The following is a 60,948-nucleotide window of genomic DNA, read 5'->3' as shown; positions in this document are numbered from 1 at the left end:
AGGCTATGTATCCTGCCCAGCAGGCTCTGAGCCCAGATTTGCAAGTGTGTACAAATATGGGTTTTTTTTGTTTGTTTAAAAAACATCTGCTTTCTGCCTGGTCACACAATGTTTAACACTTTGCAAGGTCGAGATATTACAGATATATGGAAAGATGCTTTGATTTCACTAGTGTTCCACAGAGGTACAGGCATATACCTGCCCTCCTACCCAGGGGGGGGACTTGAAATTCTCTGGTAGCCTTTCAAAGTTAAGCATTTGATTAGCTGAGATTTAAAACTAAAAACAAATTTGGTGCTCTCCCTGTCACTGCTTGCTCTGCTTGTGATTTTGCTTGGATGAGTTATTATGGTAACCAAAACAATTATGTATTTCAGTCCTACCCTGTAACACTACTATAACATTCACAGTTCACTTCTCTACTACAGGGACAGCACTTGATCCAGATATTTAATATAGGAACTTCTGACTATGCAATAAATGAACTGGAAGTCCTAGAGAAAAGTTTGGTAAATTAGTTCTGTAGTTTATTTTCTCTTTATATATTCTGAACATCACACATTCCAGCAACAAATCTCAGTGCAGAAAATTTAGATATACATTCAAACAGACATCATAGATTTTTAGCATCAGGATAAGCTAGTTGTATAGATATAAAAAAAGTAATCTTTTTTTGATATGCATGTTAATACAGACATTAATAAAATCAACAGTTTTTTTTTCTGTTAATGGTAAATCACTTTTTATTTTCACCTAATTCTATTTTGTAATAATAATAAGGAATCTCTATATAGCAGTCTTATTAACCTTCCCCTAAACCGGTCAGACTGCAGCAAAACAAGAAACCTCCTACATTAAAACAAAAACCCCCCACCCCTACAACTCCCCAAAAGCAAATATGTTCCCCAGAAAGATCTAGTGCACTGAGAAAGCGTAAGGCACCTGCCTCCTCATCTCAACTCCGTATCAGTTAGACTGTTTCAAGGAGAGTGAGAGAAGGACTGGCAATGATTTTAATGAAGAGTAAAATCAGGTAAATTAAGGTCAAGTACCTTTGCATTAGGGCAACACCACAATAATTCACATCATCTGGGCTGGAACACCCACAAATCAGATTTCTGGCAACACAGTCAATGGTGTGTGGCAGCCAACAGACATTGCTGCGCACTAGGAAGTGTGCCCTAGGGTAGATAGGATCCTGGAGAAGTACCATAACTGTAACCCTCATTGTAATGATTATGGACCCTGGTGCTGCTGTGGACAGCACGAGACTGCTATGGGTAAGTGCCCAGCCAAGGCACAGTCTGAGCCACAGCCATGTTACCACTTCTGCATGGCCACGTAAGAAAGCTCACCAGACTTGAACAGTTTTGTTACTAACAAACTGGCCATGAGGACCATGAGCATCAGCAGGCAAAAGGGCTAAGTAAACTGGGGTCTCAGCCCCTTCATCTGGCGATTTAGGGGCTCTAGGACCTGCCATGTCTGTTCTCACCCAACCAGGACAGCAGGCATTGAGAAGGATGTGGTCACCTTTTCTTTTTTCATTTAACATCCGGGCTTGAATCCTGGACAAGACTGTGACACCAATTTTAGATACCCCATAGGCAGTATTTGGCCAACCCTCCTTCTCATGTGCACTCTTTTTGGTATCTTCTACAAATTTCGTCATGAGTTTCACTAACTCTTCCTCAGTGATCGTGTCACTGCGAAACTTTTGCTGAAGTTCTTGGCTGCAACCTGCCAGAGCTGAGCAGCTTACCATACTAGAGACATTCACCACTCTGCCTGGTAAAAGAAAATAGAGACTAATTAATTACTTTTACACACACTAAACAAGCCCAAACACTGACGTGAGCTTGTTCTACAATTATGTACTCACTACTTAGGTGAATAGTGTAAAACATTTCATGTTGATTGTTTTGCAAGAGCCTCTGGAAGATCACAGTTCACTCAATGTCAAATTTTCAGTTTCCAGTGAATTCCATTACAAAGGCTAATTTAAAGTGTGAACCTGCAAAGGCTCTCTAAGTTAAGGCATGCTTCCATGAAATAGCCTGTTACAATCTACAGGCATATTCATAGTACTAAATGGTTTCCTCAGTAATGGCTGCTGAACTTTAAGTATAATCTTGATATTCTGGTGGAAAGCCTTCTCACTTATATAGTAGTTTGAGTAAGGTGCCACAAGAAGGTACCCCAAAAGCCAGAAGAACACAGAATTCAGCAAAAGCAATCTGGGTCCTAACACAGAGAGACCATCAGCTTATATGCAGAGCACCTGAAGGTTTACAGATCTCAGCATGCAAAACTGCAGTATGCTATCTATCTCCCATCATTTTAGTACAGAGAGATGAGTCAGCTGGATCGGTAATTCACTAATCTTCCCCACAGTTGTTTGTCACACTGCTATCCTGTGCTTTTTTGCTAGTGCACAACAATCTGGTCTGTGAACTAAGGAATTAACAGAAAGATTTAGATCTGAAAGGCCACAGAAATTAATACTTTCTGTTCATTATTAACATGCCTGTCCTTCACCCTTAGCACAAGGAAACTAGTTTACAACTTTCACACTTTATACTTTCCCTCCCTTGAAAGTCATTTTCTCTGTCCTTTCACCCCTCCCTAGAGACTAACAGTCCCCAGCTTCTATCCCATGTACTGTACTCCTTTTTTCTTAAAAATCTAGATGTATTTAAACATTAATATAGACTATATTTATAGCACCAAACACTTATTTTTACATACCCATGCAAAGATCTGTTGCTCACAAGTCACAAATACTTGCATTAAAAACAAAGAAAACCCCAACCCTTAGATTTAACGTGGGTGTTTGATCCAAATATCCCTCTTTCAAATCATCTGTGATGCGCCAGCAGAATTCCAGGGCACTTTCAGTGCTCCAAGGTTAGGAAAACAGGAGCATTCTGTGCAGGACAGTAGTCTGATGAGTACAGATTATTTGCATGTTGCTACCACCTTCTTATTGTTGATGTCTATTTTTTTGATCTTGGTCTCCTCCACTCTATTTACCACTTTCAGTAAAGTGTTTTCCTCCAGTTCCTTCTAACATCACCCAAGCATGGTAACTTAAATTGATGCTAATCTTCAAGTTGTGTTTATAACTACAACTACATCTCTTGATATTTTGTAAATACTGGATACAAAGCAAAGGCTGTGACTCTAGAGACAGACCAACAATCCTGTGGAGAAGGTTTCTTCAGTAGTTGCAAGGACAAACACCTCACCTCAAACTCAACTGATACACTCCATTTTTAGATACTTCCTTATGTTAGCTGTATCCTCAAAATGTCCTTTCTTAAGCAAGAATCCATGCCATCTGCCTACATAAAGGGAAGAATGTGGTAAGTTCTCCATTTCTTCTTAAGGGTGCCATAAGAATTCCACTCCAGTCCATAACAGAAGAATGGGACCAGACAGAAAGCAGATTTAAATACAAACAAGAGAGAACATTTGGAACAAGAAATCCCACAAGCTATCTCTAGTCTCTTACCTACAATGCAGCAAAGCATACTCCTCCTGTTACGGGCAGTGTACTTCTGAGACAGGACAGGATTTTACCATTTAATTAGCAGCAAAACTCACGTAGAATTATTTCTCTACCTGTTAAGCTACACTTACCATAAGGCTTCACAAGAGGCAACAATTCTGTGCAAACATCCCTGGTTCCAAAAAAGTTTGTCTTCAGTGTGACCTCTGCTTGGACTGCAAATGGAGTAGTGTCGTGAACTTTGTATAGGAGGTGGCAGCAAGGAAAGGAAAAAAAAAAAAAAAAGTTATACTACTGTTTGAAAAGAAGTTACAGAACTACTGAAAAACAAAAGTTTACCTTAGTTCCTTCTATTACCTAGGAAACAGACACTTGAGCAATTAAAATACGTAAAAGAAAAAAAAAAGCAACATCACTAGCATTAGCATTTTTTTTAATGAAAGGATCCAGCTATGCAAAACTATTTTGATAATGGGCCAATGATGTTTTCACCTCTTCTTAGCTGAAGATTTTAACTTTGCCTCAGGAGAGCTGACAGTGTAGCACTGAAGAGTCATTTGCAGACCCATGGGCCTTTTATGTAGAAGACACAAGGAAAGACAGCTCTCATAGGATATGCCGCCTCAACCTGCCTAATGCCTTTCCTGTAAGTACAGGATCACTGCCAAATCCAAGTAATCTTGGAAGTGCCTTCTCCTCCCAGGTGCACAATGGAGCACTTTGCTGCCACGCTGACATGCCTACCTGTCTGGTGGGGTGGGGTGGGGTGAGGGAAATCAGAAGGGAAGAAGGTCCTAAACCTAGGATGCTGCTTCTGAAGCTGCAGAAGTTAGACTACCCTGGTATTAATGTAAAACCATGGATTCCTCATCCTGACTGGTATGTTGTCACGTGTACTGGATTGTCAGCTGAGACTTGGGGCCCAGGGCAGTGCAGAATTGCAACAGGCATCGTAAAAGCAGAATAAAGAATGCAGAGGCAAGATTTAGTGCAGTCTGAAGAAAAACAAACAAACAAACCAGTAAATATGTTTCATAAATCATTCCCCTGAACTTACAGATCTGTGCTGACAGAAGAGAAAGAGTGGGTATTAGCAGCTAGGAAAGAGAAGGGAGCTGACTTAGGTTGCCATAAATGGACCACAGAACTGCACCATAAGTGTATGATTTCACAAGACAGCATTGACAGCTTGCCACCACCAAAAGGGGGGGAGGATGTGCCATCAGCTGACAAACTGGCTCAGCAGTAAAGCCATATGCTAAGCCTCATCCACTATGAAGGTAAAGTAAGAGTTACAAAGTGACAGCATTCCTCCTTATCTGCTACAGGCTCAACCTGTGCAGTGGTAAAGGCCACCTACATAGATTAGGCAGGTTGACACAGGTCTGGACAGAGCCCAAACCTGTGTCAACTCAAAAGAGAAGCAATAACACGTCATTTAGCATTTAATCTAGTCGTGTTTTTATTGCAAATCACAGCTTTAATTACTGACTTGATCACTCTCTTGAGCAATGGGCATTGCATCAAAGGCTGCAGAAAACTAGCCTGCATTTAAATCTGAGTCAAAGGCCAGATCATTATCTATCTGTTGCAAGAGTTATGACAGCTGGAGGAGCAAAGAAAGCAAAAACTCACACAACCATGAACTCCTGCTTTCATACCCACTCAGCAACAGAGAAGTTCCTCTGCACCCCAAAAACCCACTCATTTGTCTGACAAGATATATTGCTTTTAACATCTGAGTGATACACTCTCCCTAGGCTTAACAAGTATTATGACAGTTGTGACAGAACCTCACTCAGAAGGCAACCCCTGAGTACACATCCATTTCATATAGGAACTTTTTTGCTGGACTAAGGACTTTGCTGGACTATTTGTACAGCAGCACAAATAAACTGAACTGATAAATTAATGACAAATCTAATGTCTGACAGATAATGATGACACACAGTACAATAAGGAAAGGAAAGCATAAGGTCTGAGATGCTAGCAGAAACCTGGGGAGGCAGAAAGCAAGCTTGGGTAGAAATGCCAATCTTAGAAGCTAGAACTAAAGCTAGAGTATGAGATAAGCATCACAGCAAGCTGTTACATAGGTCCTAAGCTCTCCAGCCCCAGTGCCAGATACTTACGCAATAGTGGTTACGACAGACTCCTCTATCACAATTCTTAACTGTAGCACCTACTGCTGACATATAGCAAGTTGTCAGCTTGAAGAAAGTCTAGACTAAACATCTGGAGGTAACTTCTGAACAGAAAAATCTATGATGTTGTAAAGGAAGTAGCAGGACCTCCACTGCTCACAATACTTTACCCATTTATCTGTTCAGTGCCTACCCCATAATAAATCAGTTACTAAGATCTCTCACAGATGAGCTCTGGCAAATCTTGTTGCAGCAATTTGAGGAGTTTTTATTTCAACTGTCCAGGTATACACCTTGATGGAGGATACAGCTCCTGCAAAGTCAGCAACAAGAAACACACGTTGCACTTCAGCTGCTGTAGTCACAGCCCAGTCTTGCTCAAACTCACTGTCACAAGTAGGCTGAGCTAGGGCCCTGATTATGAATTGAAGAAATACTGGTCTGAGCACCTGCAGGTTACTAGAATGCTAAACCTGGACAGATACACAGTCTCTTAACCAATGCTGCAAGGTTTCAGCATCTCTCTGTCACAAGCTCACCCTGGAGCTCAACTGTGTTATGAGTTCAGCCCTATAGAGCCTATCTTGAACATAAGCAGTCTTGTTGCAAAGTACCATGTAAAATACACAGAGTGACTGGAACTCAGAGTTGCTGCATTCCTAACACACGAGAAGATCTATTTTCAGCACTGTGTGAGGCTTGATCCATATTACCTGACAGGCCTCCTTAATTCATGCTGTGAGCAGATGAGAGTCAGCACTTACCCTGTGCTGAAACATGCCACAGCTGGAGATCAGGCAAAATTGTTCAAAAAAAGCCTCCTCCCTCCCCCTTCTCCCCCCCCCCCCAAAAAAAAAAAAAAAAAAAAAAAAAAAGATATGGGGAGAACAAGTTCGTACTGACAGGGAAAAGAACTGGTAATTAGTCATGCTCAAGATCTGCTCCATCTGGAGCTAAGATGATTCTCCATTTGTTTTTAAAAACACCTATGAGGCAAATGCGCTCTTCTACTTCACAACTGTTGTGCCTCCCTCACTTTCTCAACCTCCCTGTTTGCTAGAAAATGAAAGAGTTAATTCTTACTCAGGACTATGACTCAGCAAGATTTAGGTTAACTGCTTTGTAGGTAACTAAATGGCCTAAAGATAGGTTAAGATGTTAAGAGCATGCAGGGCTGAAGGTTCTTTTTTAATAGTTGTAGCCCTTGAGCAGACAACACATAGAACATAGTACAAGGAAGCTTGCAGAAAAGAAAAAGGGCAGGGCAGGGCAGAAGAGAGAAAATACAGATCCCAGAAGAGCATGGCTGATATTCATGCAGATTATGAGTTCCCATGGGCCTGGTGAAACTCAGTGGTACAGAGGCAATAAACCCAACCCTGCTCATATGCAGCAAGCTGACTGTGCACCTGAATTACTTTCATGTTTGGTAAATGAAGCAAATACCATCCTCCAGGGAAGCATTTTTACATGCACAGTTGGCCCATTAGATGCTAAAGGAAGAGCCACTTCACCTTATCTCCTCGCTATTCTTGAGAAGGTAGGCAACTTGCCCAGACAAAAAGGCAGTATGCCACCTACAAAAGCCCCATATAAGAAGCTTCAAAAAATCCTTAATGCACTGAATACCTTTCTCCACATAACTTTATAGCATATAAGACCTTCCCAGACAACCAGCTTCCTACCTTTGAAAGCAATCCCTGCATTGTTAACCAGCACATTCAGCCCTTCATATTTCTCCTTCAGGAAGTCCCGGAGAGCTCTGATGCTTTGCAGATCATTGACATCCAACTGGTGGAAGAGAGGATGCAGCCCTTCCTCCTGCAGCTTAGCCACTGCTTCCTGGCCATTTCCAGGGTCTCGGGCTGTCAAGTACACATCCCCTGGGAACTGCTTGCATAGAGCCCGCACGATTGCAAATCCAATTCCTTTGTTGGCCCCTGTCACAACAGCCACTGGGATGCTGGACATAGTTTTCTCTGAATGTATGCCAAAATTACACTAACTGCAAATGGAAAAGAAGAAAATTTCACCTTGGGACAGATAAAGATAGATGTTTGAAAACAGATTAAAATGTTTTGCTTAAAAGTCTTGTTTAGAATTCCATTTTGAATTATGTAAACCCATATTAGAATATACACTAACTCTAAAGTAGCTTAGAGTATTAGCAAAAAAATACATGTTTGGTGTTCATGTTTTGAAGAAAGCCCAACCACTGACTGGCCAAAAAAATCACTAAGCAGCTGAAGCACTCAGTTAACTTTTGGTGGGAAAAGCTCTTTTGCAGGTACACTTTACAAAAAGGCCATTTCCTTCTTTCCAGGATATTCAGCTAGTTCAGTTCAAGCACTGATGCAGTCAATTTTTTTTTTTTTTTAACAACTGAAAAAAGCAGAGGAGTGGCTTGACCCTGAAGTGCCAGGTAAGAGAATTAGTTTTAGCATTTTTAGAGAGAGACAGTGGTCCATGCATTGGCTACAGTGTTCTTTCTGTTTAATGCATCATGCTTTGGATACAATACATGCTTGAGAAAACGGCTGTTTTTCTTGTAGACACAGCACACTTAAAGAAGCTGTATTTCCCCCATAAAAACAAGTGTAAAACGCTGTTTTGTTCACTTTTGACTGAATTCCCCTTTGCCCTCCAAATTAGCTTGTAATTAACCACGAGCAGACATCTAGTGAGGAAGAAATCTTAGGTAGCTGCTAAAAACACACACATAAAAGCTACGACGCCCGATAAACGCCTGCCCAGCTACTGACTGACTTCAGGGCCTGCAGCCACCCTCCCGGCTCGCCATAAAGCCCCGATTTCGCTGCAAATCGGCACTCTTTACTCTCTACCAGCTCCCCGGGACCGATTTTTCTTCTTAACGAGAACCCAAAGCGAACCGACATGCCAAGATTAAACCTGACCCCTTAAGGGGCTCCGCTTGCCCGCGGGCCGATCCCGGCCGGTTGACGGGCGGCCATTACCGGCGGAGCGACTCCGCTCCCTGACCCCCACCGTGACGGGCGGCGAGGACTCACGCGGGGGCGCCGGGGCAGTCAGCGCTCGCCGACCCACCTGCAGCGCTGCGCGGCTTCCCCCGTCTGCTCCTCAGTCCCACACAGCACTGCAGGGGAGGATGAGCTGACCGTCAGCCACAGAGCCGCCGCACGTCGCCGTGGGAGGAACAGCGCAGTTAAGATGGCGCCCGGCGAGCCCCCGCCTCCCGGGGCGGCGCGGGGCGGGCAACGGTCGGCGGCGGACAACGCTCGGCAGCGGGAAACGGTCTGGAGAGGCGGCCGCCTCGTCCAGTCCGCCAGGTGGGCCGGCGTTGGGGAGCGCGGCCAGGGTGCCCGCTTTCCCCGCTCCTCTGTCACGATTTCATCCCAGGAGGCGGCCGGGAGCCGGGCTGCAGTGGCTGCGCCCGGGAGAAGGGGGATTTCTGGTTGGCGGTGTTGAATCTTTGTGTCCCCCCCGAAATGTGAGGGGGCCCGAGTCGTCCAAGGCGGTGCTCGCTTCGGTTCGGCAGCTGGGGAGTTGTCTGGAAGACCGGGAATGCAGTGAGAGGCCTAGTCAGGTGGTGGTAAAACGCCGTGTTTTCTGGTGTGGTGTCTGTCTGTGCCATGCATCTACACACATGCTCGCTCTCTCACACCTCTAACCACCAAGAAGGGGTTAGGTTGAGCTGGAAAGAGAAATTTTGTTAAACGAGCAGCCTCTGTCCTAAAGGGGTTTGCCTTCCTTCTTGGATAATTGGCATCCTCAGGCACGCTCGCCCCTTACAAGGGTTGTGCCGTGGAAGCAGGAGTGAGCATGCTGGTGTCACTGGCTTTGCTCGACTGTCTGCTTAGGTAGCTCTAATTTCAAGCAAAAACTGCTGTTCTGAAATTCAGTTAATGGTGTCAGCAAGGAGAAATTAAACATGTTTCTGTTATGGCCTATACTATAACCAGTAAGGCTGATGCAATTTATTTATTATGCGTGTTGAATGAACATGAGTAATGTCTGACTACCTGAGGTGTTGTATTACTGTGGTGTATGATACTGCATTTTGTGATCATATGTATGTGGGGTAAAATCGTTGTTTTGAATGTGGATGATTAGATGTCTCCATTCTGCTATTCTTCTTGTTAGTAAACTACAGAGGCAGTATATGTCAGTTAATTTTCAAAATCTGCAGTACATTTTCTGTTTGAAAAATGCTTTACTTCTGTGTACATAAATAACAGTGTCCCTTTTCTTGTAGAGGACTATGGTTGTACCTTGGCCAAGATGACAGTTGGAGATAAAGCCTTCTCCTCTTCCTTCACCCCCATCATTCACCCTTATTTAGGGGTTTGCTTGTAGTATATTTTCTAAGCTTTAAAGAGCAATATGTTTAATAACATATTAAGTAGGTAGTGCTCTGATTTCTCTAATTGAGATAAAAAATGTGCAGTAGGTGAAAGGAACACAAAACATTTTTTAAGGAACTTTTTTTTTTAATTTAGGTTGTCTAAATAAGGCAAAACTTGTTTCTTAATATGAAGAAAAACAGAGGTCGGACAGGTCGAAAGAGAAGAAGGAAACACTTGCAAAGTTTTATGAATGGAGGTACAATCCATGGAAGTAATGCGAAATAATAAAATAATCAATTGCTTGTCCAGGTGCATATTTGTCAAACACCTTTGTGTTCTGAAAATAACATTTATAAATGTTAGCTTTTTCTGTACAAAGATTCTGGCATTAATTTACAGTCCCAATCAGAGCATGGTGAATATCGTGACCTTTGTTTTCTGACTAATGGAAAGTACTACATTATTAAATTCTTTGGCCCTGGAATGTGCTGAATAACTCCTACAGTTCTGAGAACTCCTAGTTTCCAGAGGCCCAGAACTTAGGAAGCTAATGAGAAGGCAGCCTTTTTTGCTGTCCTATTGTGTTACGCTAAAATGTCCAAAACATGTCTTTTCTGGACATATAATAACGTTTTTCAACTTCTTTTGTTTTCCATTAGAATGGTATTTTATAGTGTTAATTCACTTTTTTTTTTTTAAGTCAACTGTAGTCACAAACTGGAATACATTAAACTAAAGAAGTGGCTGAAAGACAGAGGATTTGAAGACAGTAATTTAAGGCCAGCAGAGTTCTGGGGTAATGTTTTAATTATTTATTGGTTGTACATACTGCTGTTTCTTCTAAAGATGTTAGATTCCTACTTTTGTTTTAAATCACACACTTGGCTGTCTTCAGTTACCATTACTCCTTCAAGGACTTCTAGCGAAAGCACAGGAATATTGTTTAATGCGTATGAGTGGGCGTGAAGGCCTGAAATCCTGTAAACTGTTTCTTATATAAAGATATTCTTGTGTAAAGCTTCAGTATGAGAATCTGGTAGAAAATATACGCAGACGTGTGCAGGATTCCTTGTAGAAATTGAGGTTTTAAATGTTAATAGCACAGTTTCCAAGAAGAAAATAGTATCTCTGAAGTGTTTCCAGGTTTAGAACCTAACCCTGTTATTATTTCTTCATTTTTTTGCATACTTTTTCAACAAATCTATGATGGGATTCATTTAGTAGTGATGGCACATGGCTATTCACAAAAAAAGATAAATATGTTTGCATTTTCTCTCTTTAATTAGACTGTATTTCAAAAACTTTTGTAGTAGTATATTCAAGGAGAGTAGAGAAGAAAGTATGTGACTCAGACAAAAATATTGTGAATAGAAACTAAGGTACAGTTAAAGCTCAAACCTAGAGCAACAGCCAGTGATGAAGAATGTGTTTAAAGAAAATGTGGAAAAAAAAAAGAAGGTGAGTAATCTATTAAACTGGATAGCAAATGTTGCTGGGAATGTAGGGGAAAGGGCTTTTACAGGATCCTGAAAAGTAGTGGAAAAGTAAAGAGACTCAAAGAACAAAGAAATGAGCTGTGTATCTGGAACAATCCGTAAGTGGCTTTTACGATTTGTAAGAGATATATATGTTCTTCTAGAGTTTTGCCTTGCAGGCATGTTAATTTCTGCAGCTTATTTTATTCTTCTGTATTTTACTATAAGCATCCTCTTTATTTCTGCTTCTTCAGATACGGGAAGAGGACTGATGACAACAAAAGCCCTTCAGGTTGGTAATGTTTATTCTTATGCAAGAGCTCCTCTGAGCTTTCTGGGATGTAATGGCATTTGCAACAAGGAAAGCTCAAAAGTCTGTACAAGGTCTTTGGGGTCCCTATGATGGAAGTAGTTTCTAGCCTAATACCAGAATTTGCAGTGTAGTCGTAATCTGTAATATGATATCCTGTGTGCCCTGAGGACTTGTTGGATGAAGTCATGCCTGTCCTCGTAGACAGCAATTTATCGTTCAGTTTCACATTGCAGTTTAAGGCAATCAGTGGCTAGCTGATACCAAAAGGAGTGGGCCCCTTCCATCCTGTGGGCCTTCTCTTTCAGCTGTAGTCTCCCACAGCTTCTTTTAGGCTGGCTTTTGCAGTCTTTTCATCTTTGTAGTAAGTTGCATTGGGGTGCTAAAATAGCAGAAAACTCTCTTAAAAAAAATGATTAGCTTTGCTGACTTTGCTCCTTGAAATGGCTCCCCTTGGTCAGAGCAGTGCTGGTACAAAGGGAAAAGTGGGATATTAGGGATAGAGATGGAAGAAAGGGACAGGCCCATTAAGCAGCATTTGGCTTTTAGACTAGCTTAGCCATAATGTGAAACCACTGCTTTAACCTCACCTTGGTGTCCCTTTCTTGGTAGACCAGCTAATAAAAATAGGATTCATTAAACAATCCCAGCAGAAAAAGGGAATGAGAAAAAGTACATTGCCCTTCAGATATTGGCACAGAAAGCATGAGCTCTGCCTGCAAAATGCCTTCAGAGAACAGGCTTATCAGAAAAGTTTCCTAACTGGTATGAGAGTGGTATATTAAATACTGATAATGTGATACAATAATCAAACCAAACCATGAGCCTTTTGCAGAGCAGAGAATGTAGCAAGAGATAGGAAGGAGGTGCAGTGGATATACAGAGCTGTGTATGTTCTTGTACTGGCTCAGGGTTTGAGCCAGCAGTTGAAGCCAGAGACTAAGGTTATCCACAATGCTAGGAGTCTGGAGTGAGTGAAATGTGAGCTAGGCTTATCTGGGCTTGAGCCAGGCAGGGAAACTCAGGTGTACAATGAGAAGGAAGGAGTATTGACTTGATCTGTGCCCTCTTCCTATGTGGCTGGACACATATGGCTCAAGCCAGACAGGAAGGCTAGTTTACACGGACACAGGCTTAGCAAGCGAGGACAGGATAAACATGACCTTAAATATCTCTTTCTCATACTGCTGCGCTGGTAGAAGTCCAGGTATTTGTAAGATCTAATCTACAATATATCTCAGAGCAGAGAAGGTGGTGATGCTGAGCAGCTGGGCACCAAATTCTGTGAACAGCTAACTCTCTACCAGTGGCAGTTCATACTGACTGTAGTCATCCTCCTTCCCTACACCTGTGACTGTCTTAAAACCATGCCAGTTTCCATCAAGTCGGGCATCACATCCTTTTGCTTCCTGACATTAGTGTTCTCTGGGAAATGTTTCTGTTTTCAGAAATCATGTACTAGAAGAGCCATTTACGCTTGACCTTTACTATTCTCTCTCTCTCTCTCTCTGTGTGTGTGTGTGTGTGTGTGTGTGTGTTCTGTTTGTTTTGTTTTCCTCCTCATAGGCAGGGGAACTGGTTATCTCATTGCCTGAAAAATGCTTACTCACCACGGGCACTGTCCTTCGTAGCTGCTTAGGAGAATACATTACAAAGTAAGTGAAAAGTGACATTTGTGACAGGAAAGGAAAACAAGACTTTCTCAGCTGGCTTTTCCTGTGGGTTGCTCATTAGTAGATGAATCATCTTAAGTGGTGGTAGGATTTTAAACTGCAGACCCTAACTTTTAGGAGAATTTCTTGTGGTCTTTCATGTGTGTGGAATGCTCAGATAAGAAAGATTTGGACACAGAACGGTCCTTTTTAGCTAGGCAGAGTTGGAGGGATGGTACTGGCTTGAACTGGCCTGCCCCTAAGGCCAGCTTGGACCAAAATGGCTTCAGCCAGTTATGAATGATTTCTTGGGAATCTTTGAATATGCTTCAATAAGAGAAGGGGTTAAAATGAGGTTAAAAAGCACTCACAAGAACACAGCCTTTTAGAAAGTTCAGAACAAAGGCCTCTACTGGACAATGAGTACTTGCTTTGTATCTTAAAAAACAAAAAACCAAAAAAATCCAAGTGGTGAACCTGAAATTGCTACTACAAGTCAGCTTTTATAGTTTCTCAATAAAATGAACTCAAAAGCCCCTTTAAAATCATCAAAAGGACTTGGAGATGAAGTACAAAGAAGTTTAAAGTAGAAGCTATTTATAACATTTAAAAGTACTAGAGGAGAGAGAAAATATTATTGCAGCCATTTCCTATCTTACCTCTGTGTATCTGCTGTGTTGGTAATTTTATTTTATTTTTTAATAGATGGAAGCCTCCTGTATCTCCTTTGATAGCACTGTGCACATTTTTAATAGCAGAGAAGCATGCTGGTGCGAAATCTCTGTGGAAGCCGTACCTTGATGTTTTACCCAAGACATACACTTGCCCCGTTTGTTTGGAGCAAGATGTAGTAAGCCTTCTTCCTGAACCTTTAAGAAAGAAGGCTCAGGAGCAGAGAACAATGATCCATGAGTTGTACATGTCTTCCAAGGCTTTTTTCTCTTCCCTGCAGCCATTGTTTGCTGAGAACACAGAGACTATTTTTAACTACAGTGCCCTAGAGTGGGCTTGGTGCACTGTTAATACCAGAACAGTACACATGAAACATTCACAGAGGGAATGTTTCTCTCTTGAGCCAGATGTTTATGCTTTGGCACCATATTTAGATCTGTTAAACCACAGCCCAAATGTTCAGGTAAGAGACTAAAAATAGATCACTTAACAACTTTATTTGTAAATGCACCAACTTGGTACAGTATGCATGTACGCGATGGATTAAGAGCGTCTGGAGTTCAGTGAGAGATGGCAGAGTGGGGAAGTTGTCTGCCTGGAAGACACCAGCAGGCTGAGTGTGCACAGTTTGTATATACCCTGGAACTTGTTATTCAGCCTGGGGCAGCTGAATATTAATGATTCAAACATTTTAGTTCCAAGTAGTGAAGCAGACGTATGGGGAGAACACACAATGGTTGGGTGAGATTTGCTCCAGTGTAGCTACTGGGAAGAACCACTTGTAAATAACCCTACTCTGCTCTCCCAAAAGGTTCAGGTCCTGTGACAAATCTAAAGACTTACATGGTCCCTTCGCCTCTGGGTTCAGAGCAGCTTCTGTGCAGGCATGAGAAGAATGCCATGTATAGAGCAGTTCCACCTTATGACAGGGACTGTGTGTCAGCACAAAGCTGGGGTAGCACAAAAGTGGCCAGCTCTGCATGAGGCCATGGTTATTTGTGGATCTGGGATTTCTGTGTGGGGTGGGTGGTGCATCCTGCAGACTAAGGTTTTGATGTTTGTTCTTCATATTAGTATTTATAGTGTATTCTTAGTGTGGAGTCCACCACATCAATTGCCTGTTCAGACATCTGCAACGCTAGATGTTTACATCCTTTTGTTATACTATTAGCGAAGAGATCAATACAGTTGGTCTTTAATGTTCAAGGTCTAATTCCTTTTTTCTCCTCTCTTCCTGCCATAAAGTAAAATATCTTATTTTTAATTTCTCAAAGGTAAAGGCTGCATTTAATGAACAGACCAGAAGCTATGAAATTAGGACAGATTCACAGTGCAAGAAATATGAAGAAGTGTTTATCTGTTATGGGCCTCATGATAACCAGCGACTCCTCCTAGAATATGGATTTGTTGCCATTGATAACCCACACAGCAGCGTTTATGTCTCATCAGGTTGGATTTATAGATTGAAAGGCAGAATAGTGGAGAGCAGTATCTGAGCAAGTTAATGCTGCATCTCTTCAAAAGAAGCTCTGGGTAAAAGAAATAATTAAAGGACAATGAAGAAGTTCACACACTTGCATTTATATGCACATTGCACATATACAGAATGCATATTAAGGCATTATTGAAATTAATTTTAGTACCATCAAAATACTTTTCAATTCCAAGAAGTAGAATACTGATTGATACCACTTTGAACTGCACAGAATTTAGAGATTGGAGATTTCCAACTGAAAGTGTTCTTTGGTAACTTTGTCTTTTGTAAGACTGTGGTTCTTATTCAGCATTTATGTAAGGCTTCCAAGTGGATGTCTTAGACTCTATCATTGACTTCAAGATCGAAGCCTCGGTCCTAAATAACTGAAGTTGCTGAAAGTTTTTCATCAACTTCAGTTTGAGTCAGGATTTCTGTTATAAGGATACAATCTTGCAGATCACTGATTGCTTTTGAGAAGTAGTGAGCACTTTTCAAATTAATTTTTGATTATATAAAAGTTCACTCAAATGTAGCAGTTTTTGGTCTTTGTCCTGTAGCCACTTGGAAAATATGGCTGAAATGTTATTTCAGAATTGAAGATTGTGGTTTCTCCTGCATAGCATTTATTTAAATTTTAAAAATGTGTTTTTATGCAGATACTCTCCTCAGATATTTTCCACCACTGGACAAGCAGAGAAATGCAAAACTTTCCATTCTAAAGAATCATGATTTTTTAGAGTAGGTATCTGGTTCAGTGTGGGCTTTTATTTCAGTTTTTCTGGGAGTCGAATTTTGCTTCTATTGTCAAGATCCAGCGTAAAATAATTACCTGTTTTTTAACGAACTGATATGCTTGCTGTTTGTGAAAGAGCATACAAGTGGTAAATGCCAATATCAAAGCTTGAGGTAGGCTTCAAGGTCCAGTCTGTCTCCTATCTGGGGACAGCAGCAGAGTAAGGGTTGTCAGGGAATCCTGTATTCCTTAAGACCAGAAATTATTTCTAGAACGACACTTGCCAGGAGCATAGTTGTCATGCTATAAAAGATCACATATACTTTCTGCTTGTTGGTAATTCTCATTTTTTAGAAACTTGACCTTTGGATGGGATGGACCATCTTGGAGACTCCTCACAGCCCTCAAGTTATTAAATCTTGGAGAAGATGAATTGTAAGTTTCAGCACTCTTTAAATATTTAGAAAATGATCATGTTTCATTTTCCTTTACTTGTTCTTTCCTGACTCCATGTATGAGATACTATGATAATTGTTTTAGATCTTCTTCTGCAACGATCTCATTGACTCCAAGTGAGAGAGACAAAGAAGAAAGGCCAAAGAGAGTATATAATGTGATGTCATGGCCCACTTGTTGCTTTGGGCTTTTACTTTCCTGTTTTAAACACTAGGCATACAGTGCCTCTCCATTTCAAGAACTGAGTATTAAAGGTTCAAACTCCAGACCATCTTTTTGTTGGCTTGAGGGACTTGTAAGTGCTGTTAACCCTGCTTGATTTCTCTGAGGTGTGTGTTCTAGAGACTGCTTCTGAAATTCTAGGGCTAAATATGTTGCTGAAATTCATCTCCAGTGACTCTCAATACAATTTTGATCATTTATTCCAAATGGTACAATTGCCTCAACCAGCATTGATAGAAAATGGATACCGGAACGTTGTTTGTAAAACCACAAGAAAACATTTTTCTTATTATTAATTTGGATGACCATCTATGGTTTGAAGAGTAATTGCTGAGTGGAATGAGTTGATCTACAAATTAATCCCTGTGACATTGGTTTAAAAGCCCATGAAGTGTGTCATTATGTGAGGTGACGTTTAGCAGAAGCCATGCTAATAAGTTCTACCTAAATGTGATTAACTTTTACTCCTTACTAAGATGCTGGTGAAATTGGTAGTAGCATGGCAGAGCAGTAAGGCCCGGAAGCAGTAGTCTAAGTGCAGACTGTGGCCTTGGCTGAAAGGATGGGAGTGGAAGCAGTGTCATTCCAGCAGAGTTTGAAACCACTGCTGCAGACTATTAAATCTCTTTTCTGTTTTCTTTGCATTATTAGTTTGATGTTTGAATGCTGTGTGCCTTTTTTATGTATGTTAACCTTACTTGCCTTATGTCAGCGACATTTTGTCTTAGCATAACCATTGGTTTATTGTTCAGTAGGGGAATACAGCAAATGATTGTGTGTTGTTTGAATGTTTTCGTTCTAGTACTTGCTGGAAGAGAACGCTGCTTGGTGATGTAATTTCAGCCACAAATGAAGAGCAGACTTTGGATGTGACAGAAAAAATATGCCTTTTTTTAATAGAGGAGACGCAGCATGTCCTTTTCCAGGTAATTTGTTAGAAGAACAAGGTAGCCCAGATTCCTTTCTCTCCTAGGATAAATGCATGGCAGTGTAATTTTCAGGGGTGAGAACAGAATGAGGGGAGGGTATTGACTTCACTGGGGAGATACAGGCTTTGTTACCACGGTCACTGACACAACTAAATTGCTCAGCAGAATGTCAAGCTGCAGCAAAAAAAGGGATCATGTTACAAAGCTTATCCAAAGCCCTGTAAACAGGTTAAAACTGTTTAGCCTTCCATTGCCCACTGTGTGAATGCATCTGTTGAGGGTAACCTCTTAGAAGAGAATGTGGACTTGTATAACGTGGAAACAGAAGATATTGCAGACCTGCTGTGAGGTGCACTTGTTGCAGACGGTGAAGGCTGTGCTCTTTAAAGCCAGTCAAGCCAAATGAACTATGCTTGTCAGCCAGTCTTCTCTAAGAGAGATCTCCAAGACCAGGTAACAGCTCTCTTAAAAACAATCTCTCCTTCCTTTCTGAATTTTGGCAAAAAGCTTGTGTACCTAACGTCAAGCTGGATAGTCATCATTGAAAAGGGTGATGAAAATATTTTTTCTTTTTGCAAAGGAAACACATGTATGCACAGAGTGTGAGCCTTACTGAGTTGTGAGCTACATCTTGAGGCTTATATGGGCTTAGGAGCCTGATGTCAGGTAGACATTTTCCATCTCCCTTTCTCTTCTTGGTTCCAGTGTGCTTCCTATCCATGTGATGATGTTTTCCAATTTTTTTTTTTCCATTCACAGTTACTCTTGTGGAAGATATAAAAATACTGTATTTCAGCATGGTTGCAAAGTATCTCTACCACAAATTAGCTTTCCAGAATTGTCTGTTCATGTCTTACGTTAAATAATGTGAATTTTAAGTAATTTCATCCCGTTTTTATAAACTGCAGATTTCCCAGTTGAAAAGGGACAAAGAAAACCTTAAAAACCACCTGGCTTTGATAGAAGCACTACGCTTGGAAGATCTGAAGATTCTACAAAAATCAGCAGAGATTCTGTGCAATTCGAAAATGGCAACACCTTGATCCATCTGGAATTGTGATAGCTGCAGCTGATTGGATCTCACTTGCCATGGACCTGTCTAGTTCAACTGTTTTTAATGGACTTGAGCAACAAAGAATAATGTAGAATGTCATCATAATATGCACAGTTTTGTTTACAGGTTCCATGAGATGTGGAGCCTTACTCTCTCTTTTGCTGAACTTCTCCAGTAGTACAAAAGATTAGCCCAAGGGGTAGGCAGGAGCAGAGGTGGCTTTCTGTACATCTCGTCCAAATCATGGCTGCTGTAAGAAAAACAGCTTCTGGGGTGATTTGAGCAGCCCCAGGATTGTGGGCTCCAGAAATTCTACAGTTTACATCTCTCAGTGGTCTACAGCATGGATCATGAAGTCCATCAGATACTCCTCAGTGTGTGTTTGATCTCTGGCACTCGTCAAAGAGGGGAAAGGACAGAGCCACTTATATCTGCCCTGTACTGATCCTGTACCTTTTTCCTGGCATCTGTACGTGTCCCTGAGATTTAATGGTTTACATAGTGTCTGTTCATTGCTGGAGCAGTAGATGTAGACTAAAGCACAGATGACTGTCAGTCCTATTACGACCCCAAGACATTCCCTTCTCAGTTTCAGCCCAAGTGTTTCTTGAACAAGCTGTTACTGAAGGTTCAAACTTGAAATGACATAAAGTATGAATTTCCCTCCTTTACTCAAAGCTCTCTCCAGATTCACTCATTTGTGTTCTGACTGCTCATGCTCAGGATGTGAACTGAAATGATACATCATTCTGAACTGTTTCCTGCTTGCATTTTGATCACCTGGCAATTCATTCTGTTTCCATTCAGTTCTGATGATCACACTGAAATGTTCTTACCCTGTTGAGAAGGGGATAGTCTCATGAGCTGCCTTTCAGTATCTAGTTCTGCGTAAAGTAGGGGCCTTTAGGCAGCAAAAGCAAAGACTTGTCCAAAGGCCATTTAGAGCAGGACTCTTATTTAAATTTTATAAACTTTATTTTTAATAGTGGTTATTTTCTGTTGTATAGAATATCAAATTTCATAGAATTTTTCATTAATATTAGCATTTTTTTAAAGAAATGTGTTTTTAAAGACTGGTTGTTTTTACAAATATATTGGTTCATTTTCTATGACTGCTCTGCTTTTTTAAATAAAAAATAGAATTGTATACAGCAGTGAAAGCATTTTACATAATGACATCATTTAAATAAAAAAAGTGCAACAAGATAAAGCTGTTAAGAAATATTCAAGCCCAAATACAATTTCTGACTTTTTCTGATACCTAATAAACAAGAATGTTACTGTGGAAACTTGCTTGGATTTGAAGATTCTGAAACTTTTTCCTATTTTTTTTCTCTGTTGATCTATTTGGGACAGGAACTGTCCTCTCCTGTGTTAACTGCTGTTCCTAAAATATAGTTGCTGAGAGTCTGCATAAGACTACATGAACATATGAAGCCTTTTTTTAAGCAAATCATCTGTGTGCGCATCATCTCCAGAAGTTGCTCCTGCATTTCACCAATATCCCTGTCCTGTTGAGGACATTTGTTCCTGTGCTGTCTTGTGCCATTGCTTTGAGGCATGTGGGAGCTCTTCAGCTTATCTCCCTTTTTGTTTTTCTTGCTGTCCCTTCACATTTCCAGATCCTGGAAGTCTGAAAAGGGATTTTCATTCCCTATAAGGATATATTAGTTTTGGTTCAAAATGCTGGCAGAACAGAGTAGAGAATTATAGCTGTTTGCTATTAGTCAGTTTCCATGCCACCAAAGACAGATGCCCTCCTTGGTTTTGAGATGCTAGTCTCATAACCTCTTCCCAGGATTCAGAAGTTCTGAAAATAAGGTATTTTCCACCTTGTTTACCCTAGTACACTGAGATTCTTTTATAGTCTTAGGCTGTCTGGTTCATGCAGAGATGCTGACAGTGAGTGGTTACTCTACACACCAAAGCAGAGGGCAGGGTGAATGGGTTGGGAAAGGAACTGGAATGCTTCAAGGAGCTAGAAGTGCATATATCACATCCTTTGAACCAACTTAGTTTCACATTTGCTTAAATTGTGGTTTTGACCCCTGCAAATCACTTGGCTCCGACTTGTTTTACCCTGGTTGGTCTTTTCTGAAGTACTTCCTGGGCCAGGGGATGAGATGACTGTCTGGATGTGGGTGTGCAGTCTCTACTAATCTCCGCTAAAGGCAATCCTCATCAGCTCATGTAAGGGTCCTTCTGTACCAGTGAGCATGGCTACAGCTCAGTAGCTCGGGGAAGCTGTGTTCAGAAATAACAGAGGGTAGTAGTTTTTCACACTATTGGGAACAAAAGTGTTGAGGTTGCTGAAGGATATGAATACAAAAAGTTTACATAGATTCAAGGTGAAACTATATAAACACATGGAAAACAGATTTGTTGACAGTTACCAACCAAACAAACCACTTAGGTCTTAGGATGTCCCCTCCTCTCAAAATACTTGGAGGCTGGGAGGGTACTAGTGTAAGTATTGTATATGCTTGACCTGTGCTTGCTCTTTCAAGGTGTGTGTTGAGACTGGGAAAAACAGGATACAAGGCTAGAGAGACGTCCTTTGAACATGTACTGCAGTTTTAGTGATTACTGTTGGGCTGGTTGTCCTTTTAGATTCACTTAATAAGATCTTCATTCTCTAAAAATGAGACGTGATCCTCAGCCTCAGTAAATCTACATAGTCCCACAGTAGTCAATAAGGTCATGCTGACTTAACCCAGTTGAGCAACCAGTTCTGTGTGTTTGGAATACTGAATGGTGTTTTTTCTTAAGCTGGGGGTTGTGAGACCATTCTGTGATGAGATGGTACTATAATTAAAGAAGAACAATGGGTTTTGATTTTTTTCTAGAGGTGGCTATTACAACAACAACCTCTGTATGATGGATCTTTCAAGATGGTTATTAGTTTGACAGAAGTTTATTTACTTTAATACTTCAGTATAGGCTACACTTTTATATTCGGTAGTTTAAATACAGGTTCAACTTCTGAACTCCTACGCTCCCTCAAGGGACTGTAGGAAGGGGATCTGGTAGTGCAGGATAGTAGGCAGTCTGAATTGCTTGTCTGTCTCTTGAATATAAACACTGCAGTAAGCCCCCAGCTTTACCTTAAGCACTATAGCAAGCATTCAGAATACAGCCATGTGTTTCATGTCAAAGGCAAAATCCTGCCTGAATAAATTATGGAATTGGGACTGGTGCTTTTCTAACACACATCAATAGCAATGTATTTTTAACAGGAATAAACAAGCATAACACAGGTCATGATTCAGCATTTATATATGTGGCTAATCATCAAAACCTTAAATTCTTTTTTGAATCCAACCTAAACTATGTGCAAGACAGGGCATCCTAAGCTGGTCTAAGAACTTGGTTGCCTGAGGGAGTAACTGCTTTGGGAGTGCTCTCTAACTGTCTTAGAGAACGCTAAAGCTAGTTTTCAGAGTGGAGATGCTTATTCTTAGTCTCTACTTTAGAGCTCTTTTGAGCTTCTAACAACGTAATTGTTTAGATTTAGTCACTTGCTGTAAACATTTGGCTCTGGATATCTGTTAGTTTGAAAAAGGATTTAGCTATGATCCTACTGTGGAAAGACATATGATATTTCTCTTTTTCTATCCTCTCAATTCGGATCAGCAAACTTCAACAATGCTAGGAATAAAAACACAGCTTTCTACCATTAGCAATGCAAAAACTGGTGTAGATCATGGCAGTGAACTAGATTCTCTTCTGACTTGTGCATCCACAATATTATTCAGCAAGAGTGAAAGTACGACTGTGTTCTGTGACTGCAGTGAAGACACTGGGTTTGGGTACGTGTAATGAGAGAAGTTTTATTTCTTGTGATAAGAGTATGAGACAGAAATAAGTTTGATTTTTGGGGGGTGGGGGTGGGGAATTGATCTAGTTCAGTCTGAAGTCACTGAAAAATGATAAACATGAAACCCCGTGATACTATCTTTCCTGTGTCAATTTATGTAAATATGGCATGGATTTTCTTTGATCTCCTACAGAGAGTGGCTTCTAGTTTACAGTTTTCTTCAGCTATAATGTGTGGAGATCATTCATCATTGCTAAGTGCCTTTAGACCTGTCTGTTCAGGACAAGATAAGGGAGTATCAACTCTCATACCCTGGTAATTAAAGCTTTTAGGTACACTATGAAAACATTTCAAAGATGACATTCCCAAAGAAAGAGCTTTTAAAAATTATTTTTCCCAGGGTATGTAACCCCTCACCTCCCAGAAGGCAAATGAATACCCCTTTAAAAATGCCAAAATTTGACATAATTTGAAGTGACTGTATGCACTCACTGCATCTGTGACTATAGAGATGAAGATGATGAACTCTAAGACTGCAGGAAATAGTCCCAACAAAGCTAATAGTTTTGTTACAAAATAAATATAAACTAATGCTGTTAAAAGATTTACAAATTCTGCATCATTTTCCATGTGGGTTTGGACTAGCAATTGGTTTTGAACCAGGGGAAATTCATGATTTTTATCATTCCAGTACAAAAGCAGGGAAATTACAACTCGGAGACTGAAATTATCTAGAAGACCTTGATTTTATTCTTATCTATAACAATGCTGAGGTGATATCAATCTATTGCAGGCTTTAGTGGAAAGAAAAAAAAGTTAATTTCCATGTTTCACTTCTGAATGTTTTTGAAGACATCTTTAATGCCAGAATTAAGTTTTAAAAGACACCACAATGAGCTATGTTGAGTGCAAATGCAAAGATATTTAATGAGCCTGGAACTAAATTGTGTAAAACTGGTGTAAAACTAGTGCAATCTCTGTCTTGTCCACTAGATGATGCAAGTGTACTACAGAGAAATAAGAAATTACAGTACCTGCAATTGTAATCCTATTTACTGTATTCTATAATTGTAATAGTAAAAACGTGTTGTTTTCAATGGATACAGAATGGTTGTTTTAGATAAATAGTTAAAAATGTAGTTTGCTTTCTGCTGTGTTCAAGTGAAACTTGAAACTTTATAATCTTTTATCTTTCCTTTTTTTAATTGTATTTTGACTCTGTTGGAGTTGCTTCTTTCTCAAGTTAAAGCATGTTGTTCTTTTCTGCAGCTACCACCTGAGACATAACTCATGGGTCAAATCATCTGTGTTACATTGATTCAACCCAAATGGTTTAGCTAGTGGGGTTGTAATTGAGAAATGTCTGCTCACGTGTTTTTCCTTCAGAGATTAGGGGCCAGATTCATCTTTTGCACAGATCTCTTTCAATAATGTCCTTTGATGTGGCTGAATGAACTTTGATTGAAACATTTCCTCTGTTTCTGGTGATTTTGTGGGCTCCACCTTGTGTGAATTCTCAAGTGTCTAATAGTAATAAGCTCATGTTTGAACCTTTAGTCTCTTCGCCTTCCATTTTCATGATATATGTGACTGCTTATTACTTTTGCTATGCGCTTGTTGCCTTGCTCACATCTCCCAGGGACTTCTGAAACAACCAGTGCATGTCCTTAGAGCACCTTCAGACTGCCCCCGTTGCCATATAGCAAAGAAGAAGAGGAATGGAGGGATCTGCTGCTTGCAAAGCTAGTAGTTTATCTTGAAGCCCTCTCTCCTGTTCCTCTGCTCTTTCCCTCTCTCTCCACAGCACTTATGTAAGGTTATTCTTTCTCTTTGCCTATACCTGTGCTTATTCCAGGTCTGGCAGGGCCAGGTGTGTTTCCAGTGCTTATCCTTCCCCTAGGATGTCAGATTTGGGCTGGAAAAACTGGTACATGAGCACTGCATCTCTGCAGATACATCCAACATGCACTGGATGTGCTATTTTAGTAGCTCCCTCCTGCTGGGACTGCTCTGGAAGGAGCTGGCAGTAGCAGTTTGGCTCTTTTGACCCTTGGCAGGCAATGATAACTATAGAGAGGACAGAGGGACATTCTCAGCATGAGACTGGTGCCATGCCTGTCTGTACCACCGTGCCTGGGCCAGCTTCCCAGAACTTTTGTCTGTCCTTAAGAAGCCCTCTTTGCAGCAGGAGAGTGCCCATGAATTTGTGTCTCCTTCCCAGAAGATGTACTTTGCATAGGCAGAGATGCTTGGATGTGGGTGGATTGGCCTTCAGAGGATGTTGGAGAGAGATCAGAAGGGTCCATACCATCCCAAGATGACTCATGCTCCTCTGAACTGTTTCTGATGAGTGCTTAGATCCTGGGCTAACCAGCCCCTGGCTCAGGAGTGGGAAAACACTCTGTAAGTCATGGGAGACAGTATTTGACCCTGCCTTCTAATGGCCTGCTAGGAGCACAATTTGGACTGAGCTATGGAGGCGGAAGGAGAAGTGTAGGCTAGGACAGGAGAGGTAGAGTGGGCCACACAGGAGAAAAGATGTTTGATACACTAACAAAGAATACACACTCCTTTTCGTCTTCTCTCTGCCTGTAAGTTTGTGTGGATAACTCTGGACAGCCCCCTCAGAAATGGCGTGGTGGTCAGGGTGGCCATTTCTGTGCAAGCTGGGAAGAGGCTAGGAAGGTGATGGGGTAAACCCAAGCATACTATCTGGGACAGTAAGCATCAGAAAATCATATAGCATCAGGCAAGTGTGTAACTGTGCTGTTTTGTGGCTAGTCTGTGCCATCCTAGCTTCATGAGGGCAATGGCTAAAGGTGTTTGGTTTACCTGTTTGGGTAACTTTGGTTTGGCATTTAGTCTGCAGTGTCAGAGTGGGGGCCTAGAGGGGAGAAAAGACAAACTCAGTTTGTAGAAAATACAGGAAAGGAGAAGGGGAGAGTAGGATATTCAGATATACAGAGATTTGTTTCCAAATTCAAGGCCAGGCTAAAATCACACAAGGTAAAATGACACATGTATATGTTGAACTTGACCTTGAGCCTAACTCTGTTGGAGATAATTGCAATGTTATGTGCTTATATCCCTTCCGAATAGGTCTATTCCTTTGGGAATGGCCATTCCCTCTCTAGATAGTCACAGAACCATGTGTACCTGGCACTAGTCCTGATGAGCACAGTAAAAGTTCAGTCTGAGATGAATTTCAGGAGACTCGACATTGTCTCTGTCCCTGACCTCTTCTGGCAAAATCTGTGAAAAATCAGTTTCTCCCATGTCATGCTATGCTGATTTAACTCCACTGACTTGAATGGATTTACACCTCACCTTTGATATCTGGCCTCAGGGATTCATTAGGCACAGCTGTGGTCCAAAGCCTGCTGACAGAGATCAATTGTTTTGTGTGGGTTCAAGCTTTATTTCCATGTTTTCAAGAAAAGAATGAAATGTGTTGCAATTATAGGGGGCTTATTACAGCCTAGTAGGGGGATCACAGAACGTGACTACTAAGCTACTATTTGCACTGGAAACACTAGGGTGTAGGCTGAGCTCTCGTACTTGGGGAAAGCTGAATGTGTATGTCTCTGAGGTCAAACTCCCCTTTGTGCAGTCTGGCTAGATTGGGTTAGAGGTGGCCAGGCATGGTACAGCTCAGCCTGCCAGCAAATATTGCATACTTGGCTCTCTTGAAGCACCTTATGTTTGAGTCGTAACTGGGTTAACATCCTGAGGGTGGAATCCTTTCATGTGGGTGGAAGTCATGCAGTCTACACGGTTTGCACCACTTCAGTCTACTTATTCTTGAAGTAGCTCTTAATCTTCTAACACAGAGGCATAGAGGAAAGGCACCTGGCACAGCTGAAATGCCAAGTTTAGGCTGACATACGTCTGAGTTCTTCCTGAAAGGAATGTTGTTCAGGTGGAAAAAGAATTTGATCTTTTTTTTTTTTCCTGGGATTTCCAGATGCCAGAGAGCTCCTTTGGAGCAGTAGTGACTAGAATGAGCCAGACCAGCTGCATGTATGTGGTCAAATGGTGCGGCAGAGGTTCTTTATGTCCAGTCAGACCTGCACATACTGGACTGGATGTATGTGTGCCAGGCAGTAGATCTGCACCCATGCACAGTCTGACATATCTAGATCACCTATACCTGGTCTGGCCATCTGGACAGTGTGTGTATAATAAGGCCATTGCATTCATGCTTGTGGGACTCATTGGCACGTGAGTCCCTGGTTTATGCCTTCACATTCCTCCATGGGGATCATCAAAGAGCCCAAGGTAGGAGTTCTTCCTTGAAGTCTTCAGGAATATCTATCCCCACTCAAGTTTTTAGTTGTAACGTCAAAAGTATGTGGAAACTCATGTCACAACATTGACTACTTTTATTAACGTATTTTTCAAAGTTCTTGGGAGAGTCACCTGATGAGGATAACTCCCCACCTCACTCACCTAAAAAAGAGAGAAAAGTGGGATGCAGCAATGCAAAAACAATCGGCTGAGCATTCCTAATTTCAGAATAAAATGTTTTTGTTAAAGAAAATGTGTAGAGAACTGTGAAACAAAGAAACCCCAGACCATTGCAAAATGATACAGCAGAAAAAATGTTCTTAATGTACCCACATTCTCAGGATTTTTTCTCCCTGATTTCTCCACTGGTTCTAGACAAAAGTAATATTTGAATCGAAATCAATAACAAGATGCAACTGTTGAATGTCAAGCGGGGGGAAAATGTGACCATTACTTGGATAATTCAGAAAGCAGCTGCTGCAGTTATGCAGCATTGTACAAGTTAGAAAAAGGTGCTAATTTTAAAAGAAAAAGACCTGCAAAGAGCTACTCCACTTGGTTGAAAGAGACAGATTTCCTGTAACTCGGTGCCTAGGGACACCAGGCAACACTGTAATGTGGGATGGACTGGTTGTTGGTACATGGACCTTGAGCATTGTGTGCTCAGCTGTCTGCTCTGTCCCAATCTGCAACAGCTGGGATGTTGTGTGAACCCAGACTGAGCAGAGATTGCAATAGGGATACCTTTGAGGATCTGATCTTTGGTTTCTCCTTGCCATAGTTCCTTCCTAATAAATGCTTGGCTGCCTCTGTGGGGGCTGTGGAGTTAGAGATTATGTGGTGAGCAGATATCATCATACAAGGATCAGAGACAAATACTCTTGACAGCCTTAGGTAGTAAATGTAGAGCTAAATGGACCACAATTCTTTGTTTTTTTTTAAAAAAAAAACAAAAGCAAGAAAGGTCAAAAGATTACTAATAGTGAGTTATTTAAATCATTGTTTAAACACCTCTCCTGTCATACAACATGAACTGTTTTCACCTGTCTGAAAGGCTCTCCATTACTGATAAATATTTTTAAAAATATGGTATATACTATAGTTGCTACCAACTGCAGGTTGCAATTTGTATGTAAATCAAGTGCCCCTGACAGAAAGATCCACTGTACACCTTCCTCGCACTCTGACTGCTTTAATATTGGAGAATCATTCTCTCCATTAGTGCACTTAAATTATGAAGAATGATGTGGAACAGAGGTATTAGCAACTCTTCCTTTGTTTATAGCTAAAAAAATCTGACTGCTTTAAAGAACATGAAAACGAGTTTTGTCTTCCTTTCCTATTACTGTCAAACAAACTTCACCTCAGCGCTCAACATCACATGGAATTTGTCACTGGCAGGAAGCATAAGCCCTACCTTGTGAATATATAACTTACAGTCACTTCAGAGGGAGAAAAAAATCCTTTCATCATGTTCAGTTTTCTTCACTGTTTTATTTCACTTAAAACATCACTCACTACCAAATGGTATTTGTCAGTAGTAATTGGCAAATGCTGGAGGCGGTTTTCAAGGCTGTCTGAATGGAAAATCTCAAAGCAGTTGTCTGCACTGAAAGAAAATATTACATTTGATCTTTTTATGATTCTCGCAGACATGATGTATGTCTGCATTCCTTAGCCTGAAGAATTCTTGGTGTTTGGGTTTCTTTTCCTTTACATGACAGGAAGTTACACTTCACTGTTATTTTGCAGTATTGTCTAAGAATTAACCACAACATAATGGTAATGTACATTTTTTTATGCTTTGCAGAGATTCGTTTTTATTAGCCATTTATTGTGGTTTTGCTTGTTGGCAAGCTGCGATACTCTGAGTGATAACTGTGGCTATTGCATTTCATCTGCATTTGTACGTAGACATGTATTTCTCCTGATGTATTCTTTCTGAAAAAGTTCCCCTCAATGATTGCTTTGCAGTAAATCACCTTTCTCTTAATGCAATTGTACAAGTGTATTATTGCTCTTGTCACCTCTGCCCATGTGCTTTTTGATCATAAGGACTAAGGATAGATAGCACATTACATTAACACCATGGTTTAAGTCCACAGAGTTGGGTTTTCCCTAATGCTAACTAAAGCCCAGTACGAGAGAGTGAAGGAAACAATAGTGTCAGCACACCCTTTGAAATGGACTGTAATCCCATGGGAGGGAAGGGATAGCTTATTTGCAAACAATGCTGTGTGCGTTTTGTTTTGTATCAAAAATGAATTAAGTAACTTTCCCTTCGTGGAGGATTATGGGTGCCACACTGACTCAGTGTGGGACTGTTGGCCAGGGAGGTCAGATGAACACTCGTGTGGTTCCACTGGAGGTTTGGTCAGCTAAAATAGGTACTTGGGGCCTACTGGGGTCCCTACTGGGTGTCTGTGGGGTATGCCCCTCTTGGGTATGCAGAGGGCCACAAGCGGGCCAAGTCAAACTTCCAGGTTAGGGAGTGGGAGTGGAAAAGCCAACTGAGGTGGTGCCTGCTCCTCAGAGAGTTCAGGAAGGCTCACTGGGGTGCTGGCAGTGTGTGCTGGGGTCTCCAGGGGCTCTGGGGGTCTGATGGGTGGGTGCTGGGTGCAAGCTGTCCTCCAGCTGTGACTGCCTCTGCTGGCATGAGGCGTCATGTTCCCTGGTGACCCCCTCTGTGAGCCAGGGTACAAGGACACACTCGCTGCCCTGCTCCCTTGGTGTTGCAATTAAAAACCCAAGCACATAGGCAGATGAGCCATTTAAATTCCAGCTGTACATTTTGCTGGAGCAAAGGCTCCTCATAATGTCATAAAACGTTATATTTTTAATTTGAATTTCCTATGGCAATGAGGTCATTATGTGTCAGCTCTTCCCTAAAACATTTGGGCCTGCTGGCCAACTGCAAGCAATGTTGGGCTGAGGCGTGGGACCCTCAGAGAGGTTTTTTCATGCCTCGGGAGGGTTGGGGACTGGGTGGTGGGATGGCTGATGGGGCTATGGTGGTGCACGGTGCTGAGGAGCTGTGAGCCGGCAGCAGCACTGTCTGCTTCCAGCTGAGCTGGAGGTAGGGGAGGGCAAGAGGGGCAGCTGCATGAGGAAGAGGTTTTGAGGGGCAAAGGGAGAGCACCATGCACTGGGGGGGGGGGAGGGGGGGGAAAGGAGAGGGTGGGAATGAAGGATGTAAACCTATAGAAAGTGGGATTTTGTTAATTTTGCTGCCTATGGAATAGTTTGGTTTTAGTGCAGTGTCTGTGGTAAGGGCCCTCACCTGCATGCAGGCACGTGCTCCCACTCTTCTTCGGCAGATTCAATATGGTTTATTTGCAGCCTGTGACTTTGAGTCTTCAGCCCTGTATCTGATGTGTTTGAGGGGAACTCTGACTGTCACATTGTCACAGTTCCCAAATTAATGGCGCATTGTCGATTCCTGTCTAAGTCGATAGCACAATTAGTTAATAAAGCTATGCAACAGCATGAGCAAAATTAAAGACAAGCTATGACAGCCTTCTATCCCCAAAAGTTTTGCAGGCCTTGTTTAATTATTATCCGCAGACAGTTACTGTTGTCTTCTTGTAAATCCTGTGTGAGGGTATTCAGGAATGTTTTGTTTTACTTTTGTCACCAATCAGTAGAACAATAAATGCACAAAGAGGCATTTTTCTCTTTTCTGTTGTCACATGCAGCTGAGGACTCAGTGATACGAATTAGAGATGATCAAAGTTTTTTACAAAAAAGCACCAGTCAAGGCTTTTCACCAGAAAGACAGGGTATCATGCCGGACCTGGTAGAACAGGACTGCATTATGTAACTTAGAAAGTTCATACTTCATGTGCAATATGTGCAGGGTCACATGTTCAGTGGCAAGGAGTGAGGAATCACATACAGGTCTGTAGAGATGTTAGAACATCCTTCAGATATAGAATGGTGCAACAGAGAGAGATCCAAATAAGGATGCTGGATCCAAAACCTCTAAAATTTTGGGGAGTTTCAAGTTAGTCTGGATGCTGTAGCCCAGATTCATCTCTTGGAGATAACTCAGGAAAAGAATTGCACCTCTGAAGCTGGCAGTGCTGAAAGACACACCTGCATATGTCATAGCCTGGAGGAATGGAGAACATAAAGTAATACAATATAAATAATATAACACATACCAATCTGGTTATCCCATGTTGAATATAGCAAGGGCTATAAAGGTAAAGAGAAGGGCAGAGACCGAAATGGTCCCTGAAAAAGTGAGTTTAAACAGACCAGGTTTCATAAGTCTGGGAAAACAGACAGGTGGGTTAGGAGAGTGTTATGATAAGAGACTATAAAATCATGAATAGTATGGGAAAGGCAGATGGGGAAGGATTATTTATTTTTTCTCAAAACACAAGCAGTATGGGGCGCCTAGTGGGATTATAAGACAAAACACAAAAGGGAAAACTTTTTCACCACAGGGTGTAATTAGTTTATTGAGCTTATTGCCACAAATGTCCTGGGGGCCAAAAGGATAAATGATTTCCAAAAGGGATGAGTCAAGGACAGAGCCAATGGCTGGGATGCAAACTGGAGCAAGGACATCATGCTTATGTTATTTCTTATGCTTTTCCCTTGACCTTTTGTACTGGCTGATGTGAAGAGACTGGACATTGGGACAAGATCTTAGTTCTGATCCAGAACTGCTGTTTTATGCTATGTTTTTATATTCAGAAATTGTCAGATGGTAGCCTCACTTGACACTAACCAATATGTGTTTTGGTGCTCTCACTCTTCCAGTTCCACAACTCTGAAAGGTGTCACATGCCCATAGGCCCCAAACTGGTCACGGGAGGTGGTTTCTATTTCCTAGATGAATAGTTTGTGTGCTAAACTCTTATCAAAAGCAGTTAAAAACAGGAGTATGTCACTATATTTTTCAGTCATGCAGCTCATGATAGAGCTAATTACTGTGTTCATCACAAGTAATTTCTGAAAGATGTCCAGGGTGTTGGATGATCATAGTGCTCAAGAGCACACTGATAGAGAGCAGTAAAACAGCTTATTTCTGATTTTGCAAAGGATTAACTTCAGAAAGGACTCCAGCTAACAAACTGAATTATGCATGGCAGAATGAAGGGAAATGATAATATAGCTTCCCAGAACTACTGAATGATACTACTGTATTGCAATAAACTTGAGAAAGTTACAACAAAAGAAGGAATTGGCACAGGTCTACAGTTTTTCTGATGGACCAAAATGCAGTGCAGTGTCCATACATGTCAGCAGGTGATACGATTTCACTTTGGAAACTAGCAGTCTCTACCTGTTTATGCAGACAACTGTACTTGTTAAAATATGCAAGTCTCTTGTGTCTGTGACTTCAGAACAGACAAGAATTGCTCAACATTTTTATTATTTAAATCTTAAAGAGCCTTTCTTTGGCAAATCCTTTCTGAGTTACAAATTTAGTTTAGTCAGGATAAGCTTTTAAGGGAAAAATGCTGGTAAAATAACAATGTCCTCCTCTTTAAATGGCACATAAGTTAAAATGTTATAATCTTTAAAAGAGAAATAGGACCTGTTCAGTGAGTTTCAATGCCATTTCAGGACCTTAGGATCCTGAAAGTCCATCTTAAAACAAAATGACATTTTATTTCAGCCTTACAGTTCTCCTAAATATGTTTTGAGACCTAAATACAATTTTTCAGAAATCATATTAGTAACTTTGGCTCAGTGCATCTCTAACTCAAATTTTTCTCTCTGATTCCTTACTCTTCTTTTCATTTTTTAATCTTAAATTATTTAGATTAGTAAATAGTAATGAGTAATTGGCTTAGGATTCTTTGTGTGTATGGCTTGGATCTGGTGCTTCATCATTCAGTTCTGCCTTTTTAAGACGCTCTTGTAAGACCTTCAGGAATTATATATGAGACTTAAATGCTGGGTCTCAAGGGAGCTGAGAACTATGTGCAATTGTTTTTAGGAGTTGATTTGCGTGCTACTACTAGTGACGTGAATGATGATGTTTCTTGCCTCTTCTTCTCCTCCTTCCAGGATGCCTTTGCAATGAGATGTTTCACTAAAATTAGATTCTCCTGCAGAGAATCTTAAAATAATGTATGAACTACATTATTTTAAGAAGAAAACAAATGAACAATTATGGAAATGTAACTCTGGGGACATAATGACAAGGACGATAGGGTCCCCCATTAAATGGGGAACAGGAATCAGAAAAGCTGACTTCTAGATCCGCCACTACGTGCCACTGAGACCTACCCTTAACTGTCTTTATCTGGTGCCCTACTGGTAAGAACTGGAACAAAAACAATATAGGATCCTTTGGGTGTTAGTTTAGCGGTATGGAGGGCTGACTCTTCACCCAGAACGACCTCTGCATAGAATTCCCTCATCGTCATTCCTATTTGTCGTTCATTTTGGGGAGGAATAAAAGCGCTTGTAGCACCTGCTCTAAGGAAGTGATTCCTCTGTTTAGTGTTCAATGGTAAGGTATGAATCACAACATTACACAGGGCTGTTTGCTGTCATAAAACATACATGTTGCAAGAGGGGTCACATCAGATAGGAGGGTATTTGCTTAGCTTTTGGCTTGTTTGAAGACCAAACCACAGCCATGTTGGGATAAAACAACAGAGGTTAGGTAGTGCTAGCAGCATGCTGTTAACTCCTCTCCCAGCTTACCATGAAAACCTCAGTACTGATACACTTTTGCAACGTGTACAGGCCAGTAGAGTAATTCAAAAAGAGTAGCTTAGTGTAACATCAAAGTTGACTCTCACTGAATGGTGTAATGGAACTGCAAGTGTGGGCTGCAAGAAAATGCGAGGTGTAATGCCAGTGTGTTTCCTAGCACAGTCACCCTCCCTGGGGGACACAGCTACTTAGAAAAGCACGACAGCTGGAGTTTGCAAAGGTGTGCTAGGTCTTGTAGAAAATTAACACAAGCCAAGTGCCAGACTGCCTTAGGCACCTTTGTGAATCCAAAGCAAAGGTGGATATCACAGCTCATTCTTCCAACAAACATGCTGAGCCAAAGAACTGTCTTAGAGACAAGAACTTTACAGCATTTTCACCGTAATAATAGCTTTTACTACACTTCTAACTGATTTATAGAGGACTGTATCAAGGAAGCAAGATACTGGATCTATGTAATGACAGCTTCTGCAAATGTACCTGAGCTAGCTAGTTAATGCTAGCTCAGATGCTGACAATACCATCGGCAAAGCACCCTACAGCACTTGTCTGAGAAGTTGGTCAGTTCTCAAATAATTAAATTAATGATCTCACAGATTTCCAGATGGTTAAAGCTCTGTACTACCTAGCTATCCAGTTTACTAGAACCTGACTTAGCTACCTACAGTAAAGATGCATTTGCTGTAAGATGCACTGATACAAGTCACTGCATTTGAGTCAGAACTGCCTTGGCCCTCATACTGCATTGTGCTGCCCATGCAGGTAAAAATCTACTGGCTGAGAAAGGTGAAAACGGTTGCATTTCATTCACGGGTTACACAGACCTAGAGGTCTACAGGAAGTACAAAACGACAACATCTACGTCCCTTGCACTGTCAGGGCTCCTGCTCTCTGTGACATGTTTTAATGTGCAGTCTGCAGGATTTGTGCACTATCCAGGTTCACGGGGCAGCAGAGCATACGGTTAGTCCATGGTGCAGTTATGTGCTCTTAAAGTAGCAGCAACAAGTCCCACCTGTGGTTTGATGCAGAAAGAGGGCCATGTTGAATATGTGTGTCTGGATGAGAATAAACCACTCTGGTAAATTCACCCACATCCGTGTTGAGGTCTCCATCTGTGTTTGTTTACTGATTCTGGAGGGATGCGGGCGACACGCCCCACGATTATTTGAAGATAACTGCACACTTTTGGTCTGAAGAACAAACAGTTCCTTCATGAGATCCTTGATGACATACAGTGATTTTCTGCAAGGAAGGATTTGTCATGTCCTATGCTATCAGGTACCACACATGGAAGAGCTGCTGCTTTTGTGGATAACCTGCTCATTGGATATGACAGGCTAGCAGCCCGCTCCTTAGGAATGCAGAGGAGAGCTGTATATCTTAGCACAGAGAAAAATGGCAGCAGGAGGCAGGGAAGAATATGAAGACCAAGGCTGAGTTCATATGCTGAGACACGAGCCATATTTTGGCAACAACACTGTTCAGTTAAAGAGGTAGTGCGCCTTATTTTTGTATTGAAATGTTAAATGTGGAATTTACCACAGCACTTTCCAAAAAGAACACACCCTGCCTTTTGCGTAATATGAACTGTCTGTACCTGCAGTGATATAAAACATGGTAATGAATAGCTCAAACAGATCATGGGGCAGGTAAGTGACAGGGTTAAGAAGATAGCTGCTGCTGTTCTGCTGAAGGTTTATTTTTTGAGTTGGATGTACCACTATAAGCCAGATTTTGATAAGTTTACTCCCTTTGAAAAATAAATTCTTATTTTGCAAATAATTCTCCTGGAGTCAATGAAATGATCTTCTACATCTCTCAGGATAATCTCACTTGTAAACACAACATTAATCTTTGTAGTGATGACTGAGAGATACACCTTTCTAATCCAGGTCATCACCTTCTGTCCAAACAAAAGTCTTGGCTGCCTCTTGGCCATCTCCTTATGGGTGTCTAGCTGTCAACTCAACAATGGCATAGCTGCAAGTGTACAATAGCATCACTTTGCCTGTCATTCAGCCTATAATCTGCATAGGGCTATGAGACCAATTTCTTGTCCAACTTAAATAGCAGCAAAATCCCCACCCCCTACCCCAAATTGAAAAAAAAACCCTCCAAACCCCAGAAGTTATCCAGGAACAACTGCAATACCTTATCTTGGCTTTCATAGGTCTTTTTCTGTTAACCGCAAGATAGACTACACATAGGAGGAGATGCCCATATCTGTCAAGCCACCTCATTATCATTCATTTGCCTCACTGCTTACAAAATAATTATACTTGTTTCCCTGCCTGTATGTCTCCTGATTTGCACTTCAGCTGCAAAGTCTTTGGAGCATAGAGGATTGTTTTCGTGCTGTGGTTGTACAGTACTGAGAACAGTTGGGTCCTAGTCCAAGAGTAAGCCTTCAGGACACTATGAAAAGCTAAATCCACACAAAGTCCATTAAGAGCACTGTGGTATAATGTCTATTAAACCACAGCATGGGGTCAGAACCTCATCCTGTTTAACTTTCTGTTTTTTGCAATTATGCAAGAAAAAATGGCCTTGTGTCCTTCATTCAGTTCTCATTTATACAAAAAATTGCTACTTAGATTTAAGGACTGGGTCTTTCTTCTGGCCTGACACGCTGCTGCTATGAAGCACTCTGAGGTTTCTTGGCATCACAAGCACCCAGTGAGACAGGCTGAGTCTGAAATTGTTTAACAGCTTCAATCTACAGTGCTTAATATGTCTTTGAAATTTACCTGGAAAATTGTTTTCAAAAAATAATCTTCCTTGTTGGTTTAGTAAGCATCAGCCCAGGACATTTTTCCTCTATTCCAAGACACAACTGCAGAACAGGGCCAATTAACACTTCTGCTTTACAGAAGCATTATTAACACTTTACAGTTTGTAAATTTACAAAATATACGCTTTGCAAAATATCATTACAATTTTGTTACTCAGAAGGCAGATAACAAAGGCAGTCTTCTTCTACTTTGCAAAACAGATGACCAGGTGAGCAAATGTATATGTATAGCATCACAACTCAGGCTCCAGCCTACTTTCTGGATCCCGTATGCTTTATGGTAAACTGGGCTTGGATATTGAGTGGGCAATATGTGCCCTAGCCCTGGGCCTTCAGTGAGCCTCCTTTCTGCGCCTGATACCCTTCTTGGGCAGCTTGACTCTTACCTAGCTACCGAACTTCTGGAGCATGTACTTCAGGCTTTGCAAGCCTCAGATACTAAGACTCTTTCTGCATCTGAGGCAGGGCAGATATTCCATTTATATCCTCCTGGGGTCAAGTGGCATTAAATTAAGGAACAGTTAGCCTTAGTAAAAGAAAAAAAAATCTTAATGCATTCACTGTTGAACAGCAGAAGAGGCACAAACCCAAGGAAAATAATGAACTCCCAAGTGCAATTCTGCAAAATCTGATCTGATCACTCCTATGGTGGTTTAATCTGAGTTTCTTTCTGCATGGCTGCATTGCTCTCTCCCTTATCCTCCTCAAACAGAGAACATTCCTGTTTTCCAGCAGCTGTGGCCACTTTCTCAATCATGGACTACCTTTGAACAATTGCTAGGCTACATATTTCCTTTGCTCTTACATTTGGGTAAAAAGCTGTTCCAAGTCACTGTAGGTTAAAAACTTCCTTCTTTAGCTGGACAGAAGCATCTAACTTTGCTGGACCTTGACTCTTCTGACACCATTTCCTGGACTTAGGTTAGGTATTATGTCCTGTTAGAAAATGGATGCCGTAAAGTCACACTGAAGATTACTTTTAAAAAGAGGTTGACAAGGTTTTCTCAAAAAAAAGACTGGCATCTATAATTTGTAACAATCATCTCCTTAGTTCTTCACACATGAAATAACAAAATGACACTGGCTTAGAAAGCAGGCATCAAGGCCACAGGAAGGTGTGGCCAAAGAAAACTTACTATAGGTTTGATTTTGCTGTTTGGACCATTTTTCCTGTTCATCGACATTTAGCAAAACATCCCTTAGACCAGAATTCACTACTTTGGATTCCAAAAGGCAGCTTCTGTCAAAATACATGAAAGAGTTTAATGGAATAGAGTTAGTTCCCCAGCATTGTTCAGATACATGATCTGTTTTCGGTAGCCCTGAGGTTCAAGCAGAGGAAGAAAACAAGTAGGTTTATTTTCACTGTTGGGAAAGAGTTACAGTAGCTCAGCAACAAAAGCTGGAAACGCAAAAGATAGGACGGCTGCCCACCCGCTTTGTAAACTCAGTGCAGGTGGCTGAAAATAATACCTGAGCAAATATCGCCAGTCACTTCTGAAACTCTCATTGTATCAACATTTGCTGTAGGTGGTTCACACATCTATTGGCATTTGCTTGGCAAACAATCTGGTTTGGAACAAAAGAAAATGGCTTCCAAGGAACAATTATGCATTAATTAACCTTACAGATAGTGTTATCAGCATTACTTCTGCTATTACGAACTGCAACACGGTTCTCCATTTTAATCTTAACATAGACTCTGCTTGCGTAACTTTAGTGTTTAAAGGTGTTGAAATTTTCCTGCATGTTTTGAAAACCCCTCTGTAGCTTCCACCTGTTTGGTGGGCTCTACAAAACATTTTCAGCAGTCTGCAACAGTGCATTTTGCCAAAGAGGAAGAGTCCAGGAGATCAGAGAGCAAACTGTAGGGTGTCTGTTCAGCTCTCTAATTCTCTCCCCTCACCTCATTCTCTTCTAGGGACGTAGGCAAACATTTAATATTTACACATCTCAATTTTCCTCTGTAAAACTGGAAAACTCCACTGTCCTGTCTCTTGAGAGTAAGTCTTTTCATGATTGCAGAGTGCTCAGACATTATGGGAGTGAGAGCTGACTTATAAATAAGATGAAACTGCCCTGAATCCAGCAATTCTTAAACCTTAGACTTATGAATCCACCTATTCCTTTACTGGACCAAATTGGGATTCTTATGAAAGTTAATGGCACCAGTCATCAACTTTTGTAATAGAAAACTCCTTCTGCTGGCAGAATCACAGCCCGAGCAGAAAGCTCCCAGCCACCGCATTCCAGAGTATGTCAGGATGATTATAAACAATTACGCCTCAATGCTCGCCTGCAAAGAAAATACCAAGCATTTACAGAGAGGATCCACAGACATCTGTACTGTTACATCCCAGGAGGTCAATTATCCTTTGCCTTTGCAATGCATCTTTAAAGTGATCTCAAACTATTAAAGACCCATCCTGTGTTAGTCTTATTGTGTAAAGTTATCCATAGAAAGAAATACATATATTGTGGGTATATATTTATTCCTGCAGGTAGGTTTTATTCAAATAGGTAAATCACATTTTTGAAAGCTCTATTTTAATTCATAAACCATTAATATTAAGTGAAGTGGTAGGAAGGCCTGGAAAAAAAAATCCATAACTAAAAGATCTAGCCTTCTGCCTCACCATTGGGTGGGTGTTTGGAGAAGGAATTATCAATTGCTTTTTCATAAAGAAAGGGTTCTGCAACAAGGTCTTACCCTATTTTAGATTGTTTCATCTTTCCCATGTTCAAGTTCAGCCCTAAGTGACCAATTCTGGGGTTTTGGTCTAGGCCTGTCTTGCATATTAATCAGTTCAGAACAATTAATTAAGATCTTGAGGAAGAAAATTGTCTGTCGCTTGATTTTTAGACACCCACCAATAATTTCTTTTAACCCTCATCGCTCAGCACAAAACAGTCTTGTTCCCTGAATGAGGCCTGTAGCTACTTTAGGATGAGAGAATAGAAAGATCATTTGAAATATGCCATACAATTATTTGGCGTAAAGATATGGCAGGTGCCCAGATGATTTTTAAAGGATATATACTTGTATCAGCCCTTGAGGTACTGCATTTTTAGGGCCTGTCTGAAGCGCTGAAGATCTCTCTAGGACCAACCCCCTACAATACCTTTACTGGAAGCAGCTTTTGAAAACCTCACATTAGTTTGACCTTTTCTGTTCCGTTTCACTCAGGCTGTGAAGTAAATCTTTTTGAGTGAGGAAGCCCTCGAAAAGTATTGCAACTATTTTTGCAAGCTATCGCAAACTGACTGCCTATTGAGAACTGTTTTTGTCCACAGTGTTACCTCTGCAATGAAAGGACTCGAAACGGGGAGCATGACTTTCAAACCAGCCCTCAGCACTGTCCCCTGGGTGGCTTGGCTCAGCCCAGCATCTCAGATCTATACCTTCCTGTCCCCCTCCTTCCTTACCTCTATTGCAGTGGCAAAGTGCAGTGCGAGGCTCAGCCATGAGCAGATTTCCCCCGAGGGCTGACAAGGCAGGAGCCTTCCTCCTCCCACCACTCGCCTGCCCACCACAGCTGCTGCACCATGCATATGCGGAGCCAGACACCCAGTCTCACTCTGAACGATCCCCAGGTTGCACGTAATGAAAACACAGCCCTTTCCCTTCTGCTCTGACCAGCGCCGTATAACGATAGTCCCACAAGATGACATTCTACCTTTAAAATAACTTTATTATGTATCTGCCAAATAGCTAGAGCTTTGTGCTCACAGATGTGAAAAGTAAGGGTTTTTTTATAGGAGAAATAGAGCTCCTCTGGGGATAATTTCATCTCTGTCAGCTGAGGCATTTCTAGCACTAGCGGTTAGAAAGTCTCGCTCCCTTTCTCAGACAGAGAAAACCTGGCTTCTTCAGGCCCCCCCCCCCCCCCCCCCCCGAGACTGAAAGCACTCGGGATTGCAGGGCTCTTCTCATCTAACTGATAAATATTTTAAGTTTTAAGCTTCCTTTAAAAAACACATTCACAGAAGCAAAGGTTGAGCTCCGAAGACGACAGAGTTTGTTTCCAAGGCGAGCCTCCTGTTCCACGGTGGTGTTTGATGATCCTGGAGAAGCACGAGCCCCCAGTGATGGGCATGGATGGTGCCACTGGCCGGGGGTTTCTGCCTGGAAAAAGTCCTACATCCTTGGCAATGCAGCTTTTCAGCGCAGCCAGGAATGAGGGTGCTCCAAAGCATTTGTACCGTACTCTCCCGTGTCCAGTACTGATAACAACAACAACCCTAACAATTTCGGGAGCTCCCAGACTTTAGTTTTGATCATGATTGGACTGGTTGGTGAAAAAAACATACAGCAAGAAGCAGTTCTAGCTCCAAGGAGTTGGGAATCTTTTTATTCCAATATTAAAAATATACTGGGTAGCCTTTATTTATTAATTAAATAGTGGTCAGATGTTTATACTTAGCATTAATATTTATCTTGGTTGATAAAGCTCTAGAACCTGGTAATGTGTCTTTCTCTTACAGTGTATGCCCCTGAGATCACTGGAAATGCTCACCCTGTTAAACATCCACCATAAAAGAGGCCTTCTGGGTGTCCTTAGAAAGGGCACAGTGTTATTTTTGAAACTGTTGCCAGTTGGTGCCCTATTTTCATTGGAGGCAGAATGGGCATAGATTTTGCTGCTGCTTCAGCTTTTGCTTGAAAGTCATATTCCATAGTATTTGCACTCATCATTTCATTAAAGACATATTTCCATAAACCTTTATGCTCATATAATCATGATGTGCCTTCCACAGGCTCAAGTGGATTGGGTCTGGCCCAGAATGGGCTCCACTACACAGGCTTTGGAGCATCCCACAGGTGAACCAGCAGCATCTGTTTTCCCCGAGTTAGTAAATACCAACCCATTTCCTTGGTGTGGTGATCCTTTCTGAACAGGACATAAATGCGATCTTGAAAAGCACTTTGGAATCATTCAGAAATACAGGAGAAATGAAGTTAAGCCTGGTATTCTGCCTAGATTAAGAACTGGCCACTTGTGTCTCTCTTATGTGTTTCCTAAAATTCATAGCATGTTTTGGATGGTTTGGACTTTCTTTCCCTACTTTTTAATACTGTGTTGTTGCAACCTGTAGTCAAAAAGCTTTGTCACATGTTAGTCTGCAAGTGGCCCAATTTCTGACTTCAAAGGTGGTGATTGCTGTGTATGGTTTAAATCTGCAATTCCCATTATTTGCTTTCAGGTTTGCCTGGAAAAGTGGAAGTTTTTGTGGAAAACAGCTTTCTGTGTACACCTGTTTCTTGAACAAAGCAGAAAGATGCATCACCTTGGTCAACTTGCTCACCTTCAACACCAGCCAGCCCCCTCATCTTGCAGTAAAGCAGTTCAAGGAATTCAAAAAGTAGAAAACTGATAATTTTTTCCTCTTCTGTAGGATGAGTTTTCTCTTAGGTTAGCTCTGTGAGTGCCCCTGTTGTGGGGTTAGCTGGAGAAGCAGTCAGTACAGGCAGCAGGGCTCCCTTTTCAGTAATGACAATCCATCCACTGAAGCTCTTCATATACTACAGAAGTGTTTTAAACTAATTATAGTGGTGAGAGAATGCAGAGGGAAGGAAAGCCTGGGCTAAAATGCATGATGAAGTAAACTTTTTCAGTGGAAATTATTACCTGATCTCATTGCTTATGCTTATCTGATACTGTTGCTCATGCTGGCTGAAACACAGCAGCTACCTGTGCTAAGAGGAGCACCACGGTCACATCCCTGACTGTCAGCCTGAACCCATCACCGCCAACCTGGGCACAGGCTGCGCATCGCTTCGGAAATGAAAGTCGAATCACAGTCCTGCAGACCCCACAGGTGCTTTCTCCTCCGAGCCCCCCTCTACAAACCTGGTTTCCTGTGGTGGTAGGTGCGGTTTGTGCCACTGCATTGTTCACAAAGTCACGAGTCCTATTTACCCAGCTGGTGTCAGTTCAGAATGCTATTTAGATTGCTGTATAGAAAGATTTGCCTGAAAGGTTTGCATATTCCAAGAAACCACAATGATTAAGTACACATGAAAGAAAGCATTATGATGAATAATCAGGACATAATCAATGATACCCTTTTTGCATTATAAATGATGACGCTTATACTCAACAGCTTTTAGGCAGAGTGCGGGTGTGACAGCTTGAAAAACAGTGTATAGCATGACATGACACCTGTCAACTCTTAAATGAAGTAATTAATGACCTGCTAAGCATGCAGATTTTAAATGTCAGTTAATTTTTTGAAATATTTCAAGAGTAAAAAAAGTTCTTTGCAATTTATCATTCTTATTAGTAAAAATTCAAAATGAGAACATGAGTACAAAGAGAAATAACACTAAAGGTTATGAGGAAAATGTTTTATGCTTTTGCTACTGATAAAAGACTAAACAAACATCTCTCCAAGATTCCTCTCACTGAGCATCCTCTTCAGGATATCACTTCAGAAGTGGATTGTTTTATTTTTTACATACAGGATGTGGCAATATTTTAGGATATTGTGCTCAAGGCCAGCATGAGAGGCTTAAAACTGATGTGCAAAAGACAAATATGGATTAGTTTATCCTACTAGAAGTCTGATCCTAATCCTGCAGTGCCTGATTTTGTGTAGCCCTTCTTCAAGGACTTGACTGGCATCAGCACAGGACAGGTTTCATATTTAAAGGAACCTTAATAGAGCCTCAGCTCTCAGGTGTTCTTCAAGGCTTGCTGGGTAATGACACATTGACTAAAGTCTCCTTGATCTGCTTGCTTGCTGCTCCTCTTTGCGCCTTGTTGCATTAGATGTGGCTAACTAACCATTGCAGCTTTATACTCCTCTGTCATTTCATTTTTTGGCATCAAGGCATATAACATGGGAAACAGGCAATTTTTTTGTCCACGGGAAACTTTCAGATGCCTTCTTCTACTTCACAGATTAAACAAGGTTTTGTGCAATATTCCACAAGATTAGAGGCTATGGAGCTTTTGCCTCATTGCTGGGAGCTGATGGCGCAGGGACAACTGACCCCAGACACTCTTAGGGACAGTACATCAACACAGATTTCCACCTATTGGTAATATCCATGTTCTGGTGTGCCGTCCTTCTTAGCAGTAATGTCTCTGAGCATAGAGCAAATGTCTCTAAAGTTTGTCCGTTGGCCCCCGCTCTCCACTAGATATTAACAAAGTCCTCCTCCTTTTTGGGCTTCCTTCCCCTTTGCAATGCTTTGGGGAGTGTTATGGGGGGCTGCTTTGGTGAGGAGCTGTGGGTATGGTAGGGCTTCCATTTTACTGCTCAGATTCCACACTTACACTTGGGCTAACATGACCTTTTAAGCCATTTTCTAGAATGTACTAACATTAGCTATTTCAAGTCTGGCTGTTGGCAGCATGCCTTATACATTTGAGACAGCTCTCTGCAAACCTCATCCTTCATTTTGTTTGAGTGCTTGTGCAGATGGCTGTTCTAGGTGCATAATTTGATTATAATAGATGGATGCTGCATTCGGTGTATGCATGTCCCTTCCTTTGGAAGCCTGCACAATTGCATAACCAGTGTGTGGCATTTCTTGGGTAGGTATGATGTAAAGACAAAGTCCTCATCAAACGCTGATCTGCTCTAGAGGAAGATACAATTATTGACCTTGAATGAATTCTTCCACTCCCTAAAATAGTCACTCCTTAGACCTTGTTTCACTAGCTTAGACCTTGTTCCCCTTGAACAGGGGAACACCCATTAACTCTTTAAGGGTTTGTGCATAGCTGTTTTCCCATAGTAGACCAGTAAAGGGAGTATCCCTGTGATGGTCTGCTTACCCTGTGCTTGGAGATCAGTCGTAGCCCAGATAGTCCATGAGACATCTTCTTGGATGATTTGAAGTGAGGCTGAAGTGCCCATGAGCAGGCCTAGGCATATATGATCTCCCCACAAAATCATGGAGCTGCTTTTGCAACCTGGCATGGGCCACCAGTAGACAGGGCTGGAATGCCTGAAACAGCTATTGATCTGAGTTGTAGTAAGACCAAAAGAGCATGGGTTGTCTTCCAGAAGAGGTGGTATATGTGATGTCTTCAAATATAAGGACCAGGCTGTGATCAGATTATCTATCTACCATGACACCAAAGCACTGTTCCTTGTTGCCACGTTGTTCACATTTGTGACTATAGCCAATATCTTATCTTCCTGAATGTACACCTAAACTCTGATTTTCAAAAAACAAGAAAAGAAGAAAAGATAAAAGCTGGCAAACAAGTGAATTGTAACTATTCTTGTAAATTAAGGAGGCTCCTGATGGCTGAAGTAAGTACATAAGTACTTGGGATGCTTCTAAATTAGTGCTAATGTATCAGTGGCAGCATATATGGAGACTTTCATTGTAGCCCTCAACACCATACGTTTGTGTTTTGGTACAGTAAATCTTACCTTTTATATGGTTTTGAATCTTGAATGTTTAAAATAAACAAGGCACAGAAAAAGTAGTTTAATCTCTCTAATGACATCTGGAATATAGTGTGAAGTTCAAGAGATTATAACTTAACAAAGACCATTTCCTAAGTGCTATCTTAAGATTGTATTTACCTTGTGCATGGATGATTAAATCTCATTTAGATGCTTTACTAAATGAAAGGGAAGAAAAAAGTGTGCTAATGTGGTGTCTGGAGCACTTTGTGCCAGAAATCATAATCACCGAAAACTAACTTTAATCATGTTTTAAAATCAAAATGTATTTGTATTTTGTTTAGACCTCTCTCTTGTAGTGTTCATGTGACCAACAACAGCAGGTTTGCCAACTCATTGTAATAAGATTTCCATGAAGATTAACACCCATATATTGCTGTCCCGATCCAATATCGGGAGGGTTTCGTTACGATCCCAAGGACAAGATTAAGACTCTAAATCTGGTCAAATATTGTACAACCTTTTAACTTTACTTTCCACGAAGTGGAGAGAAAAGGTGGGGGGAAAAGCGAAGGGGAGACGAAGGGAAGAGGGGAACAGAACAAGGGTAACGGGAAAAGATAGAGAAAGTTGGAAAAGGAGAGAGGAAGCTAGCTACCACCACTCCGAGGCCGATGATGTTCCGCTGACTCCGTTCGAATCACAGCTCAAGCTGGGGGCCTCCGACGAGGGACGAGGAGCGAGGGCCGAGGGCCGAGAGAGGGAGCGAGGGGGGGGGCCAAACAAAGAAATCCCTCGGCAATTATAGCTTTTTCAAATTAAGTTTTCCCACCCCTCACGTGGTAGTTCAGACCAATAGTAATATTTGGGTCTGGGGTCTCCTGCTCCTTATTGGGTCTCCTCACTGTCCCTAGGTAGGCCGTTTACTGTTGCCGTTTCTGCTGACAGGTGTGTCTCCATTCTTGGGTCCAGCCATTAGCTCTCCAGGTCCTGACAAAGAGGTGATAACTGCAGCAATTAGCACTGTTTCAGCAGTGCACAGGAATGCAAATTGCTGGTAATGCCCTTATCGTTCCCGCCTGCACCAGCTCTGGGCCCTTTCTCACTGTACTAGGGAGTGCAGCCTAAGGCTTCAGCAAATTTAGCCACTCATGCCAAGCAGGTTTTATAGAAGTTGTGCTAAAAACGGACAATAATTTACAGTCCAGATCCCAAAGTCTCTGCCCGATTGTGGTCTCGTTCAGTGCAGGCTCGGTGTGTCCCGGGTGGTCGCAGGGAGACCATCTCGGGGGTCGCAGCAGCCCAGTCCTGTTTCCGCCAGGGACAGATGGCTTGTTTGGGGTTGTGGCCTGCCTGCACCCCATGCACCAAGAAATGTTTAAGGCAAAAAATTCATTCATCTGTCCACCACAATTGCAATGCTAGATGAGTATTTTCTTCCTAGGGAAGAATGAAGGTGCAGGTAGCTTCTTAAATCTTCTTCTGTAAGTACTGTCTGGGGAGGTGGAACTGTGCTGATCTTTCAGAAGAGCGGGCTAACAGGACACGTCAGACTCTGAGCTTTTCTTATCCTTGTGGCAGTCTGATCTTATAGTCTGACAGCTGCCTCATCTGCCCTTCTTTCTCAAAAATATTTTCCAAATTGTACTGGTACAAATATGACACAGATTTAACTTTCTGGACACTGTATGTTACATGTGAGTGTAATACAAGAACATTGATACACTTTTACCAGAACATTTACTTAAATTCATTTGCTATTGCTTTCAGGAGAGTTCCCTGGCCTCCTGGATTATCGTAACAATCATTCAGTACACGTCCATGGCCATTATTTCCTATGGAGCAGTTGTTCTTGGTTATCTCAGCCAAAGTCAGTGCTGCACCAGCTTAGATTGAAGTACAAACACACAGAGAATGACTCTCCTGTAGAGATTACGATTTCATAGAGGAGACAAGGCAGGGAAAAGGGTTGAAAGGAGGTAGAGGAGAGTGAAGAAGTGTGTGGCCCAGGGTCAGGAGGCAGGTTCATGGCAGAGTCCAGAAAAATAATACTTTTTTCTTTAGTCTCCGACAGGTGTCCATATTTGGCATTCCTTAACTGAGCTATATTCTCAGTAGCTTAGTTATGGACTTTATTAAATGGAAGTCATTAGACATAAATGGTCCTGGCATCTGGCTGCACAGAGCGGGTCATTAGATGGCAGAGATGGTTGTGCTAGTTGGCAATATGAGTTAAGAAGATTGGTCTCTCCCACTTGTATATTTGATTTAGCTAGCTAGTTTGAATCATACAGAAAAAAATATAGAAACAATAAAATAAAATAAAATACAGAAAGCATAAAAGCAGCACAGTCATAGAAAAGCTATGTTTTTATAAATGTATTTCAGGGGCTGAGGGTTGAGTGTTGACTGCTATGGAAATATATGAATCTTCAAATATATGATGCCAATGCATAACATTTAATCAAGTCTAAATTCCTATTAGCTACAGGCTGATACAAAGCTCCACTGAGCTGAACTGAGCCTTCGTATGAATTTCAGCAGAGCTTGTATCAGACTTCATATATCAGCACACAAATAGGTAGGCTGTGCCTTACACAGCAGAGAGCAAAACTAATTTCTTTGGGTGTTGGGAGACGGGTTATATCATGCAGTGTGTGAGCCAGAAGGCTGTCATCTCCAGCTAGAGTAGTACAAGCAGTTCCTCAAGTTTCTAACTTTATATGTTAGTAAGTGTTGATTATTATCTTTTAACTAGTTACTCTGTGTGTTGGAGATTATTATCAGCCTAATAAAATCACCTTTTTCTTAAGAACAGTACTTTTTGCTGCTAATCCCCAGCAATTTCCATTCCTGTGTCAGTAATATGTAGGAAGCTGTTGGATGTCTAGCCCAAATCTTTCTTTTTTTTGTTCCTTCTTTTGCTACTTGGCCTGCCTCCTTTACTTCAGTTTATATATCTTCTTCCAATCGCCACTTAGAAAATAATCCTTTAAAGGAAGATACTATATGCTTTAAAATAAAAACAATTCTCTCCTACAATGCCAGTGGAGTAATTTTACTTTGGAATAGCCTACAAGTGCTTTTCATTGCACTGTGTATTCGGATAAGCTCACCCTGGACAGTGTAACCTGTGCCTCTTAAGTTAGTGCCAAACTTCCGACTGACTTCAGATGCGTACAGTCATGAGAGACCTATAGATGGATGGTTCATTGCCTTGACTGGGCGTTGAATTTTGAAGCCCAGCTCTTTAAGGCCCAGAGTCATTCTCCTGTCCCCTTTTTCAGATGGATGACCAATTTTCTAGGGTCTTGTAAATAGTGTAGTTCATCTACTAGTGAGGCGAGACATAATAGGCTTCAAGCCTTCCTTTTGTTGACTAATTAATCAGTCATTTAAGACTGATTAATTAAAGTCTGGGAAGGTTGAGGAACTTCTTTGCAAAGCTGCTAAGTTACTGGCATCATTGTGTGCAAGTATTAGCATGAGTGTCTGCACTGATAGTAATGCCACATTGCCCTCGCCCAATATGCAGTGTTTGATAATCCATTTTATTTAGTACTTTCCAAAATCACATACTTGAGGTTTTGCATGAATGCAAATGTACTGAATTTTTACTGATTTTCCTTTGCCCTCTATTCAGCATAAATATCTATGGTTTCTCTCAACCATATAGTTCTACGTTTGCTTTCTCATGTTGAACCATAGCCATGTCAACAATAAAGTTCTCTTCATCATGCTGGTGCTCTCTGAGGTTTGTCTGCTGGGTAAACCTGCTGGTTTACCTGGGACATACACTTCATATTTCATTAGCATATGCAGGGGCAAAGCATCAAGATCTGAATGAAAATCCCATACACTGTCTTGAAAGATTACTTTGAGTTTACTGGAACTTCACTCTTTTTTTTTTCTTGTTCAATGTTTGTGTGTCAAAAGCAATACCAAACCCTTCTGGGAATGTGTCTTAGTAATTGGAGAATTCAATGGGGAATTCTGTTCTATGCTATGCTATGCTATGCTGTCCTGTCCTAACCTAACTTATCCTAATATTTCCCAAACATTTTTCCACTTATTTGATTGCAGAGCTTTGCTGTTTTGACTCCTCCTGATCTCTTTTACAGAATGTTGCTTTGTGTCCATGATCAGGTAACCAAATAATGACCAAATAATCCTATAGTCGTTTCCCTGTCCAACCCGATCTCAGTTCAGCCTTATCTAGTTGGACTTGCTCTAAGCAGGGGGTTGGACTTGGTGACCTCCAGAGGGCCTTTCCAACCTTAATTGTTCTAAGATGCCATAAAATCTCTTTTTCTTTCTTTCCCAACAGTATTACAGCAGAGCATACTTAACAGCATAATTTGCTATAAAATTCTGCAACATTAACAGGCAAATCTTTATCCTCTTGCAAGCTGAAAGAACTTAGCAGGGGTATAGGGTGTCTGGTCAACTGTTCCAAAAATGGCAAAACTGAAGAAGAACCAGTGATTTTTACACAATGGATCCCCCTTGCTCTTCAGTGAGAAAAGAATGAAATGAAATACATCTTTTGTTGCAAACATTGTTAATGACATGTCAGACTGTAACCACAGTGGTATAATAATGGGAACATCATTGGCTAAGTCTCTACGGAGCTCATTTACAGCTCAGTTACAGAGTGAAGCTTGCTACCTTTATTTAGTTCCTTGAGGGGCAGCCTTGCGTACTACCTTTAGTGAGCGTGTTACTTGCATCTGTACCAGGAAAAGGTGAAACTGGCTTCATTTAACTAAAACAACTGTTTCTCCTAGTAACAGTGGTCTATTTCCTCTACCGATTTCCTCATCTTCTCCCAAAAGCAGACAGAGAAGATGCTAATATGGTAAATGGAGTCACGGGGAGAAGGATGGGGGAAGGCTTAGGTCTTTAAAGCTAAAGGCTGGTTTTCCTAGTGCCTGACTTCCAGCTTGAAACCAAAGCCTGTGAGTTAAGAGACAGGTTGTGGTCCTCTGTGGAGGAGTGGACTCAGGTGCAAATTAGACTATCTGGTCTGTGATGTGTAGGAGTCCCCAGTGACAGTATGAAGAGGATCCCAGGGAGGCTAGCTTTCTAAATTTGTCACCCAGCAGAGGTAGACATGGGGTCTGCCTCTTTGCTACCACTCCTGGAGAAATTCATTCTGAAAAATAATGCTCTGAAGAGGATCTCAATGTTGATGAAAGTATCCTGTTATCCTTTTTTTGGACTCAAGCATTTAGGAAGTAATTTGGGCCCACCAGGTGTTTTCCATTAGAAACTGAGGCTTGAATCAATGTCTCAGGTCTTTGGATGAAGCAGGAGATAGCATCTTTGCAACAGATTGAAGCCTTTCCTGACAGTGCTTGCCTTAAAAACTCCCTATCTCAACTTTGTCTCTGTGTTGAGCTGCCACAACTCCTCTGCTTGGTACTTCCTTCCTGCCTTCTTTGTTAGCTTTTCTGTTTTTTCTTGAACTCCATAAAAAAAGAGCAATATGAAACTCAGTTCCATTGATCAATACCCTAACCTCTACATTTTTGTATCAATCCCGATGTTTTGGTTTCTACTGAGGGCTAACTCTATGCTGACGTTTGGACCAACACTGGGTGCTCTCACTGTTTTAGTTGCCTGGTTCCATAAAGGAGCTTAATAGCTCCTTTATGTACCTCTGCATCAAAGCTGGGCATTAATTACACTTATCACTACTTTAATCTATAACATCATTTTTGGCACACCATTGATTTAAAACAGGCTACATTTTCTCTTGCACTAATTGCTTTTTCTAATGTACAAATTGTTGGTGAGCCATTTGGTATCAATATTTCATAAATGCCAGATCCCTTATTTTTGCAGATGTACCAGGGCTATGGCTGACTCTGCTGTTGTTAGCTCAAGCTTCAGAGAGCGCGTAACAGTGCACTGTTTGCACCACCAGCACTTTCTGTAGAAAGCTGTGCAGTATGTCCCAGCTATGCAAAGGGAAATACAGTTATCTGAGGGGCTTCAGTAGAAAGTCAGTCCTCAATGAAAAGCCATGCTAGTATGCTCTGGCTCAGTGGGTCATATCCAGTTTTCTCTCATTGCTTCCAAGTTGGCCAGTCTCACCCTGTAATGATGCTCCTCCGCATCTGATTCTTTACTACCTGACATTTCTGTCTTCCGTTTACCTTGGAATTAGACAGAATCAGAGCCCTCTAATTTGCACAGCTTTTGTTGTCCTGGAAAGGGGTGAATATTCCCCAGAGGGCTGGTGAGAGGGTCCGACAGCATGTGGGCTGGGTGCTGCATCAGAGCCACAACTCATGCAAGTGCTTTTTGATTTCTGGGCTGGTGACACAGTGGGCTCCATTTTGGTGTTTCACTTCAAAGTGAGCCACTCAAAGTGTTCTTTTTAATTGATTGTTCAGGTGAACTACAAATTAGATGTGTGAGGAACATTGGTTAAAAAAGGACTACATAGATATTACAGTTGTGGATTTTCAAGATTTACTCAGTTTGCAAAATGATTCTGGTTTGCATCTGCCATATGCAGCAGTAAACTTAGCGTGAAAAACAATGCAACAGCCTTGAAAACTGAAAGAGGCCTCTTTCTTCTGAAGCTGATAGTTGAGTCTATTTTTTTTATGATGTCTTTTAAGGCTGCAAAATTGTTGTCTAATCCTTACCTCGGGGCTAAAAGCCTTTCAAGAGAACAAACACGTGTAATATCAAAAAGAAAAGGTCTGTGCTGCACACTCTCCAAAGCAGCTTGTGTGCAGATAACTCCTTGGAGGTTGCATTCAGATGAGCAAATGTGACAGAAGTGCATTCAGTAATAACAATATCCTCAATCAAAGGCATCAGCTGCACTCATATGCACTAAGCCTGACTTCTGAAGTCTTTGAAAGAATGAAAGTTGGCACATGTGGATACTGCACGACATTTGCAAGGAGGTTTATGAGTACCCTCACGTTATCACGAAAGTGTCTGTCTGGGATAATTTGAGATATTCCACCTTCCTGGCCCCCAGAATTACACCAATCAACTAATTTTTTCTTTTCCATGTGGCCAGATTATATCATTTTGTAGCAGATATGTTATTTAAATATATATGATAACAGTGAGATCCTGTATCATATACGTGATAATAGTTAGATTTCACAGGTCTCAGATATTTGTCTTACCTGACTTTTTAGTTTAATTTTATTTCTTTAAACATGCTTTTTATAATGAACTACCCAGGGGAATCTTTCCATTTTCCAAAACTGGACTTCGATGTTTTTCCATCAGACTAACCAGCCATGGATTTTCTACAATCTCTGGGCGAAATGATAACAGAAATACCTCAGAATAACTTTCTTTACATATCTAGAAAATTCAGGAGACTGTGGGGGTCTCAGATCTCTCACTGGTTGTGCAAATATGTGCAGAAGGAAGGACTAAGCTTTTCTTTCAAGGGTAGACATCAAGGGTGTAACGTCAGCTGGGGTACTCAGGCTGGGCCAAGAGCATGCATGAAAGAAATTGTACAGCTGTGAGAAGGCGATTGATAACGGTGGTGAAAACAGTCCTGAGCTGCCCTGGCCATGGGCTGTTGCCTGCAGAGGCACGTTGGCCTCCAGCTCCTGGCTCTAGGTCATGCTCTTGGTCGCTTGAGAGACATAGGGCTCCCATGGGGTCCTGACCAGGTGCCCTGCTGGGTGAGGAGCTGGGAGTGACCCCTAGCTCAGGGATCTCAAGCAGATATCTAAGTTGTCCCTCAAGGATCAGGTGAGCAGGTTCCAAACTTGAAGTTGTACTTGCTTCGACTGGATACCACATGCAACTGGACTAATCCATCCCCTGACTGGCTCTTTGGACGAAGTTTCTGGTGTTGGCGCTCTTGATTGTGAATGCAAATTTGCTTTCTGATATATCCTGCAGCATTCACTGAGGAGTTTCTGTCTTGGTGAGCATTTTTGCCAGTAAAATCACTTATGAGAATGTTAGTACAAAAGGTCACAGGAAATTCATTTAAATAGTCAAATGAATTTTCATGGGAACTTTTCTATTGCATTCACCCGGAATTTAAAAGATCAATAATTACTTGATGAGTAGCTCCACATACCCAGGAAGAAGAAGCTACCCATGAAATAGGTGATAATAATCAGATTGTGCCTTTACCTTTCTAAATCTGTACAGCACACGTTGCTTGGAAAACTTAGCACTTCACCCACTGTGGATGGGGGGTAACGTGAATCTTTGGAACAGACCCTAAGTACTCTTACTGTCTGTCTCTTGCCAGGACAATACCTGAATTTAAGAATATCCTTCTATATCTTCAGTGCTCTGCCACAGGGTGTCTTTGGCCTCAGTTCATCCCACACAGCAAGGACAAATAGACCTCAGCTTTCCAAGACTTTATTTTTCTCATAGGCTGTCGTTTTGTACACCTAGATAAAGAAAGAGATGACATGAATGAACAGGATATGTTTCTGGTGGCAAAGCTGTGGAGAAGCTCACGTAGCAGAAGCTCTTTTGGGTAACAGTATATGGATTGCTTAGCTCTTAGGGAGAATCTTTCTGGTGGCTGGGCAGGCAATTCTGGATGGTTTTGGAAACTCAGGGTTGGACTGTGGGTGACCCTGTCTCTGCTGTGGCGGGGAGGACAAAAAAATCTCTCCTGTACCCCATGGGGGTAGGAATCTTGTTGACATCAGGCATGTAGATACTGAGTGTTTTTGCTTTCCTTTCTGCAAAGCAGTAAAAACACCACAGTCAAAACATTTTGGACTCCTTTTGTAAGCTTTCTGCTGCTACACCATTTGGGATGCCTGTTTTCAAGCTTTTCTTCAAGGGGGGCAGAAAATTTATTTAAAAAACCCTTTCTCTTCTCTTCTTTGCCTTGCCTTGACTTTCAGGTGAGACTCACATAAGGCAAGAGAACCACTAACTGTAAGACCGTAAAATCATTAGGGGAATCACTGTAAAAGGACTTGTGCTGCTGCCTTGTCCTCTACTGTCTCATCCACTTCTGTGGCCACGCTGGGAGATGCCTGGCTCCAGTGGCTGCAACGACCTGCATAATTTGATTCGTTAGATGTTCGTTCTTGCCTTCTGACATTGGCGTGTCCTTCCTAAATAAAAGCAGAAACTCCTCCAAAGTAGGCTCCAACTGGAAGCCTTGCCATGTTTATACCATGAAGAAATCAGCTTGTCTTTTCAGGTCCTTGTATAGTCCCCAGTGCCACAGAAACATGACTGAAAAATAAGTTACCCTGCAGGGAAGAAAAGGACATTTCCTGAAGGCCAATCAAAGAAAGCACTACGAGAGGAGCAGGTGCTCCCGTTAGCCACGCTGGGAAACTAGCTCAGCACGTTTAAAGTGAACCTCCCTCTTAATTTTTCACACAGGAAAGCAAACAGCCCCCCAAGATCCTCACTAATATGCCTGTTTAACCATCCTTTGCATGTTTAATTACTCGAGTTGATATGCTCTTCCTGCCCTTCATTTTGGAATTTATTTGGCAGAAAAAACTGCAGTGGGCAAGCCGGCAGAAAACTGTGCTCATTTCATTTAAGTTTTTAAAGCACAGGTTAGAAACTGCTGTCTCTGGTATAACACAAAAGCTCGGGAAGGCGGGTTAGAAATTTGTGCCATCCAAAGGCGGCCACCTGAAAGGGAGCTGCAGCTTCACGGGGCACCCAGCTGCGTGAGAAGTCGGGGAGCGGGGGGAACAGCATCAGGGGCCGCTTACGCATCTCAGCAGCTAAACTGTATTTGTGGTCAGACCTCCAGCATCCAAGAGTGCAAAGGGGCAACTGACCCACGAAGGAAGAATTTGACATACGCTGCAAGAAGATATTCCCAGTCTGACTCCCTGTTGCTTCCTCCTATGATTATTATAGCTTAGTCTGCCTCAGAGACTTGCTGCCTGTGCATGGGTTCACTCTGGAATAGCTATCCTTGAAAAGTTACTGTAGTTCAAAAACAGCTAAACAATCCAGAAAAGGCACTTTTTATTCTGAGCTAAGAGTTACATACATATGGTGGCAACCAAGAATGGCTATTATGCTTTAAATTTGAATCCTATCTTAGTTGGAATTAATTTTCTGAAAGAGGCAAGCTCTGAGATTTGTGGGCTTGTAACAAATTCAGAAGTAGGCCCCTGAGATTTATCTCTGAAATTACTGATGTACACAGTCACACATTTGCCACTTTTGTTTCTTTGCTGGTAATTTGTTTGCCCAAAGAATTGCATATTTTTCCCCACCAGTCTTGATAGATGAATATAGGAAACAGCTGCTCAGTGGAACTGTTTAAAAAAGCGTCAGCAAGTCTTCTGCCTTCATTTTCCACCAAATAAAAGTAATATTTAAAAAGAAAAAAAAAAAACAAAACCAACCCAAACCCCAAACCCATAGTTCTGCTGCTAAAATATAACTCTCACATCCATACAAAGAGTCGGGGTAGCCACCATCTGTTAAACATATTGCTTATAATATCTTATGGATTATGTTTTAATAGGTTATATATTAAATTCTGAACTCCTAAATAAAGGCACAGCACCGTTCTCAGTCAACATCATGAGGCTCTCAAAGGTTCTATGCCATCACTGCTTCTTAAAAGCAGGATATGATATGCAGAAATTTGATTAATGTAACAACTTCTTTAAATAATTTCACATATATTTTTGACCTATTAGGTTGGAATTTGGGAAACTTTTTTAGGGAGACAGAGTTTTCTCTCAAATTCTGAATATTGTTAAAGAAAATGTCTATTTTAAAACTAGTACATTCTATGTGGGAATTGAATGATTTCTAGCTGGAACAAAACTTTGATGACGCTATTGACCAAAATCAAGGTTTTAATTTTAGCCTCAGTCTCATTTTACAAAATCAGACTTAAGGATGTTTGGCAGAGCTCGTGTAGAAGTTCATTCCTAATATTCTCCTGCATTAGCTTAATACGGTCACTAGATGTTGCTAGGTGTCTATGCTAGTAGGTTTTTTTGGCTGATTTAACTATATGACTTCATATGTATGAAAACATTACTATCGGTAGTAACATACAGAGTTATTTCATTCAGTTTGTAAATTTTATCACTAAAAAAGCCCCCACTTTCCTTCTTCTGAATAAAATCATGTCCTTGTCCTTGTCCTAGCGGACTCAGCTGAGCAAAGCCAATAACCCCACCATCCAAATCCTGAATTTAATTTTTAATGCTTCAGATGTTTTAGAAAATGTCATTTTCCCTGAGAAACAAGAATTTAGACAAAAGGTTGTTATCACAGAGGAACTAAGTTTTCTCCACTGGGGAAGAGCTAGCTTGACCTGACAGCGACACAGCTCACTCCACAGTACGAATAGGTGACCTCACACCTTCCCCGAGGCTGACGAAGATTTATTCCTTGGTAGAGGTTTGTCCTCACGAGTTTCCTAAGTAGAGGGTAAGCTTAATAGTCACAGGATGCGACCGCTTCACAGTAGTGCTGGATGGGAATAGTTATACTTAAATATATATAAACTAGATGTACCAAACAGTACCTTGATTACTGATCACTACCACTTGAGAAAAGGGATTTTGACAGAAAATAGTGCTTGTCTGAGTGTCAGGAGGACTTTAGGCTAAAGGATTAGGACCACATAAGAAAGGTGGCCTAAATATCCTCTTTCATCTGACTAGTCCTTAGCAAAGGCAAAAGGATGGTCACTGTTCCCTGGTTTGGAGTCACCTGTGGAGGTAATATCCAGGTACTCCCTTCTCAGAATTGCTCCTTAAGGCAGTGAAAAAATTAGCCTCTCAAACAGTAACTCCCATACCACTGGGCTCTTCACAGAAGATAAACAGGTTCCTTTTTTAACTGTTGAAACACCTCTTTCTCTTGAAATATTTCCCACATCATTAGCTTTTATATATGACATGTCTTGAAATCAATGAAGTACTTCACTGAATAATAATTACTGAAGAGATCTGTGCAAAAGTGAATTTCACCCAAAATGTTGAATTCTTAACACTAATTTTGAATTGGGGATGAAAATACACAATTTTCATCCCCAAAATACAAGGAAAGAATTGCATAACAATTTTGAAAGATTAGGAAATGTGAAGCAGAATGTTTATAAGAGCGAATTTGGACAAAGGATAGAAACAAAGTATTAACAATTAAAATGCCACAAAGTTTTGCCTAAATGTATTTGAATGTTTTGTGTCAAAAACTGTGATATTTTTCATAATATATATTTCCGCTTCGGGTGGAATTCCTCCAGCGAAACTTTGGCTCTCTGAATGTTCAGGGTTTAATCTAAGCCAGCAGTTCAGCCTCCCAGGCTCTAGTAAACGTGATTCATCCCATGCTAAAAGAGGTGATTAGGGATGAATCCACCTGGGCACGTCTGTCTCTGTTGACTATAGAGGAAGCCAAAATGGCTGGCTTAGACTAAATGTCTAACTTCTAGAAGGCTGAAATTAGTTTAATTGAGGCTGAGGCTTTACATGAAAAATGCCAAAACATGGTGTTTAATGTTTTCCTTTCATTCTTACATGTTTTTATGTTGGAAATGCTGAGACAAAATGTTTTGCTCTTTTCTTGATAAGTATATACCCTAAAGCAAGAAATACCTGAGTGGCCATTTGTTCAAAATTCTCAGAGGTCGGAGAAAGAAGGAAAGAAAAAGAAGAAACGTTTCTGATGAGGGCAAGTTGTGATAGGTAACAAGGCACTTGGAAAAAATGGAAAAGTGAAAAACCAAGAGGAAATCTTGAGAAGAAGCAGAAAATACCCAGAATAAATCTGAAAACTTTGAATAAAACTCACTTTTTCAATTAAATACATCTATCTGAGGAGAAATAGGCTCTCATTTTTTTTCAAAACCAGCTATCATCAGAAAGAGGTTGCTGAATTGGGTTATCTGTGTATTTTAATTTGTCACTGTTCTTTACCTTAGAAAAATGATTTATCTCTTCTTTCCTGCACTGGGAGGATAGCTTTACTCAACTCAGTCTGAGATGCAGAAAAATTTGAAGTCATGTTCTTGTAATTTTCCCAAAATTACATGGTCTACAGAACTGTTTAAGACCTGGAGATTAGGGTAAAGTATGTATTATGGGACTGGTAATCACAATCACAGCATCAAAAAAACCAGTATAATTTGATAATGCATGCTCATATTACTCTCCATTATTCCTTTTCTTTGGGAACTAGAAGTATATATGCTTTGCATCCCTCCTAGGAATTTCAGGCTATCTCTTACTATTAATTCTAAGACCTAATTCAGCCAAAGTTCCTCTAAAAAATATCCACTTTGCTTCAGGATTTAATCGGGGGGCAATTCTTTCTATTCTATTGCTGGGAGAAAGGGAAGCAATATTGCCTGCCATTTGTTTCCATTTAGCAGTCTGTGGACATCTGTGGATTTCTGGTCTGTATTTAAGGGGTCTGCTAAAGATAACAGAATCCATCAAGCAAAAACGCTTGAAAAACAGTTGCCTGTGATGTTTGCATGCTATTGATCAAAATAAGGAAACATTTCCTCTCTTATTTCCTCTTTCTCCAAGCCAATAAGAAGCATATAAATGTGGGTTTTTATTATTTATTATATATAGCTCTTTTACAATATGTCAGTCACCAGTAGGATGCATGCTGTTTTACAAATGTGATGTTGCTATTTTTCTTCTGCGGGTGAAGTGACGGCAGCACAGAGAGGCAAGGCGACTGACCAAACGCTGCTCTGGTGAGCAGGAAGCAAAAATCATTCTGTGCCTGACATACGGGTAACTGGGTATGTTGAACGACAGCTGTGGTTCAAAATGGGCAAAATTAGGTAACCCAGCTCCTCTCTCTGGGTTTTGGTGCCCAAATTGCCTCAGCAAGGGTTGCAGAGGGAGTGCCATGCACGCAAGCGCTATTGCTCTGGCCAGCTGCAAACAGCACTGAGGTAGCCTGGTGTCTCCTCCTCTCCCCACAGGTGCTCAACCTTTCTGCGAGGGATGTGGGATTCACAGGGGGCCACGGTCCCCGCTTGCACGGGCACATTACAACGTTACCCATTTTGTGCTCCGTTCCCTTCCTCAATAGGAAGCCTCCTAGCAGGAGTAGCACTTCCCAAATGGACATAAAGGCTTTTATGCCTTTTCCCTGCATGGAAATGGCTGCAGCCTCATGCACCTCCTTGCAGAAGATGCTACTGCTACGGGTCTGAGCATCGCAGGGCTGGCGAGGCTGGCTCCCTGCTGCCTAGCTGGCTGCCCCTGCTCCTGCCCACGAGAGCTGGACCATGGCAGTGCTCCCTGTGCTCCCTATATTTAGCCCGGCCCTTGCAGAGTTGCAGTAAAGCAGAGCTTTGGCCTTGCAGAAGGGCAAAGATGTGGGGGCAAAGAGCTCAGCAGCTTGGGTAAAGGAAGTTGTTGGGAGGCCAGTGCAAGCACAGGTTTTTACCTGTAGAGGCTCACAGAGTTTCCCTACAGTACAGCTAGCAGGTTGTCTACTCTTCCCTTTGAGAATTTGCTTCCCAAAGTTGCTGAATGCAGCATTTCGCCTTGATGTCCTGGCTCTTGGATATACCTGCCTTTGCAAAGCAGCCTTTCTGAGGGCACCTTCCTATGTGTAACTATGACTGCATGCTATTTGTGCTACTTATTTTTTAATTCAGAGAAGGAGAAGGAAAAAACAAAATTCCCCTTTGTTACTAAATTTTGCATATATGGAAAAAGCTTTACAGATTAAAATGTGTTAAGTCTCCACACAGTTAACAACATGTCACTTTGTGAGAGAATTTTCATAATTAATGAACTGGTTCAATTTGCTCAGCCGCTTGACTTTGATTAATACATTTTTGAGTGTTCCCACTGGGACCCTGTCCAGTTTGTTTAGTAAGCTCTTATGTCTATATCCAGTTCATGTGTATGGATCAAAGTGTTGGCACCAAATACTGGCAATATTAGGCTATGGCACAGCCATTCTGACTCCACTTAAAAAGAAGATAGCAATATATCTTACATTAAGTTCTTTGTGACTCATTTAAAAGAAGAAAAGGGAAAGAAATTTCACACTGTATTGTGTGGAAATGCTGTGATTTAAAAGTTCATCTCACGCAAGCTTTGTCAATTAAAGAGGTATTTATCAATCCAGACAGTAATTGTGCAGACCCAAGCTAGCAATTTGTTCAATATTAAATGCTGAGCTACAAAACTTCTATAATTAACAAATCTAACGAACATCAGCCATTTTCCCCCGCCACCAGGATAGCACGGGACCCTCCACTCACACTTCCGCTTTGGAAACCCCCCAACACCGCTGTGCACTGCACTGTAAAAAGGGGACTAATCCTGAATTAAATCAAGCCTACTGGCTGGTGGTCTGGCATGTGCAGGGGTGGCACCAGCAGGGCTAAAGCGAGCGGGGCGGATGGCCGTGGGCCATGGTGGGGGCGGATGGCTCCAGGGTCTCTGGCCTGGAGCAAGCCCTTCCCTTTCCCGCGGTCCAGCCCACCCTGCTGGGAGCCTTGAGCTGTCTGCGGTGAAGGTGCTCTCCTTTCACATCAGCCTGAGCAGGACAGCCTGGCTATGGATGAGAAACCCATGGCCTTGGGGCTTTATCATGTTAATTCTCTCCTACTTGTGTCTTTGGGTTGCGAATAACCCATCTCTGTCAGGAGAAAGAATTAGGGTCAGCATCATCCTGACAGGATGCAAAGAGGACACAAGTCGCAGGTCAGAAAGTTTCTTTTTCAGTGAAAGCTCCAGCATTAGGCAGGAAACAATCACTTCCTTTGGCTTTCATTTTAAAAGAGATCTTTAAATATCATTTGCCTCCCAAATGTCATTGGGCATACTCTGTTTGTTGTGGGTGCATAAATGTCACTGTGTCTGATTAGCATTAATGAGTATTTTAGGGAGAGGGGAGGTTTTGCCACCTAGTGCAGAGGCCAAATGCCAGTCTGTGTGTTAATTCAGGGCTAGCCTAAACTTATTTTGAAGGCTGGCATGTGGTGCTGAAGTACTTCTCCGGCTCTGTTTCCTGGGGTAAATGTCATCCCCAGAGAGCTGGAGGCGTGAAAAGCAGCAGTGACGGTGTCAGAAAG

At 41.4% G+C, this 60,948-nt stretch overlaps 2 protein-coding genes across 9 annotated transcripts; one reads left to right on the top strand and one right to left on the bottom strand.

Moving 5' to 3' along the window:
- Positions 1-505: 505 nt before the first annotated feature.
- LOC112996142 (carbonyl reductase [NADPH] 1-like) lies at positions 506-8,861 on the bottom strand. Of its 2 annotated transcripts, none has more exons than XM_026121477.2 (4): positions 8,722-8,861; positions 7,341-7,660; positions 3,643-3,750; positions 506-1,788 (listed from the first exon to the last, which is right to left on the bottom strand). In XM_026121477.2, the coding sequence occupies exons 2-4, from the start codon at positions 7,624-7,626 to the stop codon at positions 1,352-1,354; spliced, it is 831 nt and encodes a 276-aa protein (XP_025977262.1). In that variant the 5' UTR covers positions 7,627-7,660; positions 8,722-8,861; the 3' UTR covers positions 506-1,351. The 2 variants fall into 2 exon arrangements, with proteins under 2 accessions (XP_025977262.1, XP_025977263.1); XM_026121478.2 differs by having other exon boundaries at positions 8,685-8,826.
- SETD4 (SET domain containing 4) lies at positions 8,828-20,249 on the top strand. 7 transcript variants are annotated; one of them, XM_026121470.2, is made up of 11 exons: positions 8,828-8,963; positions 10,134-10,236; positions 10,681-10,776; positions 11,710-11,747; positions 13,332-13,420; positions 14,123-14,552; positions 15,364-15,538; positions 16,223-16,304; positions 16,654-16,734; positions 17,780-17,903; positions 18,815-20,249. In XM_026121470.2, the coding sequence occupies exons 2-11, from the start codon at positions 10,167-10,169 to the stop codon at positions 18,947-18,949; spliced, it is 1,320 nt and encodes a 439-aa protein (XP_025977255.1). In that variant the 5' UTR covers positions 8,828-8,963; positions 10,134-10,166; the 3' UTR covers positions 18,950-20,249. The 7 variants fall into 7 exon arrangements, with proteins under 7 accessions (XP_025977255.1, XP_025977254.1, XP_025977253.1 ...); XM_026121469.2 differs by having other exon boundaries at positions 8,897-9,220; XM_026121468.2 differs by having other exon boundaries at positions 8,897-10,236.
- The last annotated feature ends 40,699 nt before the right edge of the window (positions 20,250-60,948 follow it).

Source organism: Dromaius novaehollandiae, chromosome 1 (assembly GCF_036370855.1).
Source record: "Dromaius novaehollandiae isolate bDroNov1 chromosome 1, bDroNov1.hap1, whole genome shotgun sequence".
Classification (NCBI taxonomy): Eukaryota; Metazoa; Chordata; class Aves; order Casuariiformes; family Dromaiidae; genus Dromaius; species Dromaius novaehollandiae.
The sequence above is the reverse complement of the archived record's forward strand: the minus strand, read 5'-3'. Positions and strand labels throughout refer to the sequence as shown.

What these genes read in the sequence shown, in the direction of transcription:
- LOC112996142 (XM_026121477.2), bottom strand. Translation starts at nt 7,626, where the DNA reads ATGTCCAGCATCCCAGTGGCTGTTGTGACAGGGGCCAACAAAGGAATT. An exon ending in TGCAGGGATTGCTTTCAAAG is followed by an intron (nt 3,751 to 7,340) that starts GTAGGAAGCTGG and finishes TCCTATACAAAG; the next exon opens with TTCACGACACTACTCCATTT. An exon ending in GCCTCTTGTGAAGCCTTATG is followed by an intron (nt 1,789 to 3,642) that starts GTAAGTGTAGCT and finishes TTCTTTTACCAG; the next exon opens with GCAGAGTGGTGAATGTCTCT.
- SETD4 (XM_026121470.2), top strand. Translation starts at nt 10,167, where the DNA reads ATGAAGAAAAACAGAGGTCGGACAGGTCGAAAGAGAAGAAGGAAACAC. An exon ending in TTAGGAGAATACATTACAAA is followed by an intron (nt 13,421 to 14,122) that starts GTAAGTGAAAAG and finishes ATTTTTTAATAG; the next exon opens with ATGGAAGCCTCCTGTATCTC. An exon ending in AAGAATCATGATTTTTTAGA is followed by an intron (nt 16,305 to 16,653) that starts GTAGGTATCTGG and finishes CTCATTTTTTAG; the next exon opens with AAACTTGACCTTTGGATGGG.